This window comes from Nerophis ophidion, linkage group LG05 (assembly GCF_033978795.1).
Source record: "Nerophis ophidion isolate RoL-2023_Sa linkage group LG05, RoL_Noph_v1.0, whole genome shotgun sequence".
Classification (NCBI taxonomy): Eukaryota; Metazoa; Chordata; class Actinopteri; order Syngnathiformes; family Syngnathidae; genus Nerophis; species Nerophis ophidion.
The window spans coordinates 41,197,526-41,259,268 of NC_084615.1; the positions used below are offsets into that span (position 1 = coordinate 41,197,526).

The 61,743-nt window shown below is 41.0% G+C and overlaps 5 protein-coding genes across 12 annotated transcripts in view; 3 read left to right on the top strand and 2 right to left on the bottom strand.

Moving 5' to 3' along the window:
- The window catches only part of fam89a (family with sequence similarity 89 member A), an 11,448-nt gene extending 11,381 nt beyond the window's left edge, over positions 1–67 (top strand). The window contains exon 2 of the mRNA XM_061900950.1: positions 1–67. This exon is cut by the window's left edge and continues 3,507 nt beyond it. The gene's annotated coding sequence lies outside the window, so the exon portion shown is untranslated.
- Positions 68–11,320: 11,253 nt separating this feature from the next.
- Positions 11,321–18,341, bottom strand: arv1 (ARV1 homolog, fatty acid homeostasis modulator). Its single transcript, XM_061900957.1, has 5 exons — positions 18,067–18,341; positions 16,108–16,227; positions 15,854–16,007; positions 15,564–15,788; positions 11,321–15,488 (listed from the first exon to the last, which is right to left on the bottom strand). Exons 1-5 carry the CDS (start codon positions 18,160–18,162, stop codon positions 15,361–15,363), a joined length of 723 nt encoding a protein of 240 aa, XP_061756941.1. The 5' UTR covers positions 18,163–18,341; the 3' UTR covers positions 11,321–15,360.
- Positions 18,342–18,447: 106 nt separating this feature from the next.
- Positions 18,448–44,840, top strand: ttc13 (tetratricopeptide repeat domain 13). Of its 6 annotated transcripts, none has more exons than XM_061900952.1 (23): positions 18,448–18,674; positions 28,923–29,017; positions 30,215–30,290; positions 30,371–30,441; positions 30,523–30,588; positions 31,997–32,089; positions 32,196–32,312; positions 32,382–32,492; positions 32,560–32,642; positions 32,705–32,846; positions 33,121–33,295; positions 33,368–33,524; positions 33,837–33,967; positions 34,049–34,181; positions 34,303–34,395; positions 34,578–34,661; positions 34,803–34,887; positions 35,374–35,480; positions 35,583–35,718; positions 35,942–36,021; positions 37,764–37,842; positions 43,316–43,395; positions 43,445–44,840. In XM_061900952.1, exons 1-23 carry the CDS (start codon positions 18,503–18,505, stop codon positions 43,575–43,577), a joined length of 2,499 nt encoding a protein of 832 aa, XP_061756936.1. In that variant the 5' UTR covers positions 18,448–18,502; the 3' UTR covers positions 43,578–44,840. The 6 variants fall into 6 exon arrangements, 5 of the variants coding, with proteins under 5 accessions (XP_061756936.1, XP_061756935.1, XP_061756939.1 ...); XM_061900951.1 differs by having other exon boundaries at positions 18,449–18,674; positions 35,371–35,480; XM_061900955.1 differs by having other exon boundaries at positions 18,450–18,674; positions 43,463–44,840.
- A 1,942-nt stretch (positions 44,841–46,782) lies between these two features.
- On the top strand, positions 46,783–56,073 carry selenol (selenoprotein L). The gene is made up of 9 exons (XM_061900962.1): positions 46,783–46,966; positions 49,909–49,987; positions 50,104–50,157; positions 50,261–50,306; positions 50,438–50,559; positions 50,651–50,765; positions 52,041–52,163; positions 52,227–52,364; positions 55,105–56,073. The coding sequence occupies exons 1-9, from the start codon at positions 46,861–46,863 to the stop codon at positions 55,222–55,224; spliced, it is 903 nt and encodes a 300-aa protein (XP_061756946.1). The 5' UTR covers positions 46,783–46,860; the 3' UTR covers positions 55,225–56,073.
- clec11a (C-type lectin domain containing 11A) lies at positions 55,461–60,722 on the bottom strand. 3 transcript variants are annotated; one of them, XM_061900963.1, is made up of 6 exons: positions 60,325–60,722; positions 60,055–60,126; positions 58,307–58,421; positions 58,101–58,208; positions 57,936–58,019; positions 55,461–57,239 (listed from the first exon to the last, which is right to left on the bottom strand). In XM_061900963.1, exons 1-6 carry the CDS (start codon positions 60,409–60,411, stop codon positions 56,827–56,829), a joined length of 879 nt encoding a protein of 292 aa, XP_061756947.1. In that variant the 5' UTR covers positions 60,412–60,722; the 3' UTR covers positions 55,461–56,826. The 3 variants fall into 3 exon arrangements, with proteins under 3 accessions (XP_061756947.1, XP_061756949.1, XP_061756948.1); XM_061900965.1 differs by lacking the exon at positions 60,055–60,126 and adding an exon at positions 58,733–58,828 and having other exon boundaries at positions 60,325–60,706; XM_061900964.1 differs by lacking the exon at positions 60,055–60,126 and having other exon boundaries at positions 60,325–60,696.
- Between the last annotated feature and the right edge of the window lie 1,021 nt (positions 60,723–61,743).

Consider the following 61,743-nt stretch of genomic DNA (forward strand, 5'->3'; position numbering starts at 1 on the left):
TTTTTCTGTAAAAAAAAAAAAAAATACAACCACACTGCTGCTGACAATTAAATGAGTACCATACATATTTTGCAGGTATTTTGTTTTTTATTGTTTCTTGCACAAAGGGCTCACAGTTTACCAGACAAATTGAAATTGACACATCAAAATTAATATTTGAACGGAAGACCCAACTTTTACACTGTTAATGGCAAGCCGTCAACCAAAAGCAAAATGTGTTCATATATAAATTGTCTCACATTTAGAAAAATGAAAAGATGCCCTTTTCTTTTTTGTTTTTAAAGAAAACATACCATATGTTTAACAACAAACCTTTTGTTTCGATTAGTCAATCGTATCAAGTAGGAATTGGCAATATGGCCTAAAATCTACATCACGATAGTAATATATGTAATAATACGTTATGTGGCATATAAATAATAAAAACATTTCAAAACAGTTTACAAATGCTTTTTATTTGCTAGGTTATGCAATAACATTGTGTAATTGCTGGTTGTATTGTTTCTTCAAAACTATTATTAATATACTTGGTAAATTTACTGATATGTGGTTACTTTCTGTTGTAACATGGGTCTATTTACACTTTGGTATAAATACAACAATCACTTATTCTTCTCTTGCTCGGCTACTTAACATTAGTTTCGGGTGATACTACAAATGTGGGAATCAATCCAATACCAAATACTTACAGGTGGTGATACCACTGTTGATACTGATTCTTCACATTTTTGAAAAAAAAAATTAATCAGACAAACAGAGGATACAGGTGTAGCAATATCAATTAAATATTGAAATTGAATTATTTGAGCGAAATCAAGTTAATAGTGTATAATAGCAAACCCAAAACTACTATTGCTGCTGATTTAAATCATTTCGTGTTTGCCCTTCAGGTCCTCCTGTATCCAGAAACCTTTTGCCCGAGTTTGTAAACTAACAAAAAATGTCCCAAAACATTTTGTGATAATTAAAAATATCCAACTGATCACTGTAGTATTAATCCGCCCACCCTTGTTTACATTAAGAGCTTTATCTTAGTGGTTACTGGTTAGCATGACTTTTTGTATCCTCATATGGTGTGTCGTGTAGTGTAGAATGTTCAGCTACTTCTCACCCTCCAATGATAATGTGACTTGTAAAAAACATACTTTATTTGCTACAATGGAAGCCATGATTGGTGACTCAAACACTTACCGTTTGACAATGTGGTCGTTCATTTGTCAATGTAAAAGTCACGAAATGAAGATAGTATTAAAGCTCTCTTATTGGCCAAATTTATATGGTATCCGGTCAACCTTAGAGGCCAACAAAAAATGACTGAGCCACATTTTAGACATTTCGGTTCTAGATCTGCAGAAAGCTTAATTTGGGGTTGGTGATACCGTATAGTTACTACTGGATAGACACTATATTGCCAAAGTATTTGGCCGCTCATCCAAATGATGAGAATCAGGTGTCCTAATCACTTGGCCCGGCCACAAGTGTATACAATCAATCACTTCGGCATGGAGACTGTTTCTACAAACATTTGTGAAAGAATGGGCCGATCTTAGTGATTTCCAGCGTAGAACTGTCATAGGATGCCACCTGTGCAACAAATCCAGTCGTGAAATTTCCTCGCCCATGAATATTTCAAAGTCAACTGTCTGCTTTATTATACAAAAATGGAAGAGTTTGGGAACAACAGCAACTCAGCCACTAAGTGGTAGGCCACGTAAACTGACAGAGAGGGGTCAGCAGATGCTGAAGCAAATAGTGCAAAGAGGTCTCCGACTTTTTGCACAGTCAGTTGCTATAGAGCTCCAAAATTAATGTGACCTTCCATTTAGCCCATATGCAGAGAGCTTCATGAAATGGGTTTCCATGGCCGAGCAGCTACATCTAAGCAATACATCACCAAGTCCAATGCAAAGCGTGGGATGCAGTGGTGTGAAGCACGTCCTCACTGGACTGTACAGCAGTAGATACGCCTTCTCTGGAGTGATGAATCGCTTTTTTCCATCTGGCAATCTGATGGAGGAGTCATGATTTGGAGGATGCCAGGAGAACGCTACATTTCGGACTGCATTGTGCAGAGTGTGAAATTTGGTGGAGGAGGAATTGTGGTGTGAGGTTGTTTTTCAGGAGTTGGGTTTGGCCTCTTAGTTCCAGTGAAAGGAACTTTGAATGCCTCATGATACCAAAACATTTTGGACAATTCCATGCTCCCAACGTTGTGGGAACAGTTTGGAGCAGGCCCGTTCTTCTTCCAACATTACTTTGCACCAGTGCACAAAGCAAGGTCCATAAAGACATGGATGACAGAGTCCGGTGTGGATGAACTTGACTGGCCTGCACAGAGTCCTGACTTAAACCCAAAATAACACCTTTGGGATACATTAAAATGAAGACTGAGAGCCAGGGCCTTCTCAACCGATATCAGTGTGAGACCTCACCAATGCGCCTTGGTATTTCATAATTGAACAATATACACTGCGTCATTTTGTGTACAGTATTTAATAAAGGTTGAGAATATTAGAAAGGGCTGCAAGTATGCTACAACTATAATAAGCATTTAAGATGTTAATTGGTATTGAATACTTGTATCTGGAAGTGACTGCACAGACAATAAATAGTGATTAAAAAAGGAAGCATCCCTCAAACCTCCATAAGCACCTCCTTCATATCTGGCCTACTACTCTCTAATTCCTATTCCGTGAGCGCGTGGCAAGCTGCCTTGCATTTAAATGCACCAATCTGCATGTGGGCTGGGCGCAGAGGCTTTGAAGCTGCGGCTTCTCTCAGCAGGGGGGCTCGTCTTCTACTTAGTATTGATGATTGTGAAGGCTCCACAAATAGGTCAATACACAAAACACGCCCCGTTTTGCCAACGTTCCACCATCTTTGTGTCATACTGCCAGGAGATGCAATTTATAAATGCAACCCAAGGCTTTTTTTTTTAGTGACTGGTGATATTTGTGCAGCGTGCGTGCGAGTCCGTCATCAGATTAGAGCAGATTAACGTAATCTTAACTGCGAGAGCAAAGCCAAGGTGTATCACTCTCTCTGGCTCTGCAGGGATTGCCTTGGCCCAAACCCCGTTGAATGTTGACCACAATGCTTTTATGATATCAATAATTACTATTAGTACCATGCAACCCATCCTTTTCTGAGTATTTATGTGCTTTCCTTGTCTATTTTTGAGCAAGGAGGGCAGATCAAATATATGGTGCTGTATTTATATTTATTCCAATTATGGCCAAATTTAATTAATAAGATTGTCACATTATTGTAATAGCATTGATTTTGTAGAATAGGTTAATCCTAATACATATAGTATTTAAATAATAAAAAACAACAACAACCTGTTTCATAGAATTGTTTTGTAATTTTACAAATATTTTAACAATAATATTACAATTCAGTTAAATTATCCCTAGCAACAGAAATGACTACACAGTAGCTAGCTACCATTTTATTTAATACCCGTTGATTCAGTTATTAAGGATTGATTTGAATTCTGCCTAGCAACAGAAGTTACTGTGCCACTGTTCCTTTAGTTAGCTACTATTTATTCTATTTTATTGGCATATGGTTCTGTTTTTATGGAGCATTTCGAATTTTGCCTAGCAACAGAAATTACTACCCTGTTATTCATCCATCCATCCATCCATCTATCCTCTTCCGCTTATCCGAGGTCAGGTCACGGGGGCAGCAGCCTAAGCAGGGAAGCCCAGACTTTCCTCCATCCAGCCACTTCATCCAGCTCTACCAGGGGGATCCTGAGGCGTTCCCAGGCCAGCCAGGAGACATAGTCTTCCCAACGTGTCCTGGCTCTTCCCCGTGGCCTCCTACCGGTCGGACGTGCCCTAAACACCTCCTTAGGGAGGCGTTCGGGCGGCATCCTGACCAGATGGCCGAACCACCTCACCTGGCTCCTCTCAATGTGGAGGAGCAGCGGCTTTAGTTTGAGCTCCCCCCAGGTGGCAGAGCTCACCCTATCTCTAAGGGAGAGCCCCGCCACCCGGCGGAGGAAACTAATTTCATCTGCCTGTTGTCATACTTGCCAACCCTCCCGGATTTTCCGGGAGACTCCCGAAATTCAGCGCCTTTCCCGAAAACCTCCCGGGACAAATTTTCTCCCGAAAATCTCCCGAAATTCAGGCGGAGCTAGAGGCCACGCCCCCTCCAGCTCCATGAGAACCTGACTCAGCAATGTTGTGACCCTCTTAAACAGGACATTACTGCCATCTACTGTACATAGAATAGAATAGAATGTAAATATATTCTACATATATTCTACATTTAAGTGCAGTCAAGGAACATGCATTAGGGAGTCTGTTCTGATGTCCACAGTAAAGAGACGGAACTTCATCACGTCGCCTGGTTATTGACTCCAACCCAATATATTACACCGTCGATGAGCAAAATGAAGAAATACGCTTGCAAGTTCCAGAACGATTGGAAACAAGAATTTCAGTTTATCCAGGAGAGTTCAAAGGGGAAGGTGTATGTTGCCTGGAAATTTTGTAGAACAGACTTCTCAATTGAACAAGGCGGCCGAACGGATATACTCAGCCATGAACAGTCAGCGAAGCACAAAGCGTCCGCAGCGCAGAATTGTTCACAACCCAGTATTATGAGCCACCTCGCAAAATGGAGACCCGATGGTGTAACTTATGCTGAGACAAAGATGGCTATGCTGATAGCTGGAAGCAACATCCTGTTCTCATTTGCGGATGTCTACAACAAATCCGTGAAGGATATGTTCCTGGATTCGGAGATTGCTCGCCAATACGCAAATGGCAGAACAAAGGTTTCTCAAATAGTGAAAGGTAAGTGTTGTGGTTTTTTTTTTTAGTAACCAGCAAGCACAGTACAGTAAGTACAACTGTGGTTTTACTACTGTGTATTTGATAGGTGCTGTCAGAAATTCAACTATTTCTTTTATTTATTTATATATAATAAAATAAATGATATAGCTAGAATTCACTGAAAGTCAAGTATTTCATACATATATATATTTATAAATATATAAAAGAAATATATATGAAATACTCGAGTTGGCGAATTGTACTTCTCCCCTTTTAACCACGCCCCCCGCCCCAACCACGCCTCCGCCCCACACCCGAGCATGCCCCCCACCCCCAACCCCCCACCTCCTGAAATCAGAGGTCTCAAGGTTGGCAAGTATGCCTGTTGTTCATGCTAACTTTTTTTAATGCCCAATTAAGTCTAATTGGCTAACTACATTGCCAACATTTTATTTTATGCTCGTTGAGTCAGTTATTATGGATTCCGTTGAATTCAGCCTAACAACTGAAATGACTACGTCACAGTTCTGTTAGCTAGCTTACATTCTATTTCATGGCTTAGCATTCTGCTATTATGGAGCTCGCTGAGTTCTGCCCGGCAACCGAAATGAAAACCCTACTTTTTCTGTTAGTTAAAGTCCCAACGATAGTCACCCACACACTAGGTGTGGTGAAATTACGCTCTGAATTTGACCCAACCCCATGTTCACCCCCCTGGGTGGTGAAGGGAGCAGTGGGCATCAGCGGTAGCCACGCTCCGGAATAATTTTTGGTGATTTAACCCCCAATTCCAACCATTGATGCTGAGTGCCAAGCAGGGGGGCAATGGGTCCCATTTGCCACTGAGCAGGTATAGTTCGCCAACATTTGATTTTATTGGCTAATGGTTCAGTTTTGGGTTTTTTTTAATCTTTGAAATTCTAACATTTTATTTCATGCCCAATTAATTCTGCCCAGCAACAGAACTCACAGCGCCACTGTTGCTGCTAGTTAACATTGTATTTCATGCCCGATGAGTCAGTTATTATGGCTTTTCTTGAATTCTGCCCAGCAACAGAAACTACTACATCGCTGTTCCTGATGGTATTTTATTTTATTGGCCTATTGTTCAATTTGGTGTCAAGTTTTTTAATAATACATTTTAAATCAAATACCACTTTTGTTTTTCTGGTATTCGTATACTCAATGTTTTATCTATAAAACCAATTGGTTGTGCTGATAAATGCATTAGTTATCCTGTTTGTTCACCAGTTAGCTGCACTTGTGTTCCCGACCTGATAAATGGCTGAGCTGCTGTTGCAGTAATCTGATTTAGCGGATTAAACTGCTGCATGCAGGCCGCAGTAATGGACCAGCACTCTCGCAGAGCTTCAAATATTTGCTCCGAGACTGTCAAACACTCATCCAACTTCGTTTCTTGCTTTTGTTTCTATTTAAATCCAATGTAAGAGCTGTGCGGATGTAATAATGTGTTAATTCAGGCTACGCATCCTGTCCAACAACAGCTTGGGGATCAAACCTGCTGCTCTTCGGTCACAGAGCGCATTCCTAACCGCTCAGCTGCTTTACATTGTTTGGCTCTCCAATGACAAAATGCCTGCGGCCCGAAAAGAGAGAGGACTATGGGGTGAGGCAGGAACAGGTCCTCCCAGGCTATAAGGACATTTATTAACAAAAACATTCCACACGTGTGCACGAGTATTTACGAGCCTGCAACTACACGCACGAAAGGCAATCACTGTGTCACTCGTTTGAAATCTTCCAAGGCACATTTCTCTTTGGTGTGGTAGTTATTTTTCTAAATTTGATAACACATGTTTATGTTAAATGTATTTCATGTAATCGTTATATAGTGTCTTAATGCCATGCATTGCTCATTGTCCTGTTATTCCACTACTTCCACTACTGGGGCAACATTGTGTCGATTGCAAACCTTTCATTATTTTGTTAAACCACTTGAGGGCGCTGTTTGCTAAAGCATCATCTGCAACATCCATCCATCCATTTTCTATCGCTTGTCCTTTATGGGGTTTCGGTGGGTGCTGTGGCCTATCTCAGCTGCATTCGGGCGGAAGGCGGCGTACACGTGGACAAGTCGCCACCTCATCGCAGGGCCAACACAGACAACATTCACACTCACATTCACACAGTAGGGATAATTTAGTGTTGCCAATCAACCTATCCCTAGGTGCATGTTTTTTGGAGGTGGGAGGAAGACGGAGTGACCAGAGGGAACCCACTCAGTCACAGGGAGAACATGCAAACTCCACACAGAGGTGTCCAAAGTGTGGCCTGGAGCTCAAGTTTTGTTGACTGGCAGCATATTGTCAAAATAAAAGCACACAAAAAAAACAATAAAAATGGAAGAATAAAAAAAAGTCCATCCATCCATTTCTACCGCTTATTCCCTTTTGGGGTCGCGGGGTGCGCTGGCGCCTATCTCAGCTACAATCGGGCGGAAGGCGGGGTACACCCTAGACAAGTCTCCACCTCATCGCAGGGCCAACACAGATAGACGGACAACATTCACACTCACATTCACACACTAGGGACCATTTAGTGTTGCCAATCAACCTATCCCCAGGTGCTCAAATTGTAATACTAATGATAATACGCTTTGTCAATTATAACTCAACGCTAACACAATGTTTTATTTTAAATAGAAAGTATGTTTTTAGTTTTTATTGTGGAAAAAAAAGAGAATGTATGTTTTTAGTTTGTATTGTGCAAAAAAAAAAAAAAAAAGTCAAATTGGCCCCCCCGATCCTTTACTTAAAAGTACATGAACATCCCTCAAAAAAGTATCTAAAAATTTCAGAGGCAATGACAATTTCTTTTTTTTAAAAACCACTTGCGTCTTGAAAAATGTTTTGTAAATAACATCAGGTTGTGTGTGAATGCATATACATTATGAAATTAAAGTTATTATATGATTTTTAAAATTAATTTTGTTTTAGTCTGGGTCAAAGTTGGCTGCTTGTAAAGTTTCAAAAACTACCTCAAAGAGAGTGTGGAACACTTATTTAAAAAACTATATATATATATATATATATATGTATATACGACTTAAATAGATATAGATATATAACTTAAATATATATATATATATATATATATATATATATATATATATATATATATATATATATATAACCTAAATATAAAAAAAACATGCCATCTTGTGTGTTTTTAGCAACAGAAACCCCAACTGGTGCCTCCTGCTGGTTAAGAGATGATGCCATTCTATGCCATTATCATAGCATCAATTTATTTTCAATTATTTATGTTTTTGAAACATAATTTACTCCATCACACATTTGAAACTGTGACACTTAGCAATACCACTTTTGCCTTTCATTTGTAAAGCTGTTTCACTTCATAGGAGGATTAAAGGCACTTGTCAATAAAAACATTACACGTCTTAAGTTAACTGAAACCTTTTGGTTGTCAGTAATAGAAATTTATATTAAAACATATGCAAATTATTTTGGAAGTGATGCATAATATTTGGTTTTTACTTTGATGCTTACAAGTGAACCTACTAAACTGAAGACCAAAAGAGAGCAATATCATATCTGCAAAAATGCAAGTAGGCCCGTGTTAAAATTGTGTGTGCAAAAGTGACTCAAAAGAACAACACCGTTAACAAGACGCTCACACTCCTAAAGTAGTTCCAGATGCACACACATACTTTTTGCTCGTAAGGAATCCTGTTTTTCATCCGACATGTTAACAACAATGTGACTCCTGCAAAGACTTGCAAGGAAAGTCTCCCCCTCATTCCTCACATAGTGAATGAAGTGAATTATATTTATATAGCGCTTTTCTCTAGTGACTCAAAGCACTTTTACATTGTGAAACCCAATATCTAAGTTACATTTAAACCAGTGTGGGTTGGCACTGGGAGCAGGCGGGTAAAGTGTCTTGCCCAAGGACACAACGGCAGTGACTAGGATGGCGGGAGCGGGGATCGAACCTGGAACCCTCAAATGGCTGGCACGGCCGCTCTACCAACCGAGCTATACCCCCTAGATGGTTTGTGCTGCTGACACTTTCTACATTCTGGGGAATGTTTACATCCCCTCAGTTTCCCATTTGGGGTGGTGTGACTCGGTTGGTAGAGCAGCCGTGCAAGTAACTCGAGGGTTCCACGTTTGATCCCTGCTTCTGCCATCTTAGTCTCCGCCGTTGTGTCCTTGGGCAAGACACTTTACCGACCTGCTCCCAGGGCCGCCCACACAGGTCTAAATGTAGATAATGGATTTTACAATGAAAGCGCTTTGAGTCACTTGAGAAAAAGCGCTATTCAAAATAAATGATTACTTTTTTGTGCCAAAATTAGGATACCCAGTGTTAAATACAGAACAATGAGAAGACACAAAAAACATATCACTTGAATGAATTGGGAATTTGACTATTTTTGCACATCATCTACAATCTTTACTGTATGTGAAACAAAAACACGTGTTTCCGTGCATTAAAAAAATATTAGAAAAAATGCTAGCAAGAGGCGGCCTAAAATGAATGCAGGTCATGGGGATTGACCTATTTTACCTACAAAGCACTCTAAAAAAAACATCTAAAAACCTCCGCCAAAGTTTATATACATGGTGTAAGTGTGTTATGCTTTAACAGGCACATTGATTATAACATGTAATATTTACACATTTGCTGATTTAAAATCATTTCCTAGTTGCATTGATTTCACAGAATGCTCAGCAACAAACCACTACTTCCGTCAACAACAGCAGCAACTTTGGGAGCATGTTCTGTGTTTGAGGGCCACCAACGACTGTTTTGGGACAAATGATGATCGGTATCGCCAGTATCCACTGATTTCTAATATACAGGTAAGAGACATAACTTAGAGCTGAGCATTAACCTTTTAGCAGCAGCAGCAGCTGCTCCATAGCGATCTTACCTCTGTGAGCAAGGTGATGTGTCACTACGCCAGAAAAGTAGTTCCTTGGAATTAGCTCTCACAATACCAATAGCTTGGTGTATATGCAGGCCACAGAATGTAAATAGAAGTGTTTGCGTCATTTTTATGTTTTGGGGGGTTTTATAGGTGTAATAGATGACTTGTTGGCTGCCTCTGCAATCAGTTTTTCACTAATTAGAATGCACAGAAAAAATATATGCGTGTTCATGTTTCACATAAGGATTGTGAGTGATGAGCAAAAAAAAAAAAAAGATTTTCTCTAAATGAAATTGGATTAAGGTATGATCCAGATAGCACATCTTGAAAATGGTGGGAAGCATTGCATGATTGTGTAGATCAGGGGTCACCGACCTTTTTGAAACCAAGAGCTACTTCTTGGGTACTTTGATTGATTGATTGATACTTTTATTGGTAGATTGCACAGTTCAGTACATATTCCGTACAATTGACCACTAAGTGGTAACACCCGAATACGTTTTTCAACTTGTTTAAGTCGGGGTCCACGTTAATCAATTAATGGTATACTGATTAATGCGAAGGGCTACCAGTTTGATACACACTTAAATAAGTTGCCAAAAACAGCCAAATTGCTCAATTTACCTTAAACTCTATGTTATTCTTAATGATTCATTATATTTATCTTTGTGGAAACACTGATCATCTTAATGACTTCTTACAAAATATATATATATTTGATGACATGTTTTAAATAGGTAAAAATCCAATCTGCACTTTGTTAGAATATATAACAAATTGGACCAAGCTATATTTCTAACAAAGACAAATCATTATTTCTTCTAGATTTTCCAGAACAAAAATGTTAAAGGAAATTCAAAAGACTTTGAAATAAGATTTAAATTTGATTCTACAGATTTTTTAGATTTGCCACAATAATGTTTTTGAATTTTAATCATAATAAGGTTGAAGAAATATTTCCCAAATATTATTCGTCGAAAAAACAGAAGCTAAAATGAAGAATTAAATAAAAATGCATTTATTATTCTTTACAATAAAGAAAATAAATTTACTTGAACATTGATTTAAATTGTCAGGAAAGAAGAAGAAGGAATGTAAAAGGGTATACTGTATATGTGTGTTTAAAAATCCTAAAATGATTTTTAAGGTTGTATTTTTTTCTCTAAAATTGTCTTTCTGAAGTTATAAGAAGTAAAGTAAAAAAAATAAATGAATTTATTTAAAAAAGTGAAGACCAAGTCTTTAAAATATTTTCTTGGATTTTCAAATTCTATTTGAGTTTTGTCTCTCTTAGAATTAAAAATGTCCAGCAAAGCGAGACCAGCTTGCTAGTAAATAAATACAATTTAAAGAATAGAGGCAGCTCACTGGTAAGTGCTGCTATTTGAGCTATTTTTACAAAAGGCCAGCGGGCGACTCATCTGGTCCTTACGGGCTACCTGGTGCCCGTGGGCACCGCGTTGGTGACCCCTGCTGTAGATAAACCTGGTGTATCCATGTTCTGGACATTTTTGGGGGGCATAAACATGTCAACATTTTCCAAGAAATTGAACAAATAAAATCTTTTGCTCACATTGGTGTCTCAGGAAAGGAAAGAAAGATTTGAATGAAATTAGTGTTGCAACAAAAAACACATTTAATTTGAATCTGATCCAGATTGCCCAGTGTGGCATTAAAAATACAAAAATATGTGTTTCACCCCGCATATTCTTTGCTCCAGTTAATATGAAAGTTATATCCACCATGAAATTGAAAGAAATCAATGCACAAAAATGTGCTTGCACTGGTATTTAGGTAGTCTTGTACAAAAATATGACCCAACAAATGTTTTTTTTAAAAATGGCATTGCATCGTTAAACCAAATATAAATAAATATCAAAAATAAAAAAATGTGATATTAAAAATACAAATGCATGTTTGTCGATTGTTTGGGTGAAACCTTTGTTCGTTTTCAGGTTACATTGTATGTTTACGTTACATTTTTCTCCCCCCCAAACCATATGAAGAAACATAATCAAATGTTTAACTCATTTTGATTGGTATCTTAAGTACTGTTTAGAAGACAGAAGAAAAATACATTTCATAAACGTCGACTAAATTACGACTATTTTCAGTACAGTGGAACCTCGATTTTATGGTTCTTGAACATGGTTTGTTCGCAAACCGAAAAGTTTGTATAAAGAAGCAAAGCTCCCCATAAGAAACTATTTTAACATGAATAATTGGTTTTCGTCTCGACAAAAGTCCCTATTTTATCAAATAAAATGCACACTTTGAAGACACTATATTGTATATGTATGTACTGTATCCATATCAAACTAACAAACAAGGGGATACAGTTGTGATCAAAATTATTCAACCCCCACACAATTTTGGTGTTTTAGCAAGTTGGACATTTATTCCGTATTTTGTTTATAGTCATATTAAATAAAGATGTGTCAAATAGACAAATGCAACTTAAATTGTAACACTGTATTTTACAAAATACCAAAAAAGGACATTATTCTTAATATCTCATTGACAAAATTATTCAACCCCCTAGTTACATGCATCTTTAGTACTTAGTAGAACACCCCTTTGGCAGTAATGACATCCTTCAAACGTGATACATAACCGGACACAAGCTTCTTGCAACCATCTACAGGTATTTTAGCCCATTCCTCTTGGGCAAAGGCCTCCAGTTCATTCATATTCTTGGGCTTGCGTGCTGCAACTGCCTTCTTCAAGTCACACCATAGGTTTTCTATAGGATTTAGGTCTGGCGAATGTGAAGGCCACTCCAGAGTCTTCCAGCCCTTCTTCTGCAACCACTCTGATGTTGATTTGGAGGTATGTTTGGGATCGTTGTCCTGTTGGAAGGTCCAACGTCTCCCAAGCCTCAGCTTCGTCACTGACTTCATGACATTTGCAGCTAATATATCCTGGTAGGAAATAGAATTCATAATGCCTTTAAACGCGCTGGAGATTCCCGATACCTGAAGCAGAGAAACAGCCCCAGAGCATGATTGACCCCCCACCATGCTTAACAGTAGGCAAGGTGTTCTTCTCTTTGTAAGCTTGATTTTTTCTCCTCCAGACATAACGTTGATTCATAAGCCCAAAGAGTTCCATTTTTGTCTCATCACTCCATAGAACAGTTTCCCAAAACCTTTGGGGTTTGTCCAGATGATTTTTGGCATACTGGAGTCTATTTTTCTTGTGCCTGGGAGTTCTGGCATGGAGGTCTTCATCTCGTAGTGCGCGCCTTATTGTCTGGGACGAAACCTGCGTTCCCCCCTCTGCAATGTCCTGTTGTAGTTCCTCAGCTGTTACCCGGGGGTTTTTCACCACTGTACGCTTCAAATACCAGACAGCAGTTGCACACAGCCTCCTCTTTCTACCAGGCCCAGGTAGTGTTTACACTGTGCCTTTAGCTTTAAACTTGTGAATTATGCTCCCAACTGTGTCTCTTGGAATGTGTAATGTCTTTGCTATTTTCTTATATCCATATCCTTTCTTATGAAGAGAAATTACCTCCTCTCTTGACTTCTTTGACCAGTCCCTGGACTTCACCATGTTGCAAATACACCATTGACCATCTACAAGAAGCTGAGCGTCATAGTCTTTTTCAATCAGTTTAATTGTTGCTTGTTATGGTTCTAATCACATCTACAGGTGTTTTCAACACCTGATTGAAAATACCTTATTCAAATTCTGTTCTTAAGAGTTATGATCTTCAAGAGGTTGAATAATTTTGTCAATGAGATATCAAGAGAAATGACACTGTTTGGTATGTTACAAAATATAATGTTGTAATTCAAGTTGCATTTGTCTATTTTATGCATATTTATTTGATATGACTATAAACAAAACACAGAATAAATGTCCTACTTGCTAAAACACCAAAATTGTGTGGGGGTTGAATAATTTTGCTCACAACTGTAATGTTTCAACAATCTCTTTTTGATCAAAAAACAAAACAAAACAACACCAGTCAGCCCAACCGTCAAAGCATGCACACACTCAAACGCCTCTTTGCCTTTGGTGCTCGCCAAAACGTAATCAACCATGTTCGTACAAAAAAAAAAAAAAAAAAAAAAATCCTTTTTACCTTGTGTCTGTGATTTTTTTATGGCTTTTTTTTTTTTAATAGTCTGGGAGTTTCGGATTTGTAAACGGCGATCCTTCATCGATTTGTGTCTCGGTTGTGCCTTCTCCTCAGGGATATTTAAAAAAAAGTAAAAATAAAAAAACTATATTAAAAAATAAGGGTTTGGTTTAATCAGAGTTAAAATCTTGCTGCGATAGAATCCCCCTTCACTGATGAATATCTTCTAGTGCTTGATAAACACCTCCGGAACAGCTTTGTCAGAGCCAGCAGCCATGCAGTGAACGCCAACTCCCCTTCTTAAACTTTTCCAACCCTAAATTCGCTCTAAATTGTTCTTCCGTGCTGGCTCAGCGCTTTTGAACATCAAGTCACCATATAAATGGCTAGCATTTTTGCACATGATAGCCTCGGAAATGCTTTTACCTGCTGGCTGCTTCACATTCATCAACAGGAGCAACAGCTTTTCAACTTGGTTTTGCGCTTTCTGTCTGTCTTTGCTAAGATATTTAACCCTTTTGGCAAAGTCAGCAACCATACAAACGGCCTTTTTGTTATAATGGTTGCAATTGTGGAATTAGTTTCTTCCATATTTGCGAGCCAATCAGTGTGCCATTGGCGGTGCCGCCATCTACTCTTCGCATACCGTATTTTTTGGAGTATAAGTCGCACCTACCGAAAATGCGTAATAAAGAAGGAAAAAACATATATAAGTCGCACTGGAGTATAAGTCGCATTTTTGGGGGAAATTTATTTGATAAAACCCAACACCAGGTATAGACATTTGAAAGGCAATTTAAAATAAATAAAGAATCGTGAACAACAGGCTGACTAAGTGTACATTATATGACGCATAAATAACCAACTGAGAAGGTGCCTGGTATGTTAACGTAACATATTATGGTAAGAGTCATTCAAATAACTATAACATATAGAACATGCTATATGTTTACCAAACAATCTGTCACTCCTAATTGCTAAATCCCATGAAATCTTTTTCGTCTTATGTGAATGAGCTAAATAATGTAATTTGATATTTTACGGTAATGTGTTAATAATTTCACACACAAGTCGCTTCTGAGTTTAAGTCGCACCCCCGGCCAAACTATGAAAAAAACTGCGACTTATTGTCCGAAAAATACGGTATATGAAAATTATGTCACACGAGGCCCCGCCTCTTTAAAATGGCCGTGTGTGCCGGAACTGATGTCATTAAAACGAAAGCACTTAATAGGGCTTCCAGCGACAGACAAAATTAATAAATAAATGAAGCGTTTGTACGTTGAACCATTTTTTAACAGAGACATATTTGGCTAGATCTAACAAATAGAGGCGTTCATACATCGAGGTTCCACTGTAACCCCCGTTTCAGCTAAATCTTTTCATGGGGGGACCATGAAGAAATGACACTTTGATTGAATGTAAAGTAGTCAGTGTACAGCGTGTATCATAGTGTAAAGCCTCAAAATAAATCAACATAGTCTGTCTGTGCTTTGATGCATTTTTAAAAAAGTAAATCAAGTTCCCAGTAAGTCCATCATCCCTGAGGTGAATAAAAAAGGTGTTCAATCGAACATGGCCGTGTCCTGGATGCTCCACGCGAGCCACTTACAGGCCTGAATGACGGACGTCTCCAACAGCAGGCCCACGCCGATGGCCGACAACGCCAGACGCCTTCTGCAGTTGAGAATCACTAAGGAGAGAGGACAGAGAATTAAAGTCACTTCCTGTCGATCGAGCACGCCCTGTTGCAGGTGCACTTGCTGACCTCTGATGGCTTGACTGTTGGAGGTGAGCACAAACAGCTTGATGAATCCCAGGCAGAGCGGCGAGAAGTCATGCTCCCAAATGACGACGGGGACGAGGAGTACCTTGCCGTAGCAGGACAGGAGAAGCGCTCGCAGGAGTACGCCAAGCTCCACGTCGGGACCCTTGAGGCGACCTGGCATCGCCCGGAGGAAACACAACACGCCGCCGCAGAACGCTGACAGCTCTGCATGGCGAAACACAATAAATACTTCAGCTAAAGTCTACTTATATCCGCTTCAACTGTCTTACCCAGTGCTGCTAAGGCAACCATGCCGTAGAATTCCCATTCCTTAGTGTACCTGATAATGTCAGCGGGGTCGCCGCTTGGCTCCGAACTGTGCAGCAAGGACCACCTGAGGTAGGCCTCGCACAGCACGCAGAACATGCACAGCTTCCAGTGGATCTAGAATAAGGAATCGTTCTTTCATTGATTATTAATGATAGTCCAAATTTGTGGTTAATGGGAAACTTTTTCCCTTGCATGATTGCTTTTGGCTACTTACATCCATGCTTGTGTTGAACAGAATGTGTCTGAACGCCTGCGTCTTGCACAAGATGGCATCAATCAATATGATAACTGGATCATATTCTATATATTTGTCCACTGGCTTCTGACATGATGCCTAAGGTAGAGAAATAACAGTTCAAAGACATAGATGTTCTTACAGTTATGCAGTCTGTACATCATTAAAACACTTTGATTTTGTACACATACTGTATAGCAGAGCTTGAAATTGCATGTTTATGTAAAGTTAGAACATTTGAGACGTCAGATCGATACCAAAATGTACAGTATCGGTATATCTGAACAATAAGACTAATTGAATGATGTCATGGCTGACATATGCATTGGAATGATTGGAATGAAGAGATGGAGCTCTGAGATTCAGGTTCAAGAGTCTCCCTTTTTGTTTCGGTTAAAGTTAAAGTTAAGTTAAAGTACTAATGATTGTCACACACACACTAAGTGTGGTGAAATTTGTCCTCTGCATTTGACCTATCCCCTTGATCATCCCCTGGGAGGTGAGGGGAGCAGTGGGCAGCAGCGGTGCTGCACCCGGGAATCATTTTTGGTGATTTAAACCCCAATTTCAACCCTCGATGCTGAGTGCCAAGCAGGGAGGCAATGGGTCCCATTTTTTTTTATAGTCTTTGGTATGACTAGGCCGGGGTTTGAACTCATAACCTACCGATCTCAGGGCGGACACTCTAACCACTAGGCTACTGAATAGGTAAACAAGAAGTTAATCAATTTTAAAATATTTTTGCATTTTATTTCTTGGAATTAAGTTGACTGTTTTGCAGACACATTTTAGTTTCTTTCATCAGAGGTTATTTGAAATAATAGAAGACAGTTAAAGTGGGGTGTTCCAATCAAGGTTTTATGCTGCCGGTTCCGACACCGATCGTTCATGAGTCAGATTGGCCGATATCAATACTATGCCAATAACATTATTAAATATTACAATTAAAATGTATTTATGGTAAGTGCTTTTGACAGTTGACCAATATCAACACAATATTATCAAATAGTTTCTTTTTCTCACACTGTTAATTACCCACTCGACGTCCATTGCACAGGTCGCACAGGTGGGGGGTCCCCACATCTGCAGTCCCCTCCAAGGTATCCCATTGGGATACAATTAGATTGTGGGATCTGAGCCGGGGATGTCGTTGTGACTTGTGCAGCCCTTTGAGACACTTGTGATTTAGGGCTATATAAATAAACGTGGCACAGTGGCAGAGTGGCCGTGCGCAACCCGAGGGTCCTTGGTTCAATCCCCACCTAGTACCAACCTCGTCACGTCCGTTGTGTCCTGAGCCAGACACTTCACCCTTGCTCCTGATGGGTGCTGTTTAGCGCCTTGCATGGCAGCTCCCTCCATCAGTGTGTGAATGCGTGTGTGAATGGGTAAATGTGAAAGTAGTGTCAAAGCGCTTTGAGTACCTTGAAGGTAGAAAAGCGCTATACAAGTACAACCCGTTTATCATTTATGTTGATTGATTGATGGGCAGCACGGTGTAGGAGGGGTTAGTGCGTCTGCCTCACAATACTAAGATCTTGAGCAGTCCTGAGTTCAATCTGTGTTGAGTTTCCATGTCCTCCCCGTGACTGCGTGGGTTCCCTCTGGGTACTCCGGCTTCCTCCCACTTCCAAAGACATGCACCTGGGGATAGGTTGATTGGCAACACTAAATTGGCCCTAGTGTGTGAATGTTGTCTATCTGTGTTGGCCCTGCGATGAGGTGGCGACTTGTCCAGGGTGTACACTGCTTTCCGTCCGATTGTAGCTGAGATAGGCTGCAGCGCCTCCCGAAGGGGATAAGCGGTAGCTAAAAGGATGGATGGATGATTGATTGAGTGTCGCCCACCTCTAGTGAGTGAGCAGCTTCATTTGGTTAGCTAGCGCCATGAACACACAAAGCTTACTCCTTATCTACAGGTATAAAAATGTCACTCACACATAACGTTATCTTCAGTATGCCGTTACTGTAATCTCTGTGCAGCTCAGTCGCCTTTTCGTTGCATTCTATGCACCTGAAGTCAGCTTGCCCCATTTTACAGCGACCATGCTACACCGGAAGTAAATATTGGGCCTCAGGTATAATTTACCTCCGAAATAAAAACTTTGGAAAAAACGATCTAATTTGGTCAAATTTAGAGTGAAGTAACTCCGTGTTTTTGCTAAATTTAAATTAAGGTTAAACACAATGAAACCTTTCATTAAACATGTAACGCATACTTTGAAATAACCGGAACGGAAACGCAGTTCTGTACCACGTGATCAACTAAAGTGGGTTGCTGGGAAATGTAGTTGTACTGTGCCACTTCCCGGTGGGGAGGGGAGGGCGTGCTGCAACGCCTCCGTGCGGCGTCACCCATGACATCCAGCCCAACATGGCCCCTGCCAGCCGGGCTGTTGTTGTGATTGCGCTGTCGCTGCTCCGTTGCCCGTGTCCGCCGGTCTTCGCCACCGAGTTATTCTCCACGCTGACGCTGTACAACAACGAACTCCACAAGCAGGGATGCAGCTCGCTGTCCGAATGGGAAGAGTACGCGGCGGACTGCGGTAAGAGTCTCGCTGGTCTTCCGCCACGTCTTCCCCGATTCAACCGTTACTGGCTAACCCTCTGGCGTGCTACCGTCGCGGAGCTAATGACAACACATGCTTTGACAGCCCGTAATGTGTCGCTGTGACCAGTTGTCAAGGATGCTGTGAATGGAATGAAAACAATGGCATTGACTGGCACTACTACAGGTGTCAGGCAGCGGGGCGGCGGTGTCAATGCCGTACTTCATTCAGAAAACTCGCCATCGAACTGCTCGCTTTGCTACATAAACAGAAAGCGATTTCGATTGTCTTGTAACAAAAAAAAAAGCTACACGTTGCTTAGTAATTTAAGGCTGTCACTCAGACGGAATGAACCGGTTTTACAAGTTGCTCATCACCCGACTGACTTTTGGTATGACATGGCACGGTGTATTTGTTTCAGACAAGGGACAAGCGGTTAGAAAATGAATGGGTGGAAGTTACTTTTTAATAGCACGTTTGAAGAGATGCAAGAGCACTAGCGTCTGTTTCCATTAAAAGTGAAGCTGCATGCCGCAACCCTTGTTGCTCGTCTTTTTGAATACAAAACAACAAAAATTGGCACGTTGTGTAATTCGTAAATAAAAACTAAATACAATGATTTGCAAATCCTTTTAAAGTTATATAAAATGAATGGACTGCAAAGACAAGATATTTAATGTTCGAACTGAGAAACTTTTTTTTTAGCAAATCATTAACTTACAATGGGCAGCAAGGTGGAAGAGAGGTTAGTGCGTCTGCCTCACAATACGTAGGTCCTGAGTAGTCCTGGGTTCAATCCCGGGCTCGGGATCTTTCTGTGTGGAGTTTGCATGTTCTCCCTGTGACTGCGTGGGTTCCTTCCGGGTACTCCAGCTTCCTCCCACCGCTAAAGACATGCAGGATAGGTTGATGGGCAACACTAATAATTGGCCCTAGTGTGTGAATGTGAGTGTGAATGTTGTCTGTCTATCTGTGTTGGCCCTGCGATGAGGTGGCGACTTGTCCAGGGTGTTAAAGTACCAATGAATGTCACACACACACACACACTAGGTGTGGTGAAATTTGTCCTCTGCATTTGACCCATCCCCTTGTCACCCCCTGGGAAGTGAGGGGAGCAGTGGGCAGCAGCGGTGCTGCGCCTGGGAATCATTTATGGTGATTTAACCCCCAATTGCAACCCTTGATGCTGAGTGCCAAGGAGGGAGGCAATGGGTCCCATTTTTTTTATAGTCTTTGGTATGAACTCCCAACCTAGCGATCTCAGGGCGGACACTCTAACCACTAGGCCACTGAGTAGGCTAGATAAGCACCAGGCCACCGCGACCATAAAAGGGGATAAGCAGTAGAAAATGGATGGATTAACTTTCAATGCAATGGCAGCAACACATTGCAAAAAAGTTGGCACAGGGACATTTTTACCACTGTGCTACATGGCCTTTCTTTTAACAACACTCAGTTTGCTAACTGAGGCGATCAATTTCTGAAGCTTTTCAGGTGGAATTATTTCCAATTGTTGCTTGATGTACAGCTTAAGTTGTTCAACAGTCCGGGGTCTCCGTTGTTGTATTTTACGCTTCATATTGCGCCACACATTTTCAATCGGAGACACGTTTGGACTCCAGGCAGGCCAGTCTAGTACCAGCACTCTTTTACTATGAAGCCACGGTGTTGTAACACGTAGCTTGGCATTGTCTTGCTGCAATAAGAAGGGGTGTCCATGATACCGTTGCTTGGGTGGCAACATATGTTGCTCCAAACCCTGTATGTACCTTTCAGCATTAATGTTGCCTTCACGAATTGATTAACGTGGACCCCGACTTAAACAAGTTGAAAAACTTATTCGGGTGTTACCATTTAGTGGTCAATTGTACGGAATATGTACTGAACTGTGCAATGTACGAATAAAAGTTTCAATCAATCAAAAATTATCAAACAGTTGTGTAAGTTACCCATGCCTTGGGCACTAATGCACCCCCATATAATCATAAATGCTGGCTTTTGAACTTTGAGCCTATAACAATACTGATGGTTATTTTCCTCTTTGGTCCGGAGGACACGACAGCCACAGTTACCAAAAACAATTTGAAATGTGGACTCGTCAGATCACTGGACACTTTTTCACTTTGCATCAGTCCATCTTAGATAAGCTCGGGCCCAGCGAAGTCGGCAGCATTTCTGGGTGTTGTTGATAAAGGACTTCGGCTTTGTCGCTACATCTGGATATCACAAGATGTAGCGACAAACTGTAGTTACTGACAGTGGTTTTCTGAAGTGTTCCTGAGCCCATGTGGTGATATCCTTTTCAAACTGATGTAATTTTTGTGCTACAGTACCGTCTGAGGGATCGAAGGTCCCTAATATCATCGCTTACGTGCAGTGATTTCTCCAGATTCCCTAAACCTTTTGATGATATTACAGACTGTAGATGGTGATTTCCCTAAATTCATTGCATTAGCACATTGAGAAATGTTTTTCTTTAACTGTTTGACAATTTGCTCATGCATTTGTTAACAAAGTGATGACCCTCGCTCCATCTTTGTTTGTGAATGATTGAGCATTTCATGGATACTGCTCTTATACACAAAAATGGCAACCACCTGTTCCCAATTAGCCTGTTCACCTGTGGGATGTTCCAAATAAGTGTTTGATGAGCATTCTTTCAACTTTCTCATTCTTTTTAGTTGCGGGCTGCAACTAAGGATTATTTTGATAGTCAATTACTCAACGATTATCTTTAGGAATAGTTAACTAATCGAATAATAAAGCATAAACATATTTAATGGCTGTAATTTTTCCATCAAATTCTAAATGCAGCATATGTTTTTTTTTGGACATGAGCTTACTAACAATAAAGATGACTAACTTATTTATAAATACTTATTTATACTGTTACTGTGCTGCTAATTCAGCTGTTACAAAAATTAAATTGACTAATGAAATGTCCATTTAAAAAAAGAAAAGTAAAAGTGCTAAAAAACAACTAACCTTGTTTTTGTATTAAAATCAGTTAAAATGAAAACAAATAACAACAAACTAAATCCAACTTCTCCAAAAAGAAAAGCATTTTGTAATGTTTAAAAAGCTGGACACTGGTTTATTGATTATTGATTAACTTTTGGTAGTTTTAGCACTCTAATAGACTCGGTGTGTAGAATTCTATATCTGATTAATTCTTAATATGTTGGTTATTTATTAGATTGTATGTTTAATTTTAAGATACGTGTAGATTTCTTTATTTGATTATTTTTTTAAATGTTGACTATTTAATAGATTGTATGTTTAATCTTAAAATACCTTCGCATTGTGTATGTTTAATCTTAAAATACCTTCGCATTGTGTATGTTTAATCTTAAAATACCTTCGCATTGGTGTGTGCGTGCGGGCGTTGCCTTTGGTAAAGTACATTTTTTACGGCATTGCAAATCGACGCTGCGTCTCCTTTCAAACTTACTTGAATTTATTAGACAATGTTTAGCTGGCTGACTTTGGCTAAAATGATAGTTGAATTTATTTTTCACACAAATTTGTCTCACTCTTGTTAGCTAGCTCGCAAGGTAGAACCTAACAGTACTTTTACTGAGGTTGTGTCCGCATCCTTCCTCCAAATGTCTGACATCATGTCTCCTCTTTAAAGGGGAACATTATCACAATTTCAGAAGGGTTAAAACCAATACAAATCAGTTCCCAGTGGTTTATTTTATTTTTTGATTTTTTTTTCAAAATTTTACCCTTCATGGAATATCCCGAAAAAAAGCTTTAAAGTGCCTGATTTTCGCTATCTGTGAAGCCACCGTCCATTTTCCTGTGACATCATCTAGTGATGCCAATATAAACAAACATGGCTGATAGCACAGCAAGACATAGCGAGTTTAGCCCGGATTCAGACTCGGATTTCAGCGGCTTAAGCGATTCAACAGAATACGCATGTATTGTAACGGATGGTTGGAGTATGGAGGCAGATAGCGAAAACGAAATTGAAGAAGAAACTGAAGCTATTGAGCGAATAGCTATTGATGCTATTCGGCCATGTCTGCCTTAGCATCGCCGGTAAAATGTGCAGACCAAACGATCGTGACTTTCGCATCTTGTGACACTGGAGCAACTTAAATCTGCCGATTGGTAAGTGTTTGTTTGGCATTAAATGTGGGTGGAGGGAAACGCTGGATACAAATATAGCTACAAATGTACATACAGCTAGCCTAAATAGCATGTTAGCATCGATTAGCTGGCAGTCATGCCGCGACCAAATATGGCTGATTAACACACAAGTCAATAACATCTACAAAACTGACCTTTGTGATTCCGTTGACTTTATCGTTGGAAATGCATCTGCAGGATATCCATACATCTCTGTGCCATGTCTGCCTTAGCATCGCCGGTAAAATGTGCAGACCAAACGATTAGCATGCCGTGCTAATCGATGCATATTCTACGTAAATCAACTTGAATCCGTCCCTGATCGTGTTGTTACACCCTCCGACAACACACCGACGAGGCATGATGTCTCCAAGGTACGGTACAATAGTCGAAAAAACGGAAAATAACAGAGCTGATTTGACTTGCTGTGTGTAATGTGTTTGAGAAAATGGCGGTTGACTACCTAGGTGACGTCACGTTTTGACGTCATCGCTCCAAGAGCAAATAATAGAAAGGCGTTTAATTCGCCAAAATTCACCCATTTATAGTTCGGAAATCGGTTAAAAAAATATATGTTTTTTTTTCTGCGACATTAAGGTATATATTGATGCTTACATAGGTCTGGTGGTAATGTTCCCCTTTAAATGCTCGCATATCAGAGATGTACTGCCACAAAAACAAAAGTCCGCTTTGCAAAATGAGCTAGGTATTCATGTTTTGAACAAGAATAAGAGGAAATACTGTCGAACTTTAGGTGTCATCACTGACAATGTTTTTGAGAGTGACCCACTTCTGGCCGGAAAAATACGAGTGATGATATCACAACTACAGTCGACAAATATAATTGTCGCCGACAAATTTTATCGTCGACAATTTTGACTAATTGTTGCAGCCCTAGTGGGAGGTAGGAGTGTGACTAAATGTGAGACGTGCAGTTGGAGATCGTCACATAGCGGGATTGATGGGCAAGATTTGGGGAGGAGTTGGAGGGGATGGGATTGATATTGCTCTGGATTGTGGTGAGACAGATGGAGCATTTTCAGGGTTGAAGAGGGGGACTGTGATATGACTGCACTAACAACGCTATCGCCAGACCAGAGACCACAGACAAAGGCTACGTGACCCTGTAGGTATCGGGTCAAGCTGGTGCAGTTCCTGTGGTGCTCTTGCTGACAGGATGTGCAGATCGTGCAGATCGTGGGCGTGAAATCACAGCGAATCATCTTTGAGCACCACTGCACCAGACACAAAAGGGTTCTAGGTTGCTTTCAACATCGATTGCTTTTATGTATTCAGGACTTCAGCTGCATCAAAGTCTTTTTAGTCGAGATGAGGTCTGTATTTGTCTGTTTCTTTGATGTTTTTGACTTATATGTATGTATGTATGTATGTATATCCATCCATCCATCCATTTTCTACCGCTTATTCCCTTTCGGGGTCGCGGGGGTCGCTGGCGCCTATCTCAGCTACAATCGGGCGGAAGGCAGGGTACACCCTGGACAAGTCGCCACCTCATCGCAGGGCCAACACAGATAGACAGACAACATTCACACTCACATTCACACACTAGGGCCAATTTAGTGTCGCCAATTAACCCATCCCCAGGTGCATAGTACAGGCCAAAAGTTTGGACACATCTTCTCATTCAATGCATTTTCTTTATTTCCATGACTATTTACATTGTAGATTGTCACTGAAGGCATCAAAACTATGAATGAACACATGTAGAGCTATGTATGTAACAAAAAAGGGGAAATAACTGAAACATGTTTTATATTGTATTTTCTTCCAAATAGCCACCCTTTGCTCTAATTACTGCTTTTCACACTCTTGGCATTCTCTCGATGAGCTTCAAGCAATCCCTGTGAAGTGAAAACCATTTCAGGTGACTACCTCTTGAAGCTCAATAAGAGAATGCCAAGAGTATGCAAAGCAGTAATCGGAGCAATAGGTGGCTCTGATTAGTAAATCTGACTTACTATCGGCAACAACAACCAGACTCCTGCTCAGATTGTACAGGGTCCAAAATGACCCGTAAAAACGAACCCTGGAGCACCCCCCAAAGGACACTGAGGGACATGATCAAATGCCTTTTCCAAATCCACAAAACACATGTGGACTGGTTGAGCAAACTACCCTGCCCTTTCCTGCACCGTGGCAAGAGTATGTACAGTATCTGCAGGTCCTGTGTTCCACGACCACAACAAAAACTGCATTTTTCCTAATGAATGGCCAGATAGTTCTCTCCGGCACCCTGAAATAGACTTTCCCCGTGAGGCTGAGGACTGGTGTTCCTCTATAAATGGAACACACAATCCGGTTCCCCCTTCCTGTAAAGGGGGACCACCACCATGGTCTGCCAATCCAGAGATACCTCTCCAGAATTCCATGCTATGTTGAAGAGACTTGTCAGCCACAAGAGTCCAATAACATCCAGAGCCTTGAGGTATTAGGGGAAAATCCTGTCCTCTCCTGGGGCCTTGCCAATGGGCAAAGTTTTGGTGATGGACATGTCTGCATTTGTGATCTCAAACTCTGCCTACTCCAAAGAGTGTCTGCCTGTAGGATTGAGGAGTTCCTCAAAGTATTCCTTTCATTGCCTACCTATATCCCCAGTAGTGGTCAGCAGGTTTCCGCCCCTACTGTAGAAAGTGTGGACAGGGCACTGCTTCCCCCTCCGGAGGTGTCTGATGGTTTGTCAGAATCTTTTTTAAGGCTGACCAAAAATCCTGCTCCAAGGTCTACCTGAACTCCCCCCACGCTTGAGTTTTTGCTTTCGCCACCACCGAGACCACAGCTCGCTCGGCCTGTCGGTACCTGCCAGCTGCTACGGGTGTCCCAAGAGGTCTCATTCTTCAGCTTAAAGGCCCCCTTTGTCCACCATTGAGATTGGGAGTTGCCTCCACAACTGGTACCAACCGCCTTGCAAACATCAGCCCTGATCTGAAGCAGCAGCAATGGAGGCACGGAACACAGCCCATTCAGACTTAATGTCCCCCATCTCCCTTGGAATGCAACAGAAGCTGTGTCGGAGGAATGAGTTTAAGATCTGGCGGACGGGAGCCTTTGCCAAACCTTCCCAGCATACCCTCACTAAATGTTTGGATCTGTCAAATCTGTCCGGCATCCTCCACCGCCACATGATCCAAATTACCAGGTGGTTATCATTTGACAGCTCAGGCCTTCTCTTCACCTGAATGTCCAAGACATGTGGTTGTATATCTGATGATAGGACTAAAAAGTCGATCATCGATATGCGACCGAGTGTGCTCTGGTGCCACCTGCACTTGTGGGCACACCTATGCTTGAACATGGTGTTTGCTATTGACAAACTGTGGCTTGCACAGAAGTTTAAAACAGAATACCACTCTAATTCAGAAAGGAGAGGCCGTTCCTCCGAATCATGCCCCTCCATCTTTTGCTGTTGTTGTCAACGTGTGTGTTGAAGTCACCCGGTAAAAGGACAGAGTCCCCCGGGAGAACGCCTTGCAGCGCTCCCTTTAGGGTCCCTAAGAACGTTGGGTACCCCGAACTGCCATTTTGGGTATAGGTGCAAACCACTTTCAGAGCCGGTCTCCCGACTTGAAGGGGAAGGAAAATAACCCTCTCTTTCACTGAGGATGACTCGTACACGAAGACGCTAGGCCGGGAAGCTAATAATAAACCCACACCCGCTGACCGACAGTTCCAAGTCCCTCTTTTGGGCTGAGTCCGGCCGGGCTGCGTGGATGAAGTCCTGGCCACCAGGCACTTGCTGATTAGCCCTGGGCTTGGCTCGAGGGTGGGGTCGCGGTATCTCTCGCCCAGGCGAGGTGTGGTTCCTGGATCGTCTTTTCTTCATGTATTCTTCCAAATCACTTATAGTCTAACCCAGGGGTGTCAAACATACGGCACACCGGCCGGATTAGGCCCGCGAACAGGTTTTATCCGGCCCGCGGGATGAGTTTTCTAAATATACAAATTAACCTGAAATTTTTGAATGAAAGAAACAGCTCTTCTACATGTGTCTACTGGAGGTTGCAATAGCAATTCTTATCTCTGTAGATCAGGGATCGGCAACCTGCTGCTCTTGGATCACTCTGATGTGGCTCAGCTGCATACTTGCCGACCCCCCCCCCCCCCCTACCCCCCCCATTTTACCAGGAGGTTTTCCAAACTTCATTGCCTCTCCCAGAAATCTCCCCAGGATAACATTCTCAGGTTTTCACCCAGACAACAAAATTGAGGCCATGCCGTAATGGCAATGCCTTAAATGTCCTCTCGGCCATGTCGTAGCGTTTTTTTTATTACATGCTATCTGAGTGCCGGCCGGCCACATCTAGTGTGCGACTGCTGACTTAACGCACAAGCGACTGCAAGGCATAGTTGTTCAACAGCCATACAGGTTACACTGAGGGTTGCAATATAAACACGTTTGGCACTCTTACCAATATGCGCCACACTGTGAACTCACACCAAACAAGAATGACAAACACATTTCCGGAGAACATCCTCACTGTAACACATTATAAACGCAACATAACAAATACCCAGAATCCCATGCATCCCGTACTATTCCAGGCTCCATTATACACCCCCACTACCACCCCCCCCCCGTCCGGGCGGGGTTGGGGTTGGGGGGGGGGGGGGGGGGATTTTGGTGCTAGCGGGGATGTATAATGGAGCCCGGAATAGTTAGGGATGCATGGGATTCTGGGTATTTGATATGTTGCATTTATAATGTGTTACAGTGCGGGTGTTCTCCCGAAATGTGTTTGTCATTCTTGTTTGGTGTGGTTTCACATTGTGGTGCATACTATCTATCTATCTATCTATCTATCTATCTATCTATCTATCTATCTATCTATCTATCTATCTATCTATCTATCTATCTATCTATCTATATTAGTAAGAGTGCTAAAGTTGTTTATATCACAACCCTCAGTGTAACCTGTATGGCTGTTGATTAAGTATGCCTTGCAGTCGCTTATGTATGTCTGCAGAAGCCACATACAACATGCGAATGGGCTGGTAAGCTGCTTGCTACAGTTTTGGCGGGCGCTAAACGCATTGTCATCATAGCATGCCCTTATTATTGTTGTTTGTGGAAAAACCAGCAGACAGTCGAGAGAAAGGCTGCTCTGAATCTCGGTAGTCTCCCGGAAAAATTTAGATGGTTGGCAAATGTGATGCTGTCAAGCGGCATTCAAATAAAACTCGCTCTAATATTAAATTTTCATATTCAAGTGCGGGCGGTGTGTCTGAGACCCCTGGTTAATACATAGCACAAAGTAAAACAAAACGTTGTACGCTGTGTTATTTCATTTAAAATTTCAAAAGAGTCTTGTGGCTCCCATAGTTTTCTTTATTTTGTGAAACGGGTCAAAATGGCTCTTTGAGTGGTAAAGGTTGGCGACCCCTGCTGTAGATTATTGTACTAATGTACAACATAAACCACATGATGTTAGTACATCAATCGAGGAAAATGATCAAACTACATACATGGCATACTGTAATTTGATTTTGATAATTTTTTATCATGATAGATTAAAAATGAACACCTTTGAGTTGACTGATGAACATTATCACATCATTCATTCAGAAAATATAAATAACGACAAATAGAGAGTTAATACTATTAACCGCAACATGTAAGTGTAAAAAAACAACAACATTATGATATGTACATTTTCAGAATGTGCTTCTATTTTTAAACACAGAAAACAGTCTGAACGTGTCTTTATTTTTAAGTTATCGTGCAGGGATTTTACCGGTCCGGCCCGCTTGGGAGTAGATTTTTCTCCATGTGGCCCCGATCTAAAATTACTTTGACACCCCTGGTCTAACCCATCACCTTAGGCCACTTTGCCTTGGGAAACCCTACCAGGGGCATGTAGCCCCCGACAACATAGCTCCCTGGATCATTTGGGTCCTCAAACTACTCAACCACGCTAAGGTGGCCATTCATAGTGGAGGTATGTTGTAATTTAGTAATTCCACCCTTATCAACAGTTGCCAATTCTACTATCCTCTTTAAAATTTATTGTCATTTGATTGCAATAAAGCTGTAAACCAAAACTGGTCATGTGGACTCTTCCCAAGTAGATAAATGCATATGTCTCCTTTCAGAGTCGTCCGTTCTGCAGTTGGACGACCCAGACTGCGAAGAGGGAAGCAATCCACCCTGCGAGTCAGTTTTCTCGCTGAATGCTGAAAAGATTATTGTGAGTAAACACACGATTATTATTTTTGTTGTGCACATTGTCAGAATGTCTGTATTTTCAGCTTTTTGTTGGAATTTAAGGAGTAACCTCAAGTGCACTAGAACCTTGGCAGGTGATCTTCTCTAAACTTTTGAAAGCACATATCCAACTGTTCAAAGTTTCAGTAATTTTAGCTCTTCTCTAACAAGCAGCTGAATGGCAAAATTCACAAATACATGAATTGATTAACAGTTATAGTGATAATTCATTCACATTATATATTTTTCAAATTAACACATTTACATTTTGTTCACTGAGTAAAATAAAGAGAACGCTATCAATAAATAATGTTGTTAAAGTTTGAATAAAAAAAAAAAGACTAATATATATATATACAGTTTCAGGGAAAAAGAAGAAATTGAAATTTTAGATATGAAATTCACATTAAAAAAAAGTAATGCACTGGCCATTGATTGTTAATGAAAAAATAAATACATGGGGACATTCGGTATGAACAAGTAAGCAAAGACCTTGAGAAAAATATTTTAATACTAATATAAAAAGTTATGACTGAATTTCATAATTCATGAGTAATTTGCAGATGTTTGTCCAAATCCTTTAATTTTTTCTGGCTTTTTAAGTTGCATGCTTTCCTGCCGATGTCAGCATTTGTTCCTTTTTGCTTGCTCGTTTGTCAGAGCAATGCCACCTTTTTTGTTGGTGGACTTCATGATGATAACAGGTGCGGAGTTATTCCAGCCAGACAGTGGGATGCATGCATTCATGTAGTTGACATCCACTCCTACGATTACAGAAATAAAGGTTAAATTGGGGACGGCGTGGCGCAGTTGGGAGAGTGGCCGTGCCAGCAACTTGAGGTTTTCTGGTTCAATCCCCACCTTCTACCAACCTCGTCACGTCCGTTGTGTCCTTGAGCAAGACACTTCACCCTGGCTCCTTATGGGTCGTGGTTAGGGCTTTGCCTGGAAGCTCCCGCCATCAGTGTGAATGTGTGTGTGAATGGGTGAATGTAAAAATAGTGTCAAAGCACTTTGAGTACCTTTAAGGCAGAAAAGCGCTATACAAGTATAATCCATTTAAATGAGGTTTTCTTGTAAAATTTACAGTGCATTTTAGATTCTTCCTGAAATTTCCCTAAAAAGTTGAATATTCCTAACTTCTTGTAATTAGCCCATGTTCTCATCTCATTGGTGACAGAATCAAGCCAAGCTGTTTATAGAGCAGAAGAAAATCCCCTTTCCTGTAGAAAACACCAACACAAATGAAGAGCTTGGTAGGTTGTTGCCTGGCTAATATTAAATCATTAACCCTTCTTTGCAGTCCTATTCATGGCGTCATTATGCATCTTTGCAGCCATCGGCTTCGTTCTGATCGGCAACGGCCTTTACGACGAAGCCATAAAACACTTTTCCCTGCTGCTGCAGGTATGTTTTAACCTCATTTGCTCTTATTATCATAACCTCAAAACCTCTTAAATGGCACTTTGTTTTTTTGTTGTGCTACAGGGTGACCCAGAGCTGGTCTGCGCCATCTACGGCCGAGGAATAGCGTACGGGAAAAAAAGCCTGCAGGTAATTGCTATATTGTTAATTAAGCACAAAAACACTTAATTGGAGCTTTCAAAATGCCCTGGGGTCTTATCTATACAGCCTGCGTACACACAAAATAATAATTTGTCCCGCGGCCCGGGGGGTTGTCCTTTTTTTTTCTTTTTTTTCTTTCTTTCTTATTTGTCATGAAAAAGGGACGTTTTTGTCATGAAAAAGGGAGTTTTTGTGGCTGGTGCACAATTTGTAAGTGTATATTGTGTTTTTTATGTTGATGTAATTAAAAAAAAAAAAAAAAAAAAAAAATATATATATATATATATATATATATTTTTTTTAATAAAAAATTATTCTGCGGCCCGGTACCACTGATCTACAACACATGATTTGTTCTTAGTAAAGTGATATATGACAACAAAATACATATATATATATATATGTGTATATGTGTATATATGTATGTATATGTATATATGTATATATATATCTGTATGTATATGTGTGTATGTATATATATATCTGTATGTATATATATATATATATATATATATATATATATGTATATATATATATATATATATATATATATAGGTATATGTATACTGTATGTATATATATATATATATATATATATATATATATATATATATATATATATCCATCCATCCATCCATTTCCTACCGCTTATTCCCTTTTGGGGTCGCGGGGGGCGCTGGCGCCTATCTCAGCTACAATCGGGCGGAAGGCGGGGTACACCCTGGACAAGTCGCCACTTCACTTGTGTATGTATATGTATATATACACACATACATGCATACACACATACACACACAGTACAGGCCAAAAGTTTGAACACACCTTCTCATTCAATGCGTTTTCTTTATTTTCATGACTATTTACATTGTAGATTGTCACTGAAGGCATCAAAGCTATGAATGAACACATGTGGATTTATGAAAAAACTTAAAACATGTTTTTTATTATTGTTTCTTCAAAATAGCCACCGTTTTACACACAAATGCCCAACCTTTGCTCTGATTACTGCTTTGCACACTCTTGGCATTTTCTCGATGATCTTCAAGAGGTAGTCACCTGAAATGGTTTTCACTTCACAGGTGTGCTTGAAGCTAATCGAGAGAATACCAAGAGTGTGCAAAGCAGTAATCAAAGCGAAGGGTGACCATTTGTGTGTATAATTTTGAGGACAAAAATGAATTTATTCCATTTTGGAATAACGCTTTAACATATAGTAACACAATGTGGAAAAAGTGAAGCGCTGTGAATACTTTCCAGATGCACTGTAATCCTACATAACAGTGTTGTAAAAAATATATATATATTCTGTTTGCTGTGTACAAGCCACATGTCAAGTCACTGTTGTGTTATTCTATTTTATTTAAGTCCAATACCTGTTATAACTCCATTCTCTCAGGACATCAAAAATGCTGACCTGGCGTTGTACGAGCTCAATAGAGTCATCACGCTGGAGCCCAACTGGCCAGAAGTCTACGAGCAGCGAGCAGAGGTGAAATCCTGTTTCCTTCTTCCCAAGTTAAAAAAAAAAAAAAACAACAACAAAAACTTTACATTTTGCCATATTCAGCAACACTAACACACATGTGTCCTTTTAGATTCTCTCTCCTCTGGGTCGCATCAGCGAGGCTCTGGCTGACTTGACCAAAGCCATCCAGCTGCAACCTTCAGCGCGTCTCTACAGGCACAGAGGAACGCTGCTTTTCATCTCAGAGGTTTCAACCGTCATGTGTTTGTGTGTGCGCGTATGTATTCTCATACTGAGCCACTGACTAATCTAAAAGGACTACGTGGCAGCGTCCGAAGACTTCCAGCAGTCCTTGGTGCTGAAGAAGAATCAGCCAATCGCCACGCTCTACAAAGGCCTCACCTTCTTTCACAGAGGCATGCTGAAGGTGAGAGAATCTTTGCTTTGTGTCATGTCAACTTGCTCTTTCTTTGACATGTGTGCCCTCCCACCAGGAGGCCATTGAGACGTTTAAAGAGGCGCTGAAGCTCAAGTCTGACTTCATAGATGCTCACAAGAGCCTTGGACAAGCCTATAGGTACCTCTTCCCCATGTCCTCCTTTCATTTTTGCCCTTGATGTGTTTTCCACCACTTTGCAGAGAACTGGGTGACTTTGAAGCGGCCATGGAGAGCTTCCAGAAGGCCCTCATGCTCAACCAGAACCACATCCAATCCTTGCAGCTGCGGGGCATGATGCTCTACCACCACGGCTCCCTGCAGGAGGCCATCGGCAACTTCAAGGTTAGAGACACGCTCTCCAAACTCTTCTGAAAACTATCTTCTGATTGGTTCAAATTACAAACCTGCCAACATATACGCATTTTAACCCCTGAATATGCTTCTGCATGTCGACATGCTGCTCTCCAGCGCCACAAACTTTTTATTAAAAAAAAACACTTTAGATATCTTTAAAGTTGGTATGTCTAAAAATCATAGCGCCATCTCTTGCCTTGGTGTGCATGTGATATTGCCCAAATTTATTGATGGGTATTTTTCCTTTTGGTTTGATGTGCAGAGGTGTCTCCAGCTGGAGCCTTACAACGAGGTGTGCCAGTACATGAAGGGACTGAGTCATGTAGCCATGGGCCAGTTCTACGAGGGTATCAAAGCTCAGACTAAAGTCATGCTCAACGACCCACTATTAGGACAGAAGGCCAGCTCGGAATACCTCAAAGTCAAATATCTCAGAGGTGGGGCCAATAGTCCATCTGTCAGTCAGTCAGATGTTCCACATGATTACAAGTAAGTTATCTTTTGAACAGAGTACTCTCGCTACCTGCATTCCCACCTGGATGTCCCTGTCGCCGAGTACAACGTGGACCAGGACTTGCCGGGGAACTTCAAGAATCACTGGTCCAAGAACCTTCCCTTCCTAATAGAAGACTACGAGGAGCAGCCTGGCCTGCAGCCGCACATCAAGTATGGTTGATTGTTGATTTACTGAATTTTGTAGTTGACCATTCTTTTGCTGTTATTGTTGTATACCATTGCTGTTGTATTGATGGTATTGTCCGCTAGATTGTATTTATTATCTGATCCCCTTTTTTTGTGCCCTTGAGTGTGTTTTAGCTATCCTTTCTTTTCCTCTTGTAATTGAGCGGCTGTGTCAACAAATTTCCCTTGGGGCTCAATAATGTTTGTCTAAATCTAAGCTACTAACGATACAAAGTGTCCGCTGAGGTAAAAAAAAAAAAAAAAAAGACTTATAAAATGTTTGTTTTTTTGTGGCAGGGACGTGCTGCCACAGAACTTTGAGAGCTACAACTCCGACGTCCAGAAGCTGATCTGCACGGCCGACCACCTGGGGGCTCTGATGCAGTACGACACTCCAGGCTTCTTACCCAACAGAAGGATACACAGAGGTGATAGGCGACCCCTCCCCCAATGTTAAGCCTATGTAGGGTCTTTTACAATACAAGCACTAAGATGTGTGTGCTCGCTAGCCATGGGCCTGGCTACACTGGAGGTGATGCAGGCCATGCAGCGCACGTGGACCAACGCCAAAGTGCGCATCAACGGCAAAACCAGGCAGATGCAGTGGAGGGACATGTTTGACGTTGCGGTCAAGTGGAGAAGGTTGTTGTTGTTCTGGACATCACAATAAATATCGGAGCAAAAAAATCACATTGTGTTGTTACAATCAGAGGATTGAGGATCTATAGGATCTAATTAATTAGAAATATTTGCTCACTCTTAGGATCGCTGATCCGGACCAGCCGGTTCTGTGGTTGGACCAAATGCCCGCGAGGAGTCTTAGTCGTGGATTTAACAATCACATCAACCTCATCAGGTGACCAGAAAACTTCATTACACTTTGGCTGGTTCTCAATTTGCGTGTTTAACATTTAGCGTTTTGACTGCGTTCTCTTGTGCACTCAAAAGTGTGAACTTGGATTTGTGCAAATTGAGACACGGCCTTTGTTTGTAACCTTTGGCGCCACTCTTGTATTATCGTTTCATTCCTTTCCTCAGGGGTCAGATTATCAACGTCAGATACCTGGCCTACTTTGACAACATTCTGGACTTCATCAAAGACCGAATACTGGTCTACCATGGGTACACACACTTGCTCACATTTCATACTCCTTTGTGTCTTCTCCCCCCTACGAGCCCTATCGCTTACATACAATGTCACAAAGCAGCCTAACTGTCTGTCGATGTGCATGACTCATCGGCATATTGCTTTTTCTTTGTCAGGGCGTACAACCCCAGAGGACTTGTAGAGGTCCGCCAAGCCTTGGAGAATGTGAATAAAGTAGAGGATCTTCTTCCTATAATGAAGGTAAATATGATAAGGAACTTTGTGGAACTCAAAAGTCACGCACAGGTTGAAGAGAAAAAAAATTCACACCATAATGATTTCTGTCTAGCATCTTAAAAGAGGGAATAGTTTTACTTTTAGTTCAATTTAGTTTATTTGGTTTGTCCAAATAATATAAATGATGGAATGGTGTGTGTTTGAACGTGAAGCAGATTAATTAACTTGATATTATTTCCTATGAGGAAACTATGTTTGGTAATAAGGATACTTATGAAGTCAACCAAGTTAATTCCCTCTTGACTTTGCTGCTTGGAGTTCAATTCTCATGCATGTAACTTGTTTGTGACTGTGACTGGGTTTCAAATCACATAGATGTTCAGTGGTACCTCGGATTTCATTAGTAAGCCGTTCCAAAAGGTCGGACAAAGTCCAAATAATTTGTATACGAAATATAAGTGTGGAAGTGCGCAGTTTGAACATAGCCATTGTGTTTGTTTCCTGAAGCAGTTCAACAGTAAAACCAGAGATGGCTTCACGGTCAACTCCAAAGTGCCCAGCATGAAGGATTCTGGGAAAGAGTACGACGGCTTCACCATCACCATCACAGGAGACAGGTGTGCACTGTTCTCTTTACATCGTGCAATGTGAAGCAGAAGCTTTCGTACTATCACACGGTGACACTGAATCATTCTGTGTTTCTGTGCTTGTCCACGCAGGGTGGGCAATATGCTGTTCTCTGTTGAGACTCAGACCACAGAGGAGCGCACGGAGCAGTACCAGTCAGAGATCGAGTCCATCTACAGGGAGCTGACGGCCAAAGGGAAGGCCTTGATGCTCTCCACAGAGCTCGGGGTGTGTTTTATCTCCTCCTGTAGGACATTATTAAGCTTATCTTATAAGAGATTACACTAACTACTTTCTGCTTTGGTGGATAGAACATAAATTGCAACAAAGTAGCACTACTTTTATCAAGTTCTCAAAGGTCTCACTCTGCAGAAAGGAAAACAAGAAATCCAAGAAGTTGTTAAAAAAGTTGTGCTTATTGAAAGGTGATAACATTTGCTCTTTTTTTAAGGACGCTGACGCCGTGTGCAACCTGATCCTCTCCTTGGTTTATTACTTCTGCAACCTCATGCCGCTATCCAGAGGCTCCAGGTAATCATCTACCTGTGATTTGAAGAAAAAAAAATGTATCTCAACACTATAACAGCTTCAAAGTGGCACCCAGTAGAGCGTAGACATCCGCCCAACAATCCTAATATGCATTGAATGGTGTACACTCATATAAACACACATGCTGAATTTAATCTTTTTATGAAGAAAATTATAAAAAATTCTATCTTTACAATATCTGATAAAAATGTTCAGTTCTCCCTTTGCTCATGCCAAACCCCTCTATAGATTTCAATGTAGACTGGTTATTTTTTGTTCATTAAGAAATTAAAAAACAGAGCAAAAGAACAACTTTTTCCTTGTAGTATGAATTTAACAGCATTTGCTGTCAAAATGGCTAATTCAAATACATTTGTTTTCTTTTGGCATTCATACAATGGGAGTAGTGCAGAAAAAGAGCTATCAATCTGTCATTCATTTCCAAGTGTGGGGCGGGTGACTTTTCTTGTGCAGTTGCAGGAGTAGGTACCGTAGGATCATGGGGATCCTCGCTATTCGCCCCGGGGTAACGCTCCAAGACCTTTAATGAATGGAAAAAAATTCAAATATTGGACGCACTAACAAAAAGCCATATCTATTGATACAACCTATCATCAAAAAAACAAGAATCGGAAAATATCAGGTTGCAACTAAAATAAAAATAAAAGCAGTCTTGCGGCGTGTTTACTTGTGCAAAGCTGGACAACCAGTAACATCTAAATGTCCTCCCATAAGCACACAAGGTTGGTCTTTTCTTGTATTTTAGTCAAGTCATTAAACATAGTAGGCTATAGGCTACTAGGCGTCAGCAGCTACACAACAGTTAAACACACAAGTTAGACATACGTAGTAAGTGTCCTTAATAGTCTAAAACTGTACATTTGTCAGTATAAACAAGTATTAAAGATTTATAGTTGCATATTACTTACAGTTGCAAAGTTTTCCAGGCAAATAGCATATTAGAAAGTATCCAATAACCGCATTGTACACATCATTCAACTCATGTGGTCACTAAAAAAACAATTACCATTACTTATTACATTGCACACAACAAAATAATAAAAATAACAAATCAATATCAGTATCGGCCAATACTCAGGGCTCCAATACTGGTATGGTATCAGAAATGGGAAAAGTTGCATCAGGGCACCCTTAACTTACAAAAGGTGCCATTATACAACATCACATCTTGTTAAAGCATCTTCTTACCGGAAAAGGTTGAGTGAAATGTCTTGTGAGATAGCAAACTCTGCTGGGTGTATTTATTTTTATAGCTGTTTTCCCCTGCAGATAGCGCCAGCCAACCACTTCTGTTAACACCTCTTAAGGCCCAAGCTGTTTGTTTACATGCTTTTTTTTATTTCACTTTGCTATTAGGGCTTATTGGACCCTAATTACAATAAAAACTAAAAATCATATTTTGATATGATGTACTTAGTCTATAAGTACACAAATGTGTACTTAATGTTTAGTGACATGCTAATTCATATTTTTACACTTTTAAAAAAAAATTCAATTATATGTTATACTCTTCTGACAACACCAGATGGCAGTATAAGTGTCCACATAAGCGGCCATAAGACCCCCATTCAGTAGTGTACACCATTTTGGAAATAAGAGGTAAATGGTGCTGTCCACGCATGTGGCCACTGAGGCCTTTAGAGGATTTTTTGTTACCAAAAATGAATCGAAGGTGAAGTGTTAAAAAGTATATCTGTAAGGTGAAACTGTGTGTGTGCGCGCAGCGTGGTCGCCTACTCTGTAGTCATGGGAGCGCTAATGGCCAGTGGGAAAGAGATCAGTGGTCGAATCCCCAAAGGAAAGGTAATGTCATTTTTATTTCAAAAGTACCAGTGTAGTGGAAAAACAATGTGCCACTATATTGAAGCTATTATTATATATATCATATGTATGACACCGAAAGACTTCTAAAGTTTGCGAGTAAACTGATCAAAGTAGTTTCAATCTCACTGAGATTCCCGAGCCATTTTGAGAGACATTGAGCTAGCCAGATGCGTCATCGCGTGACGTAGAGGTAGGAACTACAAATTTCTTCATCACCAACAACAATGCGAATCATGCAGACTTTGTGAGAGCCAACAACAATCACTTTGGGAACATTATGATCCAGAAACTTATATTGTTGATCCTGAATATAAGGAGGGTGAGCGACATATTTTAAGAGCTCTGCTTAACACATCCAGCTTTAGAGACACTAAGCATCATACAGCAGTATTGCTGAGTGCTAAACAAGAAATACAAATTACAAACGTAATAAAACAATCACTTACTGTACAGTGTCTGTTCTTACTTCGATGACAACTGATAAAATGTCCATATCTTCCCGTTTGGATTAAGAATTAATCATGATGCACACAAAGGTTTAACAAGGAAGTCTCCCTGCAGACAGTCTTCGGTTGTGTGTGTTTGTTTCCATCTCCGTGTATAAATTGAATGTCACAGATGAACAAATCTAGATTAATGGCTAAATCTTCCTATTATCCAGATGAGAGGCCTGATTTATAATCTAGAGTTACATTGACGAGCCGAGATGCAATGATGCAGAATCAGCAGGACGTCGAGGCCAGCTCACGGTAAAAGCAGAAGATTGCTAGTTAGCTGTGTGTTATCATCCTGCCGCTAAATAGTTGTTTGTTTGTTATGGCGCTTATCACAACAACATTGCTAATATTTGGTTAATATGCATGTCACGATATGTAAATAGATTATTGTCGGCAGGTTTTGAATGGTTACTTACAGGGTTTTGTGGGCGGAATAGAGAGCAATCATTGACTACATTGTTGGCGGACCTTTTATATGTTTATTTATTTCCAACTAAGAATGTATGAAAAAAACAAAAACATGGGTGTTCATTTCAAAAGCAAGATGGCGGCGCCCGGACGGGCTGCGACACTGCGGTGCTCTTGCTAAAGATGGAACATTTGTGATCACGTACGACCGCCAGACACTTCTGGATATGGACATATCGGGCCGTTTTGGACTGATAGACGCGGGCGTGCTAAACATGCTAACTAGCATGGGAATACGTCGGCGGCTACATCCAGCGGCCTGTGAAGCAGCGGAGTCTAGTAGCAGCGGGGGCCGTCTACGGAGCAGACGCCAGCGGTGTGATCGGAAACGCGGATGTCGAGCGGGGCTAAAAACAAAGCAGAAGGCTAATCCCCACAGAACACCACTTCCCTCCACCCTGAAGACGGATTTAAATAAAGGATGCGAGACTACTGGTCTGGGTAAGGAGTCAGTTAAATTAGAACAGGTTTTTTCTGCTTTGAGTGTTTCAGAGTTGGACATGTGTTTTACTGAGGTGGCTAACTATGATGCGTGCAGTTTATCAAAGCAACAAACAAACAATCGGAAAATCCCCGTTACTGAGGAGGCTAACCATGATGCGTGCAGTTTATCAAAGCAACAATCAAACAATCGGAACATTCCCGTCGTATCAATTCCTAGATATGGTCGTAATTATACTGAATGCACTGGGCATAATAAACACAACATTATTAATATTGCTACTACGGATAATTTGATCAAAAATTCCCTAAAACAGCCCACTACCTATAATATAGGTTTTTTAAACATAAGATCATTGTCTCCCAAAACGTTGTTAGTTAATGATATCATCAGAGACAACAATCTTAACGTCATCGGTCTCAGTGAAACCTGGCTTAAACCAAACGACTTTTTTGCGCTAAATGAGGCATGTCCTCCTAACTTTACACATGCGCATATTGCCCGTCCGCTTAAAAGGGGTGGGGGGGTCGCACTAATATACAACGAAAACTTTAACCTTAGTCCTAACATAAATAATAAATATAAATCGTTTGAGGTGCTTACTATGAGGTCTGTCACACCGCTGCCTCTACACCTGGCTGTTATCTACCGCCCCCCAGGGCCCTGTTCGGACTTTATCAATGAATTCTCAGAGTTCGTTGCTGATCTAGTGACACACGCCGATAATATAATCATAATGGGGGACTTTAATATCCATATGAATACCCCATCGGACCCACCGTGCGTAGCGCTCCAGACTATAATTGATAGCTGTGGTCTCACACAAATAATAAATGAACCCACGCATCGCAACGGTAATACGATAGACCTAGTGCTTGTCAGGGGTATCACCGCTTCCAAAGTTACGATACTCCCGTATACTAAAGTATTGTCCGATCATTACCTTATAAAATTCGAGGTTCAGACGCATGTTCGTCAAACTAATAATAATAATAACTGCTATAGCAGCCGCAACATTAATACGGCCACAACGACAACTCTTGCTGACCTACTGCCGTCGGTAATGGCACCATTCCCAAAGTATGTGGGCTCTATTGATAACCTCACTAACAACTTTAACGACGCCCTGCGCGAAACCATTGATAACATAGCACCGCTAAAGTTAAAAAAGGCTCCAAAAAAGCGCACCCCGTGGTTTACAGAAGAAACTAGAGCTCAGAAATTATTATGCAGAAAGCTGGAACGCAAATGGCGCACGACTAAACTTGAGGTGCACCATCAAGCATTTAGTGATGGTTTAATAACTTATAAACGCATGCTTACCTTAGCTAAAGCTAATTATTACTCAAATCTCATCCACCGTAATAAAAACGATCCTAAATTTTTGTTTAGTACGGTAGCATCGCTAACCCAACAAGGGACTCCTTCCAGTAGCTCCATCCACTCAGCTGATGACTTTATGCAATTCTTTAGTAAGAAAATTGAAGTCATTAGAAAGGAGATTAAAGACAATGCGTCCCAGCTACAACGGGGTTCTATTAACACTGACACGATTGTATATACGGCGGATACTGCCCTCCAAAATAGTTTCTCTCGTTTTGAGGAAATAACATTAGAGGAATTGTTACAACGTGTAAATAGAATAAAACAAACAACATGTTTACTTGACCCTCTTCCTGGGAAACTGATCAAGGAGCTCTTTGTATTATTAGGTCCATCAGTGCTAAATATTATAAACTTATCACTTTCCTCGGGCACTGTTCCCCTAGCATTCAAAAAAGCGGTTATTCATCCTCTTCTTAAAAGACCTAACCTCGATCCTGACCTCATGGTAAACTACCGACCGGTGTCTCACCTTCCCTTTATTTCAAAAATCCTCGAAAAAATTGTTGCGGAGCAGTTAAATGAACACTTAGCGTCTAACAATCTATGTGAAACCTTTCAATCCGGTTTCAGGGCAAATCACTCGACGGAGACAGCCCTCGCAAAAATGACTAATGATCTATTGCTAACGATGGATTCTGATGCGTCATCTATGTTGCTGCTCCTCGATCTTAGCGCTGCTTTCGATACCGTCGATCATAATATTTTATTAGAACGTATCAAAACACGAATTGGTATGTCAGACTTAGCCCTGTCTTGGTTTAACTCTTATCTTACTGATAGGATGCAGTGTGTCTCCCATAACAATGTGACCTCGGACTACGTTAAGGTAACGTGTGGAGTTCCCCAGGGTTCAGTCCTTGGCCCTGCACTCTTCAGCATCTACATGCTGCCGCTAGGTGACATCATACGCAAATACGGTGTTAGCTTTCACTGTTATGCTGATGACACCCAACTCTACATGCCCCTAAAGCTGACCAACACGCCGGATTGTAGTCAGCTGGAGGCGTGTCTTAATGAAATTAAACAATGGATGTCCGCTAACTTTTTGCAACTCAACGCCAAAAAAACGGAAATGCTGATTATCGGTCCTGCTAGACACCGAACTCTATTTAATAATACAACTCTAACATTTGACAACCAAACAATTAAACAAGGCGACACGGTAAAGAATCTGGGTATTATCTTCGACCCAACTCTCTCCTTTGAGGCACACATTAAAAGCGTTACTAAAACGGCCTTCTTTCATCCCCGTAATATCGCTAAAATTCGCTCCATTCTGTCCACTAAAGACGCTGAGATCATTATCCATGCGTTTGTTACGTATCGCCTCGACTACTGTAACGTATTATTTTCGGGTCTCCCCATGTCTAGCATTAAAAGATTACAGTTGGTACAAAATGCGGCTGCTAGACTTTTGACAAGAACAAGAACGTTTGATCACATTACGCCTGTACTGGCTCACCTGCACTGGCTTCCTGTGCACTTAAGATGTGACTTTAAGGTTTTACTACTTACGTATAAAATACTACACGGTCTAGCTCCATCCTATCTTGCCGATTGTATTGTACCATATGTCCCGGCAAGAAATCTGCGTTCAAAGGACTCCGGCTTGTTAGTGATTCCCAAAGCCCAAAAAAAGTCTGCGGGCTATAGAGCGTTTTCCGTTCGGGCTCCAGTACTCTGGAATGCCCTCCCGGTAACAGTTCGAGATGCCACCTCAGTAGAAGCATTTAAGTCTCACCTTAAAACTCATTTGTATACTGTAGCCTTTAAATAGACTCCCTTTTTAGACCAGTTGATCTGCTGTTTCTTTTCTTTTTCTTCTATGTCCCACTCTCCCCTGTGGAGGGGGTCCAGTCCGATCCGGTGGCCATGTACTGCTTGCCTGTGTATCGGCTGGGGACATCTCTGCGCTGCTGATCCGCCTCCGCTTGGGATGGTTTCCTGCTGGCTCCGCTGTGAACGGGACTCTCGCTGCTGTGTTGGATCCGCTTTGGACTGGACTCTCGCGACTGTGTTGGATCCATTGTGGATTGAACTTTCACAGTATCATGTTAGACCTGCTCGACATCCATTGCTTTCCTCCTCTCTAAGGTTCTCATAGTCATTATTGTCACAGACGTCCCACTGGATCATTATTGTCACCGATGTCCCACTGGGTGTGAGTTTTCCTTGCCCTTATGTGGGCCTACCGAGGATGTCGTGGTGGTTTGTGCAGCCCTTTGAGACACTAGTGATTTAGGGCTATATAAGTAAACATTGATTGATTGATTGATTTCTTTATGTAGGGATTGTGAATGTTAGACATCACATCTCTCCAATTTTTTTTTTACATATTTCCAGTATGACTGATCTGAAAATGTGGTCAGAGTGCAGAAGTGTTAGTACAGTTACGTCAATCTAAGGAAAATACCGAAGACGTTCGGAGCAGAATATTCAAAATGGCTTATTGAATTTGTGATTTTTTGTGATACTTAGGCGGTATTTTCACATACTTTGCGGATTGTAAATACAGATGGATATGGTTTAATAGATACAATGAAACACAATTAAGCAAATAAAGTCAACTTGTTTTTCCACTCTACTGGTACTTTAAATTGATCATTAGTCTTTAAAGAAAATGTATGAGCTTTTAACATCTTATGTTGTTTGTTTGTAGCTGGTAGACTTTGAAGCCATGACGATGCCAAGTCCAGACGGCTTCAGTAAAACAACAAAGAGTTGGATGAACCTCAGAAGGTGAGATGAGCGCACGCACATTAAGCGTTATTTCAATACATTTTACAAGATTTTTCTCATTGCGCAGTTTACCCACTTGGTACCAGAATCTTCCCTCTGTAGCAGAGTCCTTCCCGTCTACCAGAACCATGATCGAAGTTCTCAACACGGACTCGTCGTTGCAATGTTCAAAGAAGTCTTAACACAAGTGTTTAAGTCTTAATAGTTCTTCTAACGGAGCAAAGGGACTAAGTCAGATTTCAGGATGAATTTTCCAAATTCTGTTTTAAAAAAAAGTCGTACATTGGAACCCCTAAAGTCCAACACTGGCTGATGATCTGCCTCTGCTTTGTTTTGGAAGAAAAATGGCAATACAACTTATCTTTTCCAGAGTCAAACTGTCCTCTTCTCAAAAAATGCTGTATTAATTCTAAGCAATTTAGGTAACATTTTAACACAAAAAAATACCTCAGTCATAATGACAAAGGTGATTCGCACCTCTTTTTTTTAACATTGGAAATGTTATGAGTGTAAAAGCACTTAATGTTCAAATGCACAGACAATTCTGTAATTTTTGCTAAAAATGTTTGAAAAAAAAGGAACTATCTGTAGTTATTGGCTCTTAGCAGTTTTCCTGTTTGTCATGTTTTGGTTCCCCTCAAAGCTGCAGCACATTTTTTGCTTTGGTCCTCCTTTATTTTCCCATCGGTCATCTTTGTCGTTATCACCATAAAAGCTGCACAACAACAAGGAGGTTGACCGCACTGGTAAAATTTCACATTAATGATCTGTTTTAGTTGATTCAGTATTAGGGTGAACATATGGTGCCAGCAAAACCACTTTAGTTTGGTTTCCTTTCTTGACGTTTGAGGGAACATCTCCAGGCTGACGGAGACAAACCGCAATATGACTCTATGCAAAAAAAGTACTACATTTAAAACAAGCACACTGAGTAAGGAGCACATATTGTTAAATAAAAATCAAAAGTGTTTAAGTAAGGAATCATAGGCTTTTAATGGTTTGGTTGCCATGGTAACATGAGAACTGTTTGAGTTTGAATGTTAAAATTTGCAGTCCCCCCCCCAAAAAAAGAGTCCAAGCAAAACGGTCACTTAGTTTTGTATTCGACCAGGAAGTGATGTTTACATAATTGTACTCAAGCTGCCATCAAGCACAAGCAAGCCTCTTCAAAGTGTTCATTTCACTTCGGCTTGTTTTTCCTTTCCCCCTTTTGGACGTTGTTTGTTTGAAAGTTGTATTTCTTCATTGAATGTTTCATTTCCACAGCAGCAGAAGACAAAAGAAGTATTTATTAATATTGTTATTACATTCTGCGCTTCCGCACAGCAGTTAAAAATTTTCAAAGTATCAAAGATTGTGTTGTTGTACCGCAGACAAAGTGGCACAACTTATCTGAAAATTTGAAGGAGTGAATGTTCTCCAGCCAAATAAACTGGTTGACCATGTTTACGTGATCTTGTATTTTATTTCAACTTGGAAGTACAGAGAAGAACAAAATGTTTAGACAAAACCAGATACTGTTTTTAACCTCTGACTAAAAACTATCCTCTCCTTAAATTTGTAATGCAGCATAATTTATCAAGTTAGACTAAGTATAACTGTAGTTTCAGTAGTTATTTGTGTGTATTAAAATCATTGGCATACAAGGTTTAACAAAAATTGCAATTTCACTAAAACAGGTGTGTCGTCCCTAATCTAGGTATTAGACATTAGATAGTTACAAGACGGGACGGCGTGTCGCAGTGGGAGAGAGGCCGTGCGCAACCCAAGGGTCCCTGGTTCAATTCCCACCTAGGACCATCCTCGTCACATCCGTTGTGTCCTGAGCAAGACACTTCACCCTTGCTCCTGATGGGTGCTGATTAGCGCCTTGCATGGCAGCTCCCTCCATCAGTGTGTGAATGTTTGTGTGAATGGGTAAATGTGGAAGTAGTGTCAAAGCGCTTTGAGTACCTTGAAGGTAGAAAAGCGCTATAAAAGTACAACCCATTTATTATTTAAGACTGCAAAACTGTATATTTATTGCACCACAGTATATCCTAGAAATACCTACATTCCCTGTAGTGAGTCCTTGTGGCTGGCATTGAAACATTTTGATTAGATCGGCACTGCTATCTATAATAAAAAGTGTTTTGCCTTTGATCTGGCAGAAATGTATTACATTTATCATCTGGGGAAAATCTGTCTAAAAAACAATACACTTAGTGACTTTTGATGGCGGTGCGTCAGGTACCACAAGCGGCTGCCAAATTGCAGAATCTACAAAAAAATGTATGAAAAAAATTATTCAATTGAAAATGTTGTATAATGAAACACACACTGTGTACACTTATATGGGAAGTTGGTGTCAAAAGAAATGGCAATAAAACCAATATAAAATGTATTTGCACTGCTGCAAATATATACATATATATATATTACTGCACTGCTGCTCACTCTTTGACCTAAACCTGACCTGCTGCTGCTGGGTTACAGTTAAAGGCAGTTGTTTGCAAATCAAAAACGTATCAATTCAGTTTCATGATTTAAACCGCTCTACAAAGATCTGTACTGCAAAATGTGCTCATTGTAACCATTATTCCTGCCTTCTTCACTTAAAAAAAGAATCAAAAGGGACAAGTGGTGTGTATATATATATATATATATATATATATATATATATATATATATATATATATATATATATATACACTGTATATAAACACACAGTGGGGTAAAAAAGTATTTAGTCAGCCACCGATTGTGCAAGTTCTCCCACTTAAAATGATGACAGAGGTCTGTAATTTTCATCATAGGTACACTTCAACTGTGAGAGACAGAATGTGAAAAAAAATCCAGGAATTCACATTGTAGGAATTTTAAAGAATTTATTTGTAAATTATGGTGGAAAATGAGTATTTGGTCAACCATTCAAAGCTCTCGCTGATAGAAGGAGGTTCAAAATCTCACGATACATGGCCCCATTCATTCTTTCCTGAATACGGATCAATCGTCCTGTCCCCTTAGCAGAAAAAAGCCCCAAAGCATGATGTTTCCACCCCCATGCTTCACAGTAGGTGTGGCTTTCTTGGGATGCAACTCGATATTATTTTTCCTCCAAACACAACGAGTTGCGTTTATACCAAAATGGATACATGGATGATACAGCAGAGGATTGGGAGAATGTCATGTGGTCAGATGAAACAAACTAGAACTAGAGTTAAAGTGTACATTTATTTTGAGAGTTACAACAAGCAAATTGCACTCATTTTTTTGCAATGCAATTCGGCTCATTTTTAAAACATTGCTGTTAAAGTTTACGCTAATCCTACAGTTCTTACCTTTCGCCGCTAGATGCCACTAGCACCTATCTTTGGTTTTTGTTACGACTTTTTGTAACCCTGAAGCTTGCCAATGTCACGTGATTTACCCGGAAGTTTCACGTCTTGAACTTTGGACGTGTATTGACTCGGAGGAGATTAGGACATGGACGAAGACATGTCCCAGGAGGTGGACACCTTCATAGCCAGCCTGAAGCTGCTTGTCAACCTGGGCAAAGCTCTATTGGAGCAAGCCAAGAAGGACTCCGAAGGTTAGACAAACTTTGACACTTGTTTCCACGCATACATAATAAACCCAAAGTGTGTACTTGCCTCATTTTGAAATATTTTGGCTTTACATATAAAGGAGACTTTCCGGGAAATAAGGGAAACATAGCCAACACTGATTGACTTAAGATTTATTTTCCGGCTGAGCGGTGGGCTTTTGTGTAGTAAGACCCGAATACCAACTGTAGTACAATCGTGTTATATTACCGACGTGCTTTTATTGTGAAGGCCTGGTTTTACGTGCTAAACTACAGTCTTTGTTACGCTTTTGTTTCCTGAGTGGACCGGAAGTTCATTTGTTTTCTAGTGTGAACCCCATTTTCCAGAAGCACCTGAGTGAATGTGTATCATACCAATGCCAAATTAAAACGACCACATGTAATTTAGAAGATTATTTGCTTGGTTTGTATTGTTTCATTTAAGTTTGGATTTTGATTAAATAGCGATGGACTCATTGGCCCTAGCATGTGAATGGGAGTGTGAATGTTGTCTGTCTATCTGTGTTGGCCCTGCAAAGAGGTGGCGACTTGTCCAGGGTGTACACCGCCTTCCGCCCGAATGCAGCTGAGATAGGCTCCATGAATTGATTTACGTGGACCCAAACCACGTAAATCCATCCATTTTCTACCGCTTACTCCCTTTTGGGTGCGCTGGCGCCTATCTCAGCTACAATCAGGTGTTACCATTTAGTGGTCAATTGTACCGAATATGTACTGTACTATGCAATCTAATAATAAAAGTTTCACTTAATCATTTAATCAATCAATCCAGCACCGCTCGCGACTCCAAAAAGGGATACGCGGTAGAAAATGGATGGATGGATGGACTTATTTTCTAGCCAGGGCCAATCAACTAAATCAGGCATGTCGAACGTACAACCCGAGGGCCGGATCAGGCCCGCAAACAGGTTTTATCCGGGCCGCAGGATGAGTTTGCTAAGTATAAAAATCAACCTGGAATTTTTGAATGAAAGAAACAGCAGTTCTGTGTCCACTGGATGTCGCAATAGCAATTATTTGTATCTTTGTAGATGATGCTACATATGTAGAAAAAAACACATGATTTTAGTACAACAGTTGAGGAAAATTATCAAACTACATAACATCCTGTAATTGGATTTTGATATGATTTTTGTATCTTGATCGATTGAAAAGTAACACCAATGAGTTGTCTGATGAACATTATCACATAATTTATTCAGAAAATACAAATAAAGTATATATACTATTTACCGCAACAGCAATATGATTTGTACAATTTCAGAATGTGCTTGTTCTATTTTTAAACACAGAAAACAATCTGAAGTTGTCTTTATTTTTAAATTATCATGCCGTGATTTTACCGGTCCAGCCCGTTTGGGAGTAGATTTTTTTTCCATGTGGCCCCGATCAAAAATGAGTTTGCCACATTTCCAGAGAGCTAATGACCCAGAGGCCAGACTTGCCCTTTCGCTATTTTGAGAACCAGCATAAATAGACGTTTGTTTCCGTCTATTTATTTGGTCAAATTGTCAGAGTTAACAGTTTCAGAAAAAATGTGTTATTAAAAAAATCAAGGGTCTCTTCCAGTGGACAAAAGGATGCCTTTATGAGGTCAAAAGAATCTGCGAGATTGTGTACAATAGTCCAAGTTCCTGTAAATAAGAGCAGTCCTCTGCTGGTTTTATATTTGATTTTCAGTAAAAAGTGTCTACCCAAAATTCGGGCTGCCAGTTAAATAGCCCTGCTGCTGTCTCTAAACCACAAGTGTGAAACTCAAGGCCGAAGGGCCTGTTTCGGCCCGCCACATCATTAAATGTGGCCCGTTCGGTGTACCGCTGGTCTGGTCACCCTCTTCCGGACCTGAGGATGACGTGTGTGTTTGTGTATGTACAATGGATCCCAAGAGACGCCGGTGACAAATTGTTGAGCAAAAGTTTACTTTTATTAACACGCGGTTCTGCAGTTCCTTGATGAGACCTAGCCAAATTATATCACTCCCCCCAAGCAGCCAGGCAACCAGTCCTTATAACCCAAAATGTCATCTCAGTTTTTTAATTAATGATAATGAAATTGACTCCGCCAGGCCCATATACTGGGATGTTTGTGTGTGTGAGTAATTCCTAGTGTCAGTTGAAATTATATAATAATTATTCATGTCCAGAGAGTCCTACCATCGACAGATTTACTAAGTCTTGCTTTAGTGAAGGGTATGGTGCCCACCTGCGCGTGTCACACTTAATGGTCATACTTTATTACCTGGCCAAGAAGATGGAACCCAGCTTACTAGAACTGGCTGGCTTCTTGCTTCAGGAGGTATGTAAATATTTTACCATTTGCAAAACATGTTATTTCGTTAGACTGGCAAATACTACACCAGGAATCGGGTGAAAATGTGGGTCATTAAAGCACTTTCTGGCTAATAATAATTTTTTTTCTTTCAATTTTGACAGAAAATAATGTACTACTTGAAATTACATATCTTCTGAACTTCAATATTATCTAATCATGCAACAAAATATTCCAGGCATTCTTTTGTCCTTCCAAATTAAACACTTAAACATCTGCTCCTCATTTTGACTTACAAAGACTGAAGAAGACTTTTGAAGCAAGTTACACATCAATCTGTTGGTAAAAAATTATAATAAACAAAATTGCTTATGCAAATTGTGTCCTGAGACTTTTATATGTGATATTTATTGTTTACTGCCCTCTGAGGGCAGCCATAAGTGCGACGTGGCCCTCAGTAAAACAAGTTTGACAGCCCTGACAAATGATGCTTTGCTCTTTTGACTAACCTGTTTACATAAAATTGCATATGATTCAATGTGACCGTGTTTATTAAGAGGTTTAGTGCATGCAGTTTAAGGCATGTAAATCAAATTTTCATTTAATTGTGCACAATAACTTAGCAAAAAGAACTGAAGCATCACTTTGTTGTCACACAGCCTCCCTGGAGAACTTTGTCCCTCACAAAATCGCCACTCTATACGGCCTGATCGTCGCTGGAGCAGACTTCTACAAGAGGTGATCAAGTCGTTATCCCATGACTGCATCATACATGTTCCGTCATAAGTGATACGAATAGAAATTAAAACAGTTATGTGCGGTAATTAATGGTGCGATGTGTTACTGTTGGGCAGCATCGGCGTGAAGAAGAAGACAGAAGCCGAGGCCCTGTGGAAGAAGTGGTATGGGTAAGTTAGCTTAGCATCACTGGGAAGTTAAAAGATAATGTTTGCTAATCCTTATTGCTAAGTGACATATTGGCTGTCTCATTGAATGGAAATGTTTTTGCAGGCATGCCGCAGTGCGAGAGCAAGTAGACGAGATGCTGCAGCTCCAGGTTTGTACGAATAAACCCACCTTTGTTTTCTGTCTGAACTAGTGACGATGACAAATTACACATTAGGTTGCCTCCAGCCACAGCTGTCAATGATATCTGACTGAATACTAATTTAGGACATTTCCTTATAGAGCGACTGGGACTCCTTCCTGCAGTTTGTGGACGAAGGTCTTCCTCCGCCCTCGAGTAGTCTGACTCCTGCAGCAGACATCTTTAGCCCTGAAACATTGTTTAATGACGGCCGCAGTGGAGCGTGAGTTTATTGCGTTTACCTTGTTCGATAAACGTGCTCATTCATATTGTAATTATGCTCACTAGTTTAAGGTGTTTAATGTTTAAAACAGGAATGTAACACTGGACCAGTACCGCCCTGAGGGTCAGAAGCTTCTGCTGGTCCTCATCAGACACTTTGGATGACTGCCGTGACGTGACCACGTGGCCGAGCTGCAGGGCAACCAGGTCAGTGGCGACCAAAGTTACAGTACCATCATGTAACAAAAAGCAGTGTTTCCCACGGTGTGTGTCCAATAAGATCAGAAAAAGTTGCTAAATTTGGTAACTTTCTAAAAAAGAGAATACAGAGGGAACTGAACACTCGCTAAGCTGGCCACACAGAAACTTCCGCTACGTGTTCTTATTTTCTGGCAGGCGTGTTAGGAAGGAGATTTACTATGCCATATAATCTTTGGAGTTGTAACTACAAGCTGCTTTCACAGACAGTTTCTTATAAAGTGTTACTTTTCTGTTTTTAATGCAAACATCACTTTGGGGCAGTATTGGCTGTTCTAAATTTCTGCTTTATAAATACTGTATTTTCTGGACGATAAGCCGCTACCTACTTTTTTCCTACAATTATAAACTGGCAAATTTACAAATTTTTCTTCCCTAACGGCCATAATGTTTTGTATTCAACAAAAAGTTTTCATAGAGCACAAACACAGATACTGTATAGGTGTGTTACTGTTTGTTCTATGGCTCCATCTTTTAGATAAGTTCGCTCACTGCAGGTGCTGCCATTTAAAAATGGCAGCACCGGCTTAAAGTTCAGTGCGGCTAATGTACCCGGTGTTCTTTTCTTCTGTGCTGTGTGTAGGATTGAATAAACATGACCAACACCAGGCGTTGCTACTCAGCTGCACTTTACTTGTGGCAATGCATCTCTGACGATACAAGAAATACAAATGTAGTCAATATTTTCTGTCAATTTTCGAGCCCCTACACAAATACAATCATGCAGAACCAGAACTAGTGAAGTTAAGTTCTTAATGACACAATAAATACACTTTTCTATCACCACATGGACGCCTTCCTTTCACGTTGATATCGTGGACAAAAGGGAAGTAGAAAGGCGTGTCCAACCAATATAAAGAGGTAGGTGTCACAACAATTATTGCAGTAGGAGGGGGACGACGAGACAGTGGTTCCACATACTGACAAAACAACACCCAATCTTCAGGTATTTTCATGTAACTTACACATTTTGTGTAATTATGACAGTAATACATTATAAAATACATTATATTTACATGACATAATTGACCCTGTTACACTACTACACGTGAACATTTGGTGGGTGCAGCTTAAATACCGGTGTGCTCTCTCACCTGGGAAATAGGTTAAACCTTGACTTTGACCTCATGTTAAATGGTCAAAATCAGGTCAATGGTCAAAGTTCATTTGAATTTGAATGTACAAAAAACAATGAAAAATAAACGTTTTTTATTTTGTGTGCAGGCTGCCCTGGAGGCTCGGTCCATAAAGGTCTTGGTGGTGTGTTTCGGCGCCTTGAAGGGGTCTCAGCTGTGGCTGCAGCAGACTGGATGCACATTCGACATGGTGCTGGACTCGCAAAGAAAGGTATTAGGACACTTGGAGATAATTAATGTTGAATACTCTGAAGCACTTCTCTGTCTGCCGCAGATGTACAAGAGTTTTGGACTCGTCTCATCCTACGCTAAGGTAATGAGTTTTGGCACCCTGCTGCAGTATTCCGAGTATCCAGCAGTGAACAGAGACCTCCCTGAATTCCCCTACCACCTGCTGGAAGACCTCTATCAGGTAAAAAGGGCCAATACTGATTTTAATCTGATACGATATCATCATAGTACATACATTTATTTTGTAGTGTGGAATGAGGGAATCGATTAGATTAAGTGAAATGACTCAGAATAATTTTAGGTATGAAAAACACTAACCGTTGACATATAGTAACCCGATACTTATAATGTGGTGTTAATCAGAGCCCTGTATAGTGAGAGTATGTCCGATTCTGTTTCAGAGTTGGTCCCAAACATGGCGTCCTGTAGTCATGTGAGGGGCTTTTGACCAATCATTTAGGAGATTGTTTGGCCATACTCTCTCTGATTGATCGAAATCCCCTCGCTTACTTACAGGGCGCCATGTTTGGGAGCAACTCTGTAAAAGAGTTGACCATCTATTCACGGCTCTGTTGGTAATTTGTTTTTAGTGACACCTAGTGGTCACAATAATGAATAAGATTACAATGCTCATGACAGCAAATTGAATGGTGTGGAGACATTTGGTACTGGAATCTTTCTAATGCGTTTCTGCCTTGTAGACTTTGTATCTGTTAGTACTAGTAGTAGGTGTTACTATTTATTTGACATGTTTCTACAGTATATTGACAAATGTCATGTTTAGGATTTAAATATTGTTCTATTAAGGACACTTATGAACAATGTCTAGCTCAGTCCTTCTCAACAGTGGGGCAGGCACCCCTGGGGCGGGCGGGGGGGTCAATGCCGGGACCCATGTGTGACATTGAGGAATATGCTTTTTTTTTTTTTTTTTTTTGCTATACGCGTATGGAGCACTTGGCTTCACTGTAACCACGGTGGCAGATGAGGAACGACTGGTGTGTTGTTTCCTTTAATGTTAATAAGCTTACAATGTTATACAGAGGTATAATTATAACAAATTTATAGACAAATTATACTATTTATAGACGAATTATACTATTTATAGTCACGGTGGGAAAGGAGGGCGTGAAATATTTTCTTCTTCGGGGGGGACCCTAGCAAAAATATTTGAGAAGCAGTGGTCTAGCTTGTGTGCTTAGCTCATACTTGCCAACCTTGAGACCTCCGATTTCGGGAAGTGGGGGGTGGGGCGGAGGCGTGGTTGGGGCGGGGGGCGTGGTTAAGAGGGGTGGCGTATACCAGCTCGAGTATTTCATATATATTTTATATATATATACTATATATATAAATTATATATATATATGTATGAAATACTTGACTTTCAGTGAATTCTAGCTATATATATTTATTTTATTATGTATATTTTATTATATATATAAATAAAATAAATAGTTGAATTTCCGACGGAATCTATCAAATACACAGTAATAAACACACAGTTGTTCGACTAACTGTACTGTGCTTGCTGGTTACTAAAAAAAAAAAACACTTACCTTTCACTATTTGAGTATCCTTTGTTCTGCCATTTGCGCACTGGCGAGCGATCTCCGAATCCGGGAACATCCTTCACGAATTTGTTGTAGACATCCGTAAATGAGAACGGGATGTTGCTTCCAGCTATCAGCATAGCCATTTTTGTCTCAGTATAACATACACCATCGGGTATCCATTTTGCGAGGTGGTAATACTGGGTTGTGAACGATGCTGCGCTGCGGACGCGTTGTGCTTCGCTGACTGATCATTCATGGCTGAGTATATCCGTTCGACTGCCGTGTTCAATTGAGAAGTCTGTTCTACAAAACTTACATGCAACATACCTCTTCCTCTTTGAACTCTCCTGGATAAACTGAAATTCTTGTTTCCATTCATTTTGGAACTTGAAAGCGTATTTCTTCATTTTGCTCGTCGACGGTGTAATATATTGGGCTGGAGTCAATAACCAGGCAACGTGATGAAGTTACGTCTCTTTACTGTGGGCTTCAGAACAGACTCCCCAATGCATGTTCCTTGACTGCACTTAAATGTAGAATATATTTACATTCTATGTACAGTAGATGGCAGTATTGTCAGTTTAAGAGGGTCACAACATTGAGTCAGGTCTGCCTTGAGCTGGAGTGGGCGTGGCCTCCAGCTCCGCCTGAATTTCGGGAGATTTTCGAGAGAAAATTTGTCCCGGGAGGTTTTTGGGAGAGGCGCTGAATTTCGGGAGTCTCCCGGAAAATCCTGGAGGGTTGGCAAGTATGGCTTAGCTGCTGTGTAGCTGCGAGCTACTGGTAGTCTACCTTTTGGAAATGACTAAAAAAACATTTGTGTGCTTATTGGAGGACTTTTACTGTAGATATCGATTGGCTGTCCAGCTTTGCACAAGTAAACATGCTGCAGGACTGCTTGTATTTGAGATTTTTGATGCAAGCTATTGTCATCCAATATTTGGTTTGCGGATATCAGACCGATATCAATATCGAATTGGATTTGGGAAACCCTGAATGAAAATGTCTCAAAGTTGATAGAAACCTGATCATTTTAATTATTCATCTCGCGTATTATTCAATATTTGACAAACGTCTTACCTGAGCAGATTGTTTGTTAGCATTAAATCAGTTATTACGCCTCTGGGGTGCCCAAAGTGGGGCCTGGGGACCATTTGCAGCCTGCAACTTGTTTTGTTTTTTATTGGTCTGTGACACATTCTACTGCCAAAATAAACATGTGCCGGATTAGACCATTACACAAAAAACAAAGAAATGCAACTGACCCAACTTTCCTCAAAAATGGGATCCAAGTAAAACCAAACATTTTAATTCAAGTAGTACATTTTGTTCATCTGTTAAATGTTGGTATTTAATGTGTCCTTCTAGATGGGAGGAGATTTCCTGTTGAGCAAAGAGAACCAAATCCTCCTGTTCCACCAGTGTAAAACCCCGATGGACCGGCCATCCATTAGCCGCCTCCTAGAGGCATCTGACACTGCCCGCTAACTGCAGAAGAAATCTTACACATTCCAGCCAGGTTAGGTTGGATCACTTACTTTTAACAGGAGTTGAGCTCCACTTCGACCCACGCTGATGACGTCACGCCTCGCTCTCACTCTGTTGTGATGAGGTGCGACCGATGCCAAAGAGTGTGGCGAAGATGTCCGCTCCTCATTGTTAGATCAGTGTTTTGATCAATCTGCTTTTATGTGTGATAATTGATTTTAACATTTGTAGTTGAGTTTTGCCCCCCCCCCCCCCCCCGGTCATGAAGTGTAATACAGATAGTTACGCTTAATTTTTAATAAGAAATAGGATGTGAATAATCAGCTGTTTGAACTTAAACAAAAACAAAATTCAGAGAAGAACAATTAAATTTGGCCTTTTTCAAACACGAGTCCCGCCCTGCACCAGACTTTGCACAAATATTTGTAAGGATTATCTCAGCCCTCGGTGACCCCAAATCCGACATAAAAAAACAAAAGCTTTGTGGAAGTACAACAGTGTAACATTATAACCAATATGCTGACATCACCAGATTAATACAAGCCGCAAAATACCGATACGACATTGTCAAAATGCTTTTAATGATGTGTTTAAAAAACTTAAAACATTCTTTCTTGCTGTAAAAGGTGTCTTAAATGTGCATTACTCCCTTTAGCCAGCCAGTGGTAAATCTCCAGCTTCTTTTCCACTGCATGATAAGTGTTTCCCATAGAAATACAGTCTATTTGTGGTGGAGGTGGGTGTAATAACCTAATAGTCGAAATTGCATGATGGAGCATGTTGCATTTGCAAAAAGCGAGTAAAAATGACATGAGAAGCAAAATAAATAATTTTGGAACTACGAACAAATGTTCATCTGTCATTTCTTTTTTGTTTTTCATTTCAAGACAAACATGCTCAATTGGCAGCTCTGATCCCTCCCTATTGTCGTTTATAGCAGGTGCGTTATGTGAATGAGCGAGCCAGGTAGTACCAAATGTATTTGAGGCGGTCCGCCACAAGTGTATGAATGAATGACAAGAACTGCTAACTACCTAGTTATTTATGTTTTTCCACTGGCAAAAGCAGGTACTATTTCAGGTATCTGGTTAGCTGGGGTGCTGACCTGATACCGTATGGACAATGGGAATTGTTTGATAGTAGCCTATTGGTTGAGCAAATTGTACCATTGTGAGTTTCATGGTTAGAAATGCCAAAAATAAACACGCTGATGTAAGCTATGCCTGTTGTTGCAATATTGTACTCCTCAGTGTCCTCTTTGATTAAATGTCCTCCGCTCGTTTTCCTCTATTGTTTGTTTGCATGTCTCATCCTGACAACAATGTAGCTTTTGCAAAGTCTGTTTTATGCAACAACTAAGGCAGCAAACAACTTGTTTTTACGATCAAGAAAGATTAATTAGCTTTGACTTGTTTGAACGTGTTTTTGTTTGTCACCATAGTTACGCACATATTTACTCAACTGAGTCAAACTTGTAATCAGAATCAACTGTAGAGACTTGAAGCTTGTTTGGAAATACAATGAATAGGCACCAGCGACCCCAAAGGGAATACGCGGTAGAAAATTGATGTATGGTTGGACCAACAAACTATCTGTCCAGATCTAAAGCGCCACCCTGTCATCAAACTCGCACAGATAGTTCATGGTGCGATCGCAGTAGTGGTCCCACCAGTCGCCGTCGTCCGACGACATGGCCACACAGTTTTCCCGTTTGCCGCCGTCGGGCTGGCTAGACAGGAAGTGCTTGCGCCACTGGAAGTAGGAGACCCGTGTACCGTCGTCGAAGATGTACTGGCCTTCGGAGGTCAGGTCGTTGATGCCCAGCCACACAGGCCAGTTGCCCGGGTGGAAGAAGGACTTGGTGTAGTGGGCCAGCGCCTCTTGCTCACGCCGGTCACGGGGCATTGCCATGCGCCCGCCTCGATCGAGGCACTTTCTGGAAGCCCCAGCATAGTCCTCAAAGGTGTTGTAGACCAGGTAACACTTGTAGCCCACCCTCAGACCCTTCTGGCAACCTGATTGGCACAACACAAAACCTCAGCTGATTGGACAGTACGCGCACACTTGTTGAGTGACACTCCCCAGTTGCATGGCATCTTCCAACCTTTACTTACCCCATGCCGGGCTGGGAGGGTTAGCATCACATTTTTTTTTTTGAGATTTAAAAAATTAATTTTGCTTTAGTGAGTGACGTAGTGATGTATTTGAAAAGAAGGCTGCATCTGCATCCTTTTGGGACTTAATTGGCCTTCAAACGGCTGCTAGTACTGTATGTGTTGACTTTGGCTCCCCCTAGTGGTTGTACAAAAAATGTATCAAAATGAATAAAATGTACAATTCTTGCTGGTCAGTAAGTGTAATATTATTTATATATTTGTTTAGTGTTTTGTGTTCTGGTGTTGCATTGGAAAAGATTAGTGCTTGAGTAGATCTTAAACTTAAAATCCCAACTATTGTCATGAAATTACCCTTTGCATTTGACCCATCCCCTTGGTCCACGCCCTGGGAGGTGAGGGGAGCAGTGAGCAGCAGCATGCGCCATGCTCGGGAATCAATTGGTGATTTAACTCCCAATTCCAACCCTTGATGCTGAGTGCCAAGCAGGGAGGCAATGGGTCCAAGACTCGGCTGGGGTATGAACTTACGACCTCCCAGTCTCAGGGCGGACACTCTAACCACAAGGCCACTGAGCTAACAACAAACAAACAGACCTTCTAGTCTTCCGGTCTCCTTGCGGTTGTCTTTGCTGTGCTGGTAGACTTCACGGATTTTGTCCTCCAGCTCAAAGACTTTTGCTGCCATGTTGGAAAGAGGTGATATATATAGTTGTTGAATAAAGCTGACCCTTCAGGAACCTTTGTGTGGAGTTTCCTTACCGTCCATCCTGGACAGATGCTCCATCATCTGTCCCACTTGAACATCCAGAGTGTAATGTCCCACGTTGAGTTTGTGGATGGCCTGGTCGATCCCGGCCAGTCGGGACACTGCAGGCAAGAAGAGGACACAATGGGCCTCAATGGAAATGAGACGCCCAAGTAGCATGTGATGCTAACGTTGTGTCTGAGACCATGTGAGGACGCACAAACATAGTTGTAGGAGTTTTCAAAGTCCGACGTCGGGTTGGTCGGCTCCGGCTCGGAAACAGGATGGGTGTCGGGAACATCACCTCTCGCCTTTTTCACCTCTAGATGAGACATCTGACAGAAATTGGGGTTTAATATTGTTTAACCAGCTACCTGGGCAGTTTTGTTTTCAAAACTTGAGGACGCTTGTATAGTTTACCAGCTGGCATGATCATGTATGTTTGCAACAGTGGTATGTTTGCAACAGATTTCTTTTGAAATATTTTTGTCCAAAATTAAGTGTTGCATTAATTCTTATTTACCTGTATGTCTTAAATGACCTGCTCAGTGGCGTTGTGGTTAGAGTGTCCGCCCTGAGACTGAAAGGTTGTGAGTTCAAACCCTGGCCGAGTCATACCAAAGACTATAAAAATGGGATCCATTACCTCCCTGCTTGGCATCAAGGGATGGAGTTGGGGGTTAAATCACCAAAATGATTCCCAAGCGTGGCCACCGCTGCTGCTCACTGCTCCCCTCACCTCCTAGGGTGTGAATATGGGGATGGGTCAAATGAGGAGGATCATTTCACCACACCTAGTGTGTGTGACTATCGTTGGGACTTTAACTTATATGTATTACAGTGCGATATGTCTTTTTTTTGTACTATGTTGTGGCAATAGATAAAAGCTTTTTCAGGTTCAGGATGACTTTCGCTAAACTTGGCACTGTCTTCAGTGCGACAAAGTTGACCAACTTTAAGCAGAACAACTTTTTGATGCACTTCATCTTCAATGCTGGCCTCAGCAGTAAGATGTACATGTTGGTGAGGCTTTGCGTGAGCACTCTCAAAAGATGAGACGCGTCTCTTAGTGCTAACAAGACTGCTAACTTCCATCCATCCATCCATCCATTTTCTACCGCTTATTTCCTTCGGGGTAGCGGGTGGCGCTGGAGCCTATGTCAGCTACAATCAGGCGGAAGGCGGATACACCCTGGACAATTGGCCACCTCATCACAGGGCCAACACAGATAAACAGACAACATTAACACTCACATTCACACACTAGGACCAATTTAGTGTTGCCAATCAACCTATCCCCAGGTGCATGTCTTTGGAGGTGGGAGGAAGCTGGAGAACCCACGCAGTCACGGGGAGATCATGCAAACTCCACACAGAAAGATCCCGAGCGCAGGATCGAACCCAGGACCTTCGTATTATGAGGCAGACGCACCAACCCCTCTTACACCGTGCTGCCAACTTAGTGGAGATAAACTGTGCTCTTCCTCTTCGACGACATCAGCTCCATATGTCATTGGTGAGCGTTTGGCGTGAGAGATGTGACATGACAACGCGACACTTACAACACGGCTAATGATCAGAGCTGCGACTGTCAAATTTGTCAAATTCAAGTTTTTTACCTTTTTTTTATTCCCGCTCTACCTTTCACATGTTTCTCCCGATTCAAACCATTCCAACTTCGAACTGTTCAGCCTATTCGGGAATTGCGCGCCCTTCCCTTCACAAATTCCAAAAATTCCCAGATTTCCCTGAATTCCGGGTTTTCCAGGACATTTTCCCATTCAAAATGTTACGCCTGTGGTTCCTACACATCAAAGCCCAGTTCTAATGTAGTGGAATTACCCAGTGTGTGAGTAAGAACATATTTCCACGTAGTTATACAAAACACAAAATGTCCACTGCAAAGGATTCTGTTTTCCAGGAGGATAGGGTTTATTTTCAAATTTTAAACAAGAATACAACACTTACCATGTGAGAGTGTAGTTCTTTTGTTTGCTGAATCTTGCATAGTGGCCCTTTAAGCGGCCTCAATTGTTCTATCTGAATAGCAGTGTCGCAGTTGAACCAATATCATCCGTCAATGACAAGTCAACAAATACTGTTCTCATGACGTCCTCCTTTTAGCTCATTGATTTGCATTTTTCAGGCAACATTATGACCCAAAAAAAGGAAAACGCACAATAAAACCTATCACAGTGACTAAAGTATTTAGTTGTAGAGAAGCAACAAAGTCCTGACCTGCGTTGGTTCTGGCCTCCCAGCAGGCACACACAAGCCCAGCGAGCACAAACACAGCAGTGCGAGCGAGGTGGCGACTAGTCCCATTTTCGGCCTCTTGACTCCTGAAGGAAGGAAAGAAGTAAAAAAAAAAGAAAAAAAAAAAAGCTAACCCTAACCTCTCTCGCTCACTCCTCCTTCACGCCTTCTTTCCTCCCGGCCAGTGGGCCTCCCACAGAGACATGATCCAGAACCTGGCAAGGCCGCAACAGAAATACTGGAAACGATGTAAAATGATCCAAATATTGTGCATACAATTTCATCCTAGCAACCCCTTGTCCTCTATTTGCTTTGTTCAGGGCGTCGCTTCAGTCGTTGCCAAACAGGAAAGCCTTTTGTCCCCCCCCCCCGACACCATACCTCCAAGTCCCATTTCCATTCTTTGTATATTTGAAATACACTTTTCCCAAACACTGGTGGCTGTTAACCGGGTCATTTGAACTAGCTGGCAAATTCCCCCTTAATGTTAACCCATGGGTGTCAAACTCATTTTAGATCTGGGGCTACATGGAGAGAAATCTACTCCCAATGGGGCCGGACCGGTAAAATCACAGCACGATAACTTAAAAATAAAGACAACTTCAGATTGTGTTCTTTTTTAAAAAATAGAATAAGAACAGGCTTCACGGTGGCAGAGGGGTTAGTGCGTCTGCCTCACAATACGAAGTTCCTGCAGTCCTGGGTTCAAATCGAGGCTCGGGATCTTTCTGTGTGGAGTTTGCATGTCCTCCCCGTGAATGCGTGGGTTCCCTCCGGGTACTCCGGCTTCCTCCCACCTCCAAAGACATGCACCTGGGGATAAGTTGATTGGCAACACTAAATTGGCCCTAGTGTGTGAATGTGAGTGTGAATGTTGTCTGTCTATCTGTGTTGGCCCTGCGATGAGGTGGCGACTTGTCCAGGGTGTACCCCGCCTTCCGCCCGATTGTAGCTGAGATAGGTGCCAGCGCCCCCTGCGACCCCAAAAGGGAATAAGCGGTAGAAATGGATGGAATAAGAACATTCTGTACAAATCATGATGTTTTTTTTACACTTACATGTTGAGGCTAATTGTATTCCATCTTTATTTGTTGTTTTTATTTATGTTTTCTGAATTAATAATGTGACCAGTCAACTCTGGTGTTTAAATTTCCAATCTATCAAGATAAAAAAAATAAATCAAAATGAAATTACAAATTGTTATTTATGTAGTTTGATCATTTTCCTCGACTGATGTACTAACATCATGTGGTTTGTTTTGTACATATGCAGCATCATCTACAAAGATACAAAGAATTGCTATTGCGACATCCAGTGGACACATTTAGAACAACTGTTTCTTCCATTCAAAAATCCATCCATCCATCCATTCATTTTATACCGCCTGTCCCGTTCGGTGTT

Bases quoted from the DNA above. Each gene is read 5' to 3' on its own strand.
- ttc13 (XM_061900951.1), top strand. From the start codon at position 18,503: ATGGCCCCTGCCAGCCGGGCTGTTGTTGTGATTGCGCTGTCGCTGCTC. The intron at 33,525-33,836 runs GTATGGTTGATT...TTTTTGTGGCAG, and splicing joins GGCCTGCAGCCGCACATCAA to GGACGTGCTGCCACAGAACT. The intron at 43,396-43,444 runs GTGAGATGAGCG...ACATTTTACAAG, and splicing joins AGTTGGATGAACCTCAGAAG to ATTTTTCTCATTGCGCAGTT.
- clec11a (XM_061900963.1), bottom strand. From the start codon at position 60,411: ATGGGACTAGTCGCCACCTCGCTCGCACTGCTGTGTTTGTGCTCGCTG. The intron at 58,422-60,054 runs GTAAGTGTTGTA...AATTTCTGTCAG, and splicing joins AAGAACTACACTCTCACATG to ATGTCTCATCTAGAGGTGAA. The intron at 58,020-58,100 runs GTAAGGAAACTC...CCAACATGGCAG, and splicing joins GCATCTGTCCAGGATGGACG to CAAAAGTCTTTGAGCTGGAG.
- arv1 (XM_061900957.1), bottom strand. From the start codon at position 18,162: ATGGGGCAAGCTGACTTCAGGTGCATAGAATGCAACGAAAAGGCGACT. The intron at 16,228-18,066 runs GTGAGTGACATT...TCTCTACCTTAG, and splicing joins TACTGAAGATAACGTTATGT to GCATCATGTCAGAAGCCAGT. The intron at 15,489-15,563 runs GTCAGCAAGTGC...CTCTCTCCTTAG, and splicing joins CAACAGTCAAGCCATCAGAG to TGATTCTCAACTGCAGAAGG.